Source organism: Heterocephalus glaber, unplaced genomic scaffold (genome assembly GCF_053883595.1).
Source record: "Heterocephalus glaber isolate CG9 unplaced genomic scaffold, H.glaber_assembly_v1.0 deba00001481, whole genome shotgun sequence".
NCBI lineage: Eukaryota > Metazoa > Chordata > Mammalia > Rodentia > Bathyergidae > Heterocephalus > Heterocephalus glaber.
In genome coordinates, this window is record NW_028258317.1 from 38264827 (window position 1) to 38336915 (window position 72089).

Here is a 72089-nt window from a genome sequence, read left to right on the forward strand (position 1 = left end):
AGTTTCCTTTTCCATCTACTCTCACCTTTTAGAGCCTGGAATGCATAATATGGTTTGGCAGTGGAAATACTCTTACACCTGGGCATTGCTTGGGATGGTTAGGACCTTCTTTGGTCCTCTGTTGGTATAACTGGAACCTGGAAGCTTTTTTTCTGCTGTGGCTGCATGTAGGTGGGGGAAAAGGAAAGTCCCTTCCTGGTGCTAGAGATGCATTGGGAATTGCAATTCTGTGTTTCGGATGGATAGGACACTTCAAACTGAATGAATGAGTGGATTAATGGAAGTGAAAACAAATGTTTTCAATAGTAAGACCTATCTAAGAGTGGGAAGCTGTTGGTTTGCTTGATCACAGACTCTCAAGGTCAATATTTCATTGAGATACTTTAGTTTAGATTAGTATGAAGTTCATCTTTGTAAAACCAGAACTGTAAATTAAAAGTTAAACTATTTCATGTGCTATTGGTCAGAAGGATGACTATAGATAGTGATTGTGTACTATATATCTGAAAAAGATAGAGGAATGGAAGTTGAATGTAATAACCATAAAGAAGTGATAAGTGTTTGGAGAAATAGATGCCTTTAACCTGATTACACAATGTGTACTGTACTGAAACATCACATGGTGCCCTGTTATTATATACATTTTGTCAAAAATAAATTTAATTTGTAAAAGTTAGCTCAAAGGTATAGTAGAAGGCTATTCTATTTCACAATAACTAAAGTGTGAGAAGTCTTCTTGGGCTACTCTACAAATCACAGTGCATTAATAACCAAAGTGGTATGCTGGCAACAAATCTGATGTGTAGGCATATTTTGTTTGGCTAGCAGTGTTGCTTGTGTTGTTAATGTGAATTAGAGTGCCTTCAGTATGGAACCGAACTTTTCTGTTCACCACTGTCCCTATTAGTCCCGTTCATCTGATATCCGGCCCCATTGCACTTACTTACATAATCTTCTGTTCTCCAGTGGACACCAGATTTGTAACTCTTGCCTTTTAACACTGTTGCAACAAAAACAAATCAATTCCAAGTTCAAAGCAATGGTCTTAGAAACTTACAGCACATAAATCAGTCAGATCAAGATTTTTAAAATATGCCAGTAATACACAGGAAACTGAGTCCTTTCTAAGGTAAATGGAAAACCAAAATAAGTTCACTAAGCTTTGTTAGAAAAACTATGCAAACATTTTAACAATGGGCAATAAATATTTAAACAATGGGCTATAAAAAGGGATTCATGGATTTAAAATAAAATACTCATTTTTTTCTGGCATATTTACAGTCATCTCTGAACTGTGATATTTGCATATGGCAGTTGCATTTTAGTTCATGAAATTCATGTCAGATACTGTATGTGACATTACATTGTTCACAATGTTTTAGCAGAGTAGAGTGACATAATGGGTGAAGCACAATTTTTGCAGTTAGACAGGTATTCATGACAATTATTTCCTACACTGTAACCCTGGGCAAGTTATAAATCGTGATTGGTTCATACTTTTCTCAACTATACAGAGGAGTATCTTAATGCTGTCTTCAGTAAGCTGCCTTCATGTAAAGGTGTTTAGCATATAAATGTGAGCAACAGGACTTTTCTTCTCAGTAAGTAATTTTCTGACTTCTTCTCCAAATTAGGGATCAGGAAGGATGCTGATGAGAGACTTACAGTAGATTGCTCAGCACTAATTAAATAACAAATATTTAAATATGAACCTATCATAAAGGTAACCATTTCCTACAATATTTATGATACAATTTAGCACTATATTGTATACTATAAATTATGACTGGAAAATATCTGTCTGTATCCTAAATTACCGTTTATACTATGATGGGAAAATTCTTTCCAGATTTTAAAATCACTATTAGCACCTAACTTTCAGACATTTATAACTAAGATTATATTTTCTGAAAATAGGGTTCCATCAATGACCAACAAAGTATTTTGCTCATAGTAGATGCTCAGTAAATACTTTTTGGTTTATTTTGATCTTTTAGAATCAAGAATTAAAGGAAATCAATCATGATAGGCAAATTGAGAGTGAAAATGGCCCCAATTAGCCATCTCTCTGTGTCTATACATCTTAGGCATCTGCAGTTCCTCCTTGAAGAGCTGTAGTCTATTTCCCTCTTTATGGAATCGGGGATGGCCTTATGATTTTTTTTTTTACCAATAAATTGTGGCTGAAGCGATGATGAGCCAGTTCTAAGTCAGGACTTTGTGCTTGTGAGGTAGGCGTCGGCACCACTGAGCTAAATCCCCGGCCCTCTAAAAGCCCTTCTTGTATCATACTTTTTTGGATCTCTGCCACCCTCATACACCTTGCCGGGCAACAGAAGGCCATGTAGTGAAAGTCCATTTGTCCCAGCCAAAGCCATGCTAGGTCAGTTTATAATAGTGGACTGCTAGCCTGTGAGAAGCCAGTTTGGAGCTGCCTACTCAACCTACAACTGATCACGGAGACCTGGGTAAGTCCAGCAAAGCTTGATTAATTGTTCGGCTAACCCTTAGGCTTTCTAAGCAATAACAAATGCTTCTTGTTTTAAACCACTGAGACTGGAGAATTGGAATTGGCTTTTAGCACACCAGTGACCTAGTATGTCAGTTAGACCAGGTTTTGAGCAATGCACAGGGCCTGCTTCGGGAAGTACTGTGGTATCTTTTAAATGATGGGTACAAAAGATGTGGGTGAGAAAGTAGACAACACATACACACATGCACACACACTCATACAAAATTGTTACATAATTTTAGAAAATAGGAAATAAAAAAATTTTGGATATTAGTTTGGAAAAAAAGGGGAGTACACTTAAAAATGCATGCACAGAAATATATATTTATACACACACATACACACACACACACACCCTATGGCAGACCTGCAGAAAGGCTAGAGAACTCTAAAAATGTCTATTACCTATTAGAAGGCCAAAAAAGATGTCTATTGTTCACTAAAAATCACACAGAAAAACAAAATGCTTTCTGCTTTACTGGCACTAAAGAGTTATTCTGGGAGAAAGTAGAAAGATTGCCCAAGTGAAGAAATATGGGCGCCTAGGAAACATGATGGTCAGATGTAAACTCAAAAGTAAACAGACCCAAGAAGAATTTTAAGAGCTCTTTGCAAGCAACAGCAAAGCCTGTAATGTGCAGTTCTTTAAATAAATTAGAGGGAGGAAGCCAGCCAAAGCAACAGTGAGATGGATAGAGTGCAAAAGGTCCATTGAGAAAACGAGAAAGAAGATAGCAGAAAGACTCAATTAATTGTTGGCTTCAGTCATTCCCGAGGATGACCTTAGGGAGTTTCCCACTCTAAAATTGTCTTTTGCAGAGACAGGTCAGAGGTAAGAGAACAAATACTGCTAAAAGCACAAGGTGTGCTAAAATGAATTGCCAAACGGAAGATAGACATTTTATACATTGGCAACCTGGCATCCATCCAGGTATTGTGAAGAAACTGAAGGGTAGGAAGAGTGCTCCCTAACCCAAGTGCAAATGTATTAGAAGATGCTGCTGGAAGATACTTGATTTTTTTTATCTGGATGATCAGCAGAATCTTTATATAAAGAGTGGGATCATGCAATATTTGTGCAAATATTGTAGAGTTACTCAGTGAAGTTTTTATTCTTCTGCGGTAGAAGGCTGGTGTATGGAGTGTTGTTGCTTTCTCCCAGGTCTCATAAAAGAGGAGCCAAGTTTTGTGCTCTGAGTTCTGAGCTTTTTGCCTCAAGGAATTATTAACAGCTTTTGCAATTCGGAACTAAAAATAAAAGTTGAACTCAAACCATGCCCTTCACCCAACTAATGTTTCAGGAGAATCTAGGCTCATTTGATGTAGATTAAACTGAGTGAGCAGTCCCTGAGAAATAGAAGATGATACTCAAACGCAGAAGGGGGGGGGGCGGGGGACATGGTCTGCCCAAGGTTGCTGGAAATTCCCCAAGACCAAGAGAAGGAAGAGAATGTGCCTGGTTTGTACAAATGGCAGCCAGGACTTTGAATGGGAAGATCAGGGGGAAACAGCTCTAGGATATAGATGTAGGTTAGCTGTACATGTTGAGAATGGTGGAAAACTTTTCAGCCATTAGGCCTTGCATTGGCAAAGGGGAGTCAGACAAATCTGATTCCACACACAGTCATGCCTGAGTGATAGTGGGCACAGGCTTGGCAGAACTCCAGCTAATCGGGGAGAGGCCTGGAACTGGCAGGGCTGCCATGGTACCCTAAGAGCTTGGCTCCTGTGTTTGCTCTTGGTTGTCCAATCATTATCAAGATCAAACGCCTCAACTATCATGAGTGGGATTCAGAATTTAGATATGTGGCATTTACTGCATATGAGTGTTCCCAGAAAATGGTTAACCTACTCCTACAAAATGTAAAAATGAAATCAGGGAGAAAAATATTTTTAAATATAGAAATCATTGCCGATTAATCTATTTGAGCTATTTGACTCAGAAAACAAGCCTGAGAAAAATAGGCGAATTTAATTTGTTTAGCTGTTTAAAAGACCTTTGCCAAAATTCTATGACAAGAGCTATTTAAATTTTTTCTCTCTATTTTGATTTATGGAACATTTCACATATTCCAAAAAGGTCAGAACATGAGATAACAGACACCCAAACTCTGACCACCCAGATTTCACAGATGTTAACATTCTGTTGTATTTGCTTCAGATACTATTTTTAAAAATAAAAATAAAATATTGCACATGGAGCTAAAGTCCCAACTCCTCCTTTCCCTTCTAGTGTAGTATAGGGGTAACTACTCCCCTGCAGTTGTGTGGAACAGTGTTTTACACTTGACTGTGTACCTGTAACCAAAAATACGTAGTGTTGGCCCGGGGATTTAACTCAGTGGTTCCGCTGCCTGCTGAGCAAGCGCAAGGACCTGAGTTCAATTCCCGGTACCAAAAAAAAAAGAAAATATATAGTGTTTTGTGTATTATGAAATTTTTACCTGATTATATAATTACTATATAGCATTTGCCTATGAATTTGAATTTGCTCCATAGCTGTAGATCTATGATCCTCTTTAATTTCTAATATTGTTTGTGTTTTGGCCCTCTTTCTATTGTCTTATAGTCATTTAAAAACTATTATGCTTTTTCTGGCATTTTATATATTATACCTATTTTATGATTATCTTTTATTCCTAACTATTGTGTGTGTTCTTACCTTTTCCTTTACTTTTTTCTTCCCAATTTTATGCTTTTCTTGTTTGGTTATTTTTTTTTTTTTTTGGTACTGGGGATCAAATTCAGGACTTTGCTCTTGTGAGGCAGGTGGCAGAACCACTGAGTTAAATCCCCAGCCCCTGTTTACTTTTTTTTTTTGGTGCCAGGAATCAAACTCAGGTCCGTGCACTTGCACAGCAGGCGACAGAAACACTGAGCTAAATCCCTGGCCCCCCTGTTTACTTTTATTCTCTGGACCATGTGTTATATTTTCTATCCCTAAATATATAAATATATGTACATATGTGTGTATTCATATATATACATATATATACACATATATGTACATATATATGTGTGTTATAGTACAACTCCTTTCTCTTCTTTGTTTTGAAATGTTAGTTTATAAAAATTTTAGTAGGAATTATAAATATAATTTATATAACTTACAGTATATAAAAACTAGGGGACTAAATGGCCTCTAATAAAAACCACTGATCTAGCTCGTTTTTCTCTGCTTACCACACTGTCAGTTTAGCTGTGCAATTTTGAAACCCTGGAAGATGACCATCTTCTCTCGGTCAAATGTATAATTCATTCTTTTAATTTAAAAGGAAGGGCAATATTGAAATACCAAGAGATTCATAGTGTCAGAGTCAAAAGTTGTTTTCTTATAGCTCCCTTATCCTATACCACAAAAATGTAACATTACAACATCCAGATTTTATTGCACAGATTTTAACTCACAGCTTATGACAAGAATTGTGTTCTATCTGAGTGTGCTCTATTTTTGAGAGTTAGTAACACAAGTTCCCTTAAAACTAGGTTTCTTTACCACGGGGGAGGTGATCTGGACCTAATGTGCTGTCTTCTCCCATAAAGGTGATTTCCCACAATGCCTTTACTTCACACATTCAGGACTTCTGTTGAAGTTGTGAGAATAGATGGACTCCGTGGCTTCTGATAGCATCATTTGTGGCTTAGCAGATTTTGGGATAAAGATAGCCTCTAGCTTCGCCGCCCTTGATATTATTTTACACTCATGAGACTATTTCCATTTAACATTAAAATACATTTCTAGATTTTTTGTTTGTTTCCTTAGAAACATTCATTGTTTTTAAACTGGAATTTAGGTTACAAGAATCACTCACATATTACATTATCTATTATTATTATTCCTTGGGTATTCAAATTGTTTAAAAACTGGAATTTTTTTCCTTATCAGATTATCTGTTATATTCATTCTCTTGTTTTCTTCTCTTGTGTTTTCGAGCAATAGTAAATGTTGTTCCAGTGTTTTTCTCTTCTATATTTTTCAATGATCATTTAAATCTATATGTAGTTTGTCAATTTATTTTATTTCCAATTATCTTTTATTTTAGCTTAATTCCAGATATTTTTGTTTTGATTTTTAATTCAATTTCAATGTGTTCAGTGAAATATTTCATATGACTTGAATCATTTTAAATAGATTTAATTGGAGTCAACATTTACTTGTTACACAAAATATAAGTTTAGATTGGTAAATATTTTGTGTGTGCTTTAAAAGAATGAATATTCTGTTATTGTTTTGGAGTGTTCAGTAATTGTCAACATTCAAGTTTGGTTGATAGTGTTACCCAAAACTTTAGTACTTTTACTGAGTTCCATAAACTTGCTCTCTTAATTATTGAGAGATGGATATTAAAATCATTGAGAATAATTGTAGAGTTGTGGAATTCTCCATGCAGTTCTATCACTTTTTACTTTAGGCATTTTGAAACTCTAAAAAACTTGTGGGACTAGTATGTCCTCTTGACAAATTATGTCATTTGTCATAATGAAATTGCCCTCCTTACCCAGGCAGTATTCTTTGTTTTTCAGTTTGCTTTGCCTCATATTAATAGAGGTACTCTAACTTTGTTTTAATTAGTGTTAGCATAGTATATACTTTTCCATCCCTTTACTTTTAACTTATGTTTTTCTTTAATTTAGGGTGTTATTATAAGTAGGATATAAATGGGTCTTACTTATTGTTTGTCTAACCAGAGAATATGTCATTTAGTTGGAATATTTAGACCACATATCTAAGGTGAGTACTGATATGCTTACAGTCAGCTATATCATCTTATTATTTGTTTTCTATTTACCCTTTTATTGTTCCTTTTTCTGCCTTTAAAAAGTATGCACTAGCCCATGCCCTGTCAGGGACAGTAATTCCACATGTATTAGGCTATTTTTAGTTTTCCCACAGCTCACTGATGTTGTTTCCATTTAAATGTGTGTGTGTGTGTGTGTGTGTGTGTGAGTGTGAGATCTTCTCTTGGTAGTTTCTGTTGTATGTGCCAAGTTCACTGATTCTTTCCAGTGTGTTTTTGAAATCACAAACTACCCAATTATCCCCAACTACCAGGGCAAAGCCTTATTTGCGCTCTGCCCAGTGCCCTGGGAATTCGGAGCTTTTCTGCTCTGGTTGGTGTGAACACGAATTATTGATGTCTTCACAGGAGCACTGGGTTCTACCCCGGTTAATAGCCCGTGTCTTTTTTGCCCCAAAATGTGATCATTTTCTCAGTGCGTGTGCTGACCGGTGCTCACCTGAGTACTGGACAGGGAGCCTCCTTCCCACGTCCGGAGTTCTGATTCTGCGTGGCTCTCTCTTCCCCCAGGATATCGTCCTGCTCATGCTAACCACATGACCTCCCCAAACCTCAGCGCGGTCTGCAGCTCAGGGGTCTGCCCGGCTCGACCCGCTCAGCCCAGCCTGGAGACCAAGCGTTGACCGCCTCGTCTCTGCCCCATCATCTATCGCATTCCACTGGACACTATCTTGAAACTATTGTTCCATTTCCTATTTGTTTCAGGCTGGAATGTAAATCCACTTACCAACATTCCATCTTGGACAGAAGTCACAGTCTCGTCAATTCATTTTAAATTTTATTATAGAATGTTCAAATGTAGTGTACGAGGTAAAATTAGAAAGATCTCCTTAATCCTCCTCCTCTCTCTCATTCCAGCCATGCTTCCCACAGTACCTTCTGCCAGAAATTCAAAATGTGTCCTTTCATTTTCCCTCCTATGTATCTGTATACATATACAGATATTTTCCTGTTAAAATTTCCATTTCTAAATGAAAACATTAAACTTTCTAATTTTCACTGAACAATATGTCTTGTGACCCTTTCTATGGCAATATTTTAAAAAATTACTCCCTTAAATTACCAAGTATTTTACATTATGGATATACCTTAAATATTCTATTTTGTTAGTTTACCTATTGATGAAGTAACTGATTACAGCGTTTGCTAGTACAAACTGCAATGGATTGAATGTCCCTTCTTCACTCTAATTGAAACTTTGTTGCCACTGAGGCAATATGGGAAGGTGGGGCCTTGAGTGGTGAGGCTGTGAGTGCTCCACTCTCTGGAACGGAGTAACACTGTAGTAAGGGGAGTAGGTTATTCCCGAGGGAGTCCTTTTGTTATAAAGTGAGCTGCATAGGTGGTCTGTCTCGCCGGTGCTGATTGGCGAGTTCTGTCATATTCGGACACAGCACAGAGGCCTCAGCCAGACCCTAGCACCCAGCTCTTGGATGTCCCAGCCCCTAGAAATATGGGCCAAATAAACTTCTATTGTGTTTAAATTACACAGACTGTAGTAGTTTAGCATAGCAGTAGAAAACTAAGATGCAAACCAAACTATATTGCACATGTATGTAAAGGGGGACAAAGTTATGAAGATTGACATATAATGATAAAGTCTGATAAAATATGAATGACTATTTCTGGTTTGAAACCAAAGGATGTACCTATTTTTAATTAAGATTGCTAAATTGCTTTCTAAAGAATTTTGAACATTTATGTCCAAATCAACAGTGTATTTATTAAGTTATCTACTTTCTTATGTTCTTATCAGTCACTGTTTTTAAACATTTATTTTTTTCAATATGAAATGCAAGTCATATTAATAGTAAATTATATTAATAAATAGTAATATTAATATTGATTTTATTTTCCTGATTACTGGTGAAGTTGAAATAGCTACTTGCTACTTATATTTCTTCATTTTCAGCAATCTCTTTTTATCCTTTATCTATTTTCCATTGCATTGCAACATTGTTTTCTTACCGATTTATGAGAGATATGATATGGACTTGATTTACTCCTTTTCCTACTAATTGTACCATTAGGTTCTTTTCAGGCTATTACTTCTCCTTCAAATTAGTTAATGCAATCTTTTCTTCCAAACAGAATATCATAATTTTGTTTATGTAAGACCTGTTAATATCATTTATATTTTAAAAATTAGAATTTTCTTTGAAAGATCATCACATTAACAGGACAAAACTACTTGCTTATATGGTCTCCTAATAGTTCTTTGACTTTCTTTTATCTGTTGGTCCTATCAAATATTATCTCTGTAGGTATTGAGCAATATGAAGTCCAAGTTTTTTGTTTGTTTGTTTTTGTTTTACTCTTTGCTTTCCTAGGTGAGTAGACAATATTCATAATTCCACCACTGGATAGGTAAGCATCCTCCACTTGATTAAAAACCAACCTTTATAGAAAAATTTTAACATATATGTTATTCTTCTCAGCCATTTATTCTATTCTTTAAAAGTAATTTTTAATTCCTAGGGGCAATACTATATAGCATTTACATATAAATATATGGATGTCCTTTATTACTGTTTTTCTTCTATGTCATCCATGAATATCTTTATATTCATATATTTCACATAAACATTATACTAAGCTTTCCAGTTCTATAAAAGAACAATGTAAATATTTTATGTGGCATATTGTGATGAAGACTATTATTGATATTCAGCAATGGCAGGGAAAGTCTGGATTTAGCATGAATTTAAATAAAAGCCACATTTATTTATGTCTTTCTCTAAAAGTCTTAAATTACCTATCCACATATCTAGATAAATGCAGGAACCATCTATATATAATATTCTCAGAAAAGAATTATGTATCATAGATCATTCCTGCATATTTGTTGCTTGCTCCTTCCTTTTAAAAAAATGATTTGTGGTTATTGTAAATGAGATCTGTCAGGGATTCCTAATTCTATGTCCAGGAAATAGGCTAAGAAACCAGATAAATCTTGAAGGAGGTGCTTCTCCAACCTCTCCAGATATGTAGACAAGGGTGAGAGTAACAAGGAGTTGGAAACCTCTCCCAGGGAAATGAATCAAGTGCCAATCCAAGAGCACTGCTCACCTCCAAGGCACAGTGCCTTTGCAATCACAGTCTAAGGTTTCAGAATCACTTTGAACCAGTTACTGCTGGATCACTCTCTCTCTTTTACTGTGAATGTCCTTTGGATAATCTGATCCTTTTCTGTATTTGAATATCATGAGTATGGACCACAGACAACCTGTTACTTTTCTTCACAGGTTTCTAAACCAAGAGGAGAATTTTAACCCAGTATAAGGATTAGCTGGGACTTATGAGGGGCTCATTTACTAAACAAAGGAAAAGTCAATGAGATATTTGCAATCAGGATTGATTGTCACAGTTGTTAGGGAAATTTTTCATAAATACTAGTGCTGTCTCTCAGATTGAGTCCAGAGTAGGATTGTTCTCCTTGAACTTGGCCTGAGGCCTGGACTCTGTGATACTTTACCAAATGCAACGTGAGTAAAACTGACATAAGTCACTTTGGGGTAGATCTTGAGACTCAATGTTTAGTTTTCCATGTTACCTTTTCTGGATTTGGCAGTCATGGAAACGGAAGGCAGAAAGGAAATTTCTTCAGCTTGGGTCCCTCAGAGACAAAGATAAGCAGCACGTTCAAGCTGGCAGGCCGTGGACACAGTAAGAATTCGCTTATTTGTTGTGAGCCACTAATATTTGGGGATTGTTGTTGCGCATAATCTAACTTATGTAGACTGGCTGATAAATTCTGTTTTCCTGTTTTCCCTTGTCTTGATTCCTATACTTATACAATCTACAGAAATATTTCCATCTTCTTTGCCATCAGAGATCTCTGTCCATGTGTGGGCCAAATACCCATGTCCTGTAGTTTTTCTGTCTTTCATCCTTTAACTGAATGAATAAATGCACATATAAATCTGTTTTTTGCCTGTAGAAATGGTGTATGGATTGCCCCTGATAGCCATCCTTTCCTACATTTGCAGAAATAGAATCACTTTCACATTGAGATTAGAAAATGTGTCCGCTGGTCGAATTAGGAGCTCTTTCCTTCATGAGTATCTTTCTCTGTACTGAAGATAAAACTTATTGCTACTGCCCAATACTGTCACAAAAATAGTGACATGTTTGTGCTTTTTAAAATCTGAAATACATCTGCAGATCTTTTATTAACCTTAAATAAAAACCAATCAAACAAAAACATGGAACATGAAATACTTCTCCAAGGTATTTTGCTGCTCTAGTGCCTATATACATGATTTGTAGCTCCAATTCATTATATATATAAAATAACACTGACCTTGCAGGTTGGAAGGATTAGAATAAAATAACAAAGGTGTATAATATGCATGACACAATGCCCGTGTCAGTGGTTCAATTCATTATTTTTTATTAGTCAAGTCCTATTACACTTACAATTTATAGAGTCCTGTTTACTTTTCTTGTTTAGTATTGACAAAGCTATCTTACTAAACTTTCGTCGAGTCTATTCTTTTTTGTGATGAATATTTAGGTGATTATGAGTGCAATATTCTGAAAGCATAAAGTCCTATGGTTCCATCATTTGCAAACAATTCTCTTGTTGTTTTAATAGCTATCTTAATAAAGTAGTTCTCAAGGCATTATTTTAGAAAAGTGTGTGTAGTATAGCAGTCTACCGAGTGTTTAGATGAGGTTTTGGGGGTCCAAAACAAATAGAGCAGGTAGTCCCTGTTGAGAATTGAGCCATAACAAAATTTGTTCCTGTCTGAGTTCATTACACATTACACAGGATGTCCAAGGAAATGTCCAGTGCTTAGTTTTCACTGGGATAAAATTAGACTGGGTTTGATGAGCCAGGTGAATGCCATCGAGGGCCCTGGGCACAAGCTTCACAACGTGGCTGTGCCTGCAGACGTAGCTGCATACAGTTCTGTTGGGATTCTCAAGCCTGCTGCCAGACTTACCACTCAGTTCCTGTCTCTCCATGTGACTTCCTGCTTATACTGGCTTCATTTCTAGTTCTTTTGCACTCAGCTGGTTATCTTGGCGCCCCTGCTCTCTACTTCCCCAATAATCTGATTCCCTGGCCTCCATTCATAGCCCCTTCTTAGAATGCAACCTTAATTTGACACTGTCCTGAACTTGTTCACTGGCTTCCTCCTTGAGAGGAAAAGGCCTTTTCCCCAGGCAGCTGCAGACTCAACCCAGCCAACCTCCTCTACTGGATATTACTGACTGCTTCTGACTGCTATAGTCTCTGTCTCTCTGTCTCTCTGTCTGTCTCTGTCTCTCTCTCTCTCTCTCTTTCTCTCTCTCTCTTTCTCTCTCTCTCTCTCCCTCCCTCTCTCTGTCTCTCTCTCATCCCCATCTCTCCCTACCCAGTCTTCTCTTCTCTCTCTCATATTCACTTCCATTTCTATTCCACTTAACCCTTTGAAGCCCATTGACTCTTTTAAGATGAGTTTTTAACATTTGACTTAATAGTATTATTACTTCTGTTAGAGTACACTCTGAATTTAGAAAACATCTTTTTCTAAGAGACTTTTCTTGGTAAAGTCTTGAAAAATATCAGCTAGTTCCTCTTTTATTTACTAATCCTAGTCACTCTCACACACCTTGCACACTTACCCAAGCCAGCTTTGACATCATTAAGCATTGGCATTAATGTTGGAGCTCAGGGTTCCATAATCTCGGCAATGTTAACATTTTGAATAATTCTTCCTTGCAGACGGCTGTCCTTGCGTTGTAGGATATTAAGCAGCATCCCTGCCTTCTACCAACTAGATGTCAGTAACAAGCCCTACCCCCCAGTCTTGAAAATCAAAACTGTCCCTAGAGGGCAAAATTTCCTTCAGTTGAAAACAACTGTACCTAATGAACTCCATTTGACTACAAATCTAGAAAAAAATATATAATATTTTAGGTAAGTATATGTCTTAGGCTGTTTTGTGCAGCTCTAACAGAATGCCCAAGACTGGGGAATTTATAACAAACAGAAAGTTACTGGTTCACAGTTCTCTGGGCTCTAGCATGAAGTCAGGCCAGGATGTAGGGGCTGGTGTTCCACAAGGGCCTTCTCATTGGATCATCTCATGGTGGAAGGGGAAAGAAAGGACAAGGGAAAGAGCAAGACATTAAACTGGCAGCTTTGTGCCCTTTATAACTAGCATTGATCCACTCATGAAAACGGAGCCCTCAGATCCTAAGCCCCTCCCAGTAGGCGCTATTCCCAAATGCTGATGCATTGGACATTAAGTTTCCAACATGTGCCATTTTGGAGGACATGGCAGCAAGGATTGTCTTCTGGGGACATCACAAATGATTCATCAGCATTCCACACTTTCTGAGGATCTTATGAGGCTTTCAGGCCCCAGATTAGACACAAGATTTCCCTGCATGTGCATACAGACGAAGGGGTTGAAATTGAAGTGTTATTATATGTATCTGCAAGAGGCCACACCCAAAGCTGAGATCTAGTCTTCAAGTGTTTCCCTTCCTCTCTTTTACACTTTCTAGAGAGTTATATTTGATTACAGGAAAGTGGTAGTAGTCATGAAATAAATTCTACTGTACATTTTCATTTTTATAAAAAAGTACTTATCTATTTCTAAAGCAACTTATCAGACAGTCTGATTGTGAGCATGTGTCTAAGTTTTCTTTCAAATTTGCCTGTAAAGGAGGTTTATATTTTTCTTTTGGTAGATTTTATAGGAAACTAAAGAAAAATAGAAAATATTAGCTATGTATAAGAAGGAAATGTCTAGTAAAAGGGCACTTGGTTTATTAAAAGACAAATGATTAGCTGGGTAAATGAACTCTAACTTTCCAGGAGGGGAAAGCTGTAAGCTTATCAAAACCTATAAGAAATGGTAGACACTTTCTAGAAAGGTCTATTAATAATATCATAGACCAAAGTTTTTCTTTTGACATCATTTTCTAAGGTTTGAAAGTTACTTTTTTCTTCACACTGATAAACTCCTTAAAAATGAGTGTACAAAGGAAATAGGGCCCAGCTGGAAGTAGGGTGTTCATAGATATTGTTGTGGCCCTTGGCTAGGCCATTCCTGACATCCCTGGTTCACCTTCAGATCTGCCTCTTCCCTCCTTGAGTGTATTCTTCTTAGATCTCTCTCTGATTCTGTACTTAACTTTTTAAAAATCTCCCCCTACGGAATTTAATTTGCTTCAGGATTCACCCTTTCCCTTCATCAATACACTTCTCCGGGTCTGAGCAGTTGATAATCAGGCTGCAGCTCCCAAGGGGGGTTCATTTAAGGCTCTGATAAACACAGTACAGTTTCCCTTCAGGCTGTCCTGATGGTTGAAGGTAGATAAAATCTCCTGAGTGTGGATGTTTTTTCCTTTGATACACACAAATACACACATGCAAGGACATCCACACACACACTTAAAATTCTTAGAGACTACAATCTCTTTTTTAAATGCCTGGTTATCAGAAATGTAACTATTACCCAGCATTGTAATAACTTTCTATTTCTACCTTCTTTCATTCAAATCATGCTCTCTCAGACTTCCTAGAGCTAAGAATTAGGCACATTATTACTAAGTGATACACTCCCCTCATGACTACCAAAAGCAGTGCTAGAGCTTGGACGCTAAGTCTTTCAGGGTTCAGCAGAGTTCTTAGTTAGACCAGGTAATAACTATGATATAAAGCCTGAAATCAAGGCTGAAGATCATGTGCCCCTCTGACACCTGAGCATGGGAGAAACTAGGAGTCCTTCAGTGGCCTAGCTGCAAATCCTTTTCTCCACTTTGTTCTCACTGCTGAAGGCCTCTGGTCAGAGTGTCCTCATTATCACAATGGTCAGGCACAGCTCCTGCTCTTCCCTGAGTAGTGAGTTCCAGTCTCTGCTGGCCCATATCCTACTCACAACTAATCACAGTGCCCCACGGGTGTGGGTGAGCTCAGTTCCTTCACAGTCGCCGCTCTTTCCCTGTATTCCTGGTGGTGTACTGAGCTATTCTCCTCTCAGCAGTGAGCGTGTGACCGGCAGGCTCTGGGCACTCCCATCTGCCTGCTGTCAGGTGTCCTGTTCAGCCTGACCACTGCCCTGCCAGTCACAGAGTGAATGGAAGCCACGCCAGACACAGATGGGCGTGCACAGTGGCACACACCGTAAGAGATCCAGGCAGGAGAATTCCCAGTTTGAACTAATTAGCAATTTAGCAACATACTAAGACTCTTTCTCAAAAAATTTTTCAGTGTTGAAAAGTAGGCTCAGTGTGAAGGGCCGCAGTCAATCCCCAGTACCCAAAAGAAACAAGCAAACTATAAACAATGATAATTCTTAACTTTGGGTTAACGGTGGTAGGACAAGAGGGTCATTTTTCCAGTAACATATGAAAAACTGAATGTAGCATACAGAGAGTAAAATGTATAAATATTAAGTATCTACATAGGTTGATAAATGTTTATAAAAGTTTTTGGTATTTCAGGGCTAACTTGTTTTTCAAACATTCCTAAATTAATAACTTTTAATAAGGGTTAACATTTTTACAGTAAGTGCTTATTTATATCTACTTCCAAATACATTTTCTTGCCTATATTGCATTTTTCATTCCATTTGTTCCTTTCAGATTCTGTTGTCTTCTTCCTATAGCACACTCTTCAGGAGATATTTCATTTAGAGTCTATATGTGCAAAACTTTCTCATTCAGTCTTCTGGAAGTAACTATTTTGTTTTCTCTTTTGAATGACAGTGCAGCAAGATGTAGAATTTTAACCTGGCATTTGTTTGCTCTCAGAATTTTAAAGATATCCCATTATATTCCTGCTCTGTTGTTGCTGATAAATCTTGCCAGTAGAAATGGATTACTTTATAGGTAATCCTTATACTTTTTCTGGTTGATGCAAAGCTTTTTCTCTTTCATTTGTTTATGTTGAACTATAAAACATGCAGGTGTGTAGGTACTGTGGATGTGGATGTGTTTTAACTTGTTGATTTATATTTATTGAGCTATAACTTATAGTCAGGGGAATTGTCCATTTCCACTAGACAGTGAAGGAAGTTTTATGACTATATGTACCCTTTTGTAGCTGTTATCCTAATAGTGATATAGGACATTTTGTTCTCTAGAGGTCATCAGCAACGTGATTTCTATCATCATAAGTTAGCACAGACTGGTTTTGAATTTTGCACAGATAGAAGCATGCAGTAAGTACTCTAATAACATTATATTGTCAACATTTTAAAACGTATTCTTATTTCTTCTTGATCTTTTTAGTTTTGTGATCATATATTAGTAAGAGTATACAGGTGAGAAGTAAAATAATATACCACATGATGTAATTTGTTTTATAATAGGAGTTGTCAAATGATATCTCTTAAAAGACAGATAATAAATACTTTAGGCTTTATCAGTTACACAGTCTTTACTGCCTCTCTCTCATCTCTCTCTGTCCCACTTTGTCTCACTATCTTTTAAAAGTGTAAATCCTACTCTAAGATTAATGGCTGACTACAACAAGCTAAGCCTGTAATTTACTAAACCTCGGTTTATAATTCTAATTATTTTCCCTCAGAATTATTATTATATGAGTTTTACTTTTCTAATCCAATAAAATTTTCTTGATTCTCTTCCCAAACACAAGATTATGAGGAACAAATACAAAATTTGTATTACTGCCTCAAAAGTTTATTCCACGGAGATTTTATAAGCTAACCCAGCATCAAAAGTGCCCAAAGTATAAAAACAATAGTATTTTCTAATAAGATTTAAGAAATAAGATATGATCATAAGTTACAAAAGAATAGGCCTAAAGTTATATAAAGCATTGAAGTTGATTTAGAAGGAATTTGGTTACTGAATATATTTATTCTGATAACTCATCCCTCCCCTTCTGATTTTATAAATTAATCTCTTCAAAAGGTCCTCCACACTGCTTTGGGCTCTGATTTGAAGAAATCGTTGCAATTTCTTCCAGTAGTCACTTTGTAAGAAGTTTTTTACAAAATTTAAGCAAGAAGCCTATTAAAACTATGATTATATCTGCCAAAAAAAGAAAAAAATATTGGTCAGCACAGGTAGCAGAGCAGCCTATTCCCACCCTAGCTATAAACGCACTGGGAAATGATTTGTTCTATCAGGATTCATCATCTGACTTGCTCTCTGGGGTGTCTGATCTTATCTCTTTGAAATTAGGGCCAGCAAACATGCTAATTGTGACCTTATGTAACAACTTCAGTAACTCAGGAAAAAATAAAGTTTCCCCATAAAAGATGATTCAGTCTTTGTCAGCCAGGCCATGGAGTTTTATTATTTTGGAATACTCTCTATCTTTGGAAAACTATAAATTATATTTAAGAGACACATTTACATCTAAAAAAAAAAAAAGCATTGCTGGAGGACTTTGCAACAAAGCAACAGAACTGGAGTCCAGAATTCATTTCGTTCTACAAAGTATTTTAATTTTTTCCTCCCCTTCCCTCCCTCCCTTCCCTCCCTCCCTTCTTTCTTTCTCTTTCTTTTCTTCCTTCCTCTATTCCTTCCTTCTTAATTCAGTTTCATAATTAAAAGATTCTTCAGTTTGATTATAATTACAAAGCTATTCCTGTCACTCTTTTGGCGAAGACAGGTTTTCTAGAAACACACGTGTCTTGTTTTGTATGCACTGGTTCAGCATTCATATAATCATGTGTTGAATGGTGATGCCCATCATTAAAACAGCAAGTGCAAGACCCAGCCTGCCAAGTAACCAGTAGAATAAATATGAGAGAGAGAGAGAGAGAGAGAGAGAGAGAGAGAGAGAGAGAGACAGATAATGATAACATTAAGAAATCTCTCAGTTCTCATCAACAACTAAACTTTAATGAACTGAACTCCAGTTGTAGTTTGATAGTGTAACATCTGGAAATCTGCTTAGAAAGTTCAAAAGCTAAAGAATAGCCAGAATCTTTAACTGTGCTCACACAAAATGTTGTCTCCTGGCTGGAGCTTATTACTTTAATTACAATTATATTTTTCAAATATAAATACATTTCACATTTTACTGTATTTTTAGATGTCAAATATTTTTAATCTCTCTTATTTATTGGTCTACAGAAAGAGAGAGCATGTTAGATATGAAACAACAGTAACACATCTTTAAGCATTTTTTGAATACCATCTTGCAACATGGCTGATTACATAAATTTGAAAAAAATACTATCCTGGAGCATTTTGTAGAGCAGATCCTGTTTGTACATTTAGAAGCAAACATGTAAAAATATGTGCCTATGTAAGCTAGATGGTTTCTTTCCACACTGTTCAGAATTTGTCCATTTCACAGTGTGTATGTTTTGTTTTACAGACAAAACATATGAAGAGGCTATGCAACAATTGAAGTGGGAAAACATAATTCTCTCTTTTGAGATAGGTAGCGCTCCAGGTGGGAAAACATTGAAATATGAATTGTGTCTTTCAAAGGATCCACTGCAGATGCGAAAGGCATCATTTGATAATCCATATTGAAAGAGCCACAGACTCATAATCCAATCAACATAAAGACATAGCTTCTGTATAAAGTTATATTACTTTAGGAAAATTAAATGCTTTTCTATTTTCTCCCTTTCTTTTATGAGTGTAAGCACATCTGAAAGAATAAAAAAAATATATAAGCAAACAAAAAATTGCCTAAAATATAAAATATTTAAGGGCAAGAAACAGGCAGGAGGGAGGTCAGAATGATCTTGCCCTCATCGCTTCTCGGCCTTTTGGGTAAGATCAAGTGTAGAATGATCTCGCCCTCGAGTAGTGTGGAGTAGTAGTGTCTACCATTAAACTTAAACACAAAGATTCCACATTTTCAAAATGTCCCCAGAATAGTATGTTCTCTGATACTAGATTTTCTCACAGTATACTACTGGAAAAGTAAAAAAGACTGTCTGTCTGCAGATGTTCTATTAAATTATTTAATTAAATCCTGCTTATAACACATTCCTTAGCTCTGTGATAAGCCCAGAACTTGCGCTGAAAAGAAAGTAAAATAACAAAGATATCATAATCTCTTAATATAAATGCTTTCTGTTCTCCATTCAACTCACTTTAACAACTTTAATTTCAAAGAGAAAATTCTACTATGGTAGCGAGTTGTCAGGCAGTAATATTTCAATGCAAATGTTTTTGCCACGTGACCTGCAAACTCATTAATGCTAATCTGAGATAGTTATAAACACATGTACTTCATTAAAATAAAACTCAATTTCATTGTTTGTGCTCATGATTAATACTGTTCATAAAGGTAACCACTGTTTCAGAATTTTCTGTGAGGTCCTTTTTTGTATATTTTTTCCCATTTAATCTTCATATGAGTCTACAAAGTAGACATCATGATTTCCACTTTTTTAAGGTGAATATATGTTCAGAAAAGTGGGCTGACTACAGCTAGTCATGAGCAGAGCAGACTTGTACTGAAATTGTATAAATGAGAAAGCAAATCCCGCAAGACTACCTGAGTGGTTCTGGTCACAAGAACAACTAAGAGTAACACCTGAGCCTTTGAATTTCTGTCCAGTTCTCCCTGCACTATGTCTCCTCTTGTCTGCCCACACTTCTACTACAGCTTAAGGAGTACCTGTTCCATATGGCCAAACTGATTGAAAATGGTGAAATCTCTACAGCCTGAAGTCTCAATTCATGAATCTTTTTGTAACCCAGAAACTAATATTCGTTATAAACTATATTATAGAGTCCTCTTAATCAGAAGTAAGCTTTAAATTAGTAATCTTTTATTCAGTGACTGTATATAAGAGCCTCTACATTTTTCCCAATGTAATAAATAACACTGATTTTTAAGTGGAAAAAAGAGTATTTTCCTCCTTTTGCGACAACATCATCCTGCAGTTCAAAGTAAGGAATACACTTCTGTGCTGCTACAAGTTCTCTACACTGTGTAGCCTAACCAAAACCCTGCCATGAAAAGGCTCAGGCTTGGCTGTCTCTACCTCCTTACCACACACCTCTGGAGCACAGAAATGTGTCTACAGCTCTTGCTGTATCCAGAGTGCATCCACCGGGGAAAAACCAGACACTCTTCAGCATCCAAATAGGAAGCTAAAAACCTCTGACCCCTCTAGGTAGCCTAAAAGGTCAAAAACATTCTAATAAAATCAACTCAAATACTTCATTTAAATACTTGGGATTTTTAATTATAAACTCATACTTTGAACCATGAAGTACTTGAATTTCAATTTTCATTGTACTTTAGTATTTTTTTCTGAGTATTAGCATCATATTAAAGAACATGGGTTCTATACACACCTAGTGCTGGTGGTATTGTGTGAAACATAGCTATGCCCTTTAACATCTGCTCATCTGACACAGATTATAGGATTCCCACCTGTCTGTGTGGGAACCTCTTGAGTTGGAAAAATATAATGTACGAAACTCTAGATAACTGACCCAAGGAATTCAGGTTTTGATGTTCAGCTTCTATCAAAGGTTTTATCTCAAGTAATTCTTTCTGAAATTAGCAGTACTAAATTAAGAACAAACCTAGTCTTGGCCAAACAGAGAAAGCACAGGACTATTAATTAGGGCAGATGAAAAAGCAGTATTTGCAAGAACAGCCAGGTCAACAATCACCTCTGTCGCCAGCAGCAGCTACTGAGTCGCCTTACTATGGGGCATAGACTTCTGTTAGGCATGGATCTAAAGGGAGGTTCATGGCGCCTTCTCCTTATCCTGAGTAAACTGCATATTTTTTTTTTGCAATCTTTCTTACAGTTTTAAGGAATTTCATGAAAATTCGTGAAAGACTGAAGACTTGGAGGGCTGGTGACTAAAGAGCAAATGAAAGCTAGTCAGTGTAACTGCAAAGAAAACCCATGAATCATAATTCTATTTTTTTATCATTTGAGTTGTCATTTTAAAATTCACTTTTATCTAGTTTGCTTTAAAATAAGTGAACAAAATTTTGTGTGAATTAACTCATCAGTGCCAGTTTTGTAGAATCTGCAAGGGAATGAACACTTCTTTCTCTTTAAGGAATGACATTTTATGAAACCTAGATAGAGTTTGCCATGTAACTGTGGTTGCATTGAATTATGTTGCGTTTCTATGTCAGTTCCAGCTATATTTACACTCTCGTGCAAAGCTTTTTATAAACAACATAGTTTAATAACTTTCACTTCATTTCCTCTATTTTCCAGGTGAAAATCTAAGGGTCAGAGAAGCAGGGATTTATCAAAAGTCATGTAACTAAGAAGCACCAAAACCTGAAAGCAAATTTTTTAGATTTCAACTTCATCACTTTTCCACGTATAAGGTTTCACACTAAGCAGTGTAAAAATCGATTATATAATTACATCATGCTTATTAAAACTTCAGACTTGTTCTTATTTACTGAGTCTGTGTTCGGGATTCAGGCTCATACATAAAGAAGTTAGTTTTGAGAATAAGTTTCTAAACTAAAACATAATCAATTCAATGTCCTTTCTTATTATAGACATCGCCTGACTTTCTGATTGATTTTTAAAATTTTTATTCATTTGGTTTTTTCCTCCAACTTAATAAACTGTAATAAACAAATAAAAATGTTATGTATTTATGAGATACAATGTGATGTTTTGATATATGCATACATTTTGAAATGACTAAATAAAGCTAGTTAAAATATATCACCTTGCCTATTATCATTTTTTTGTGGTGAGAACATTCAAGATCTATTTTCTTAATAATACTCTTTTTCTTAAGTATAATTGACAAAGATTAAATATACGGTTAAATCAAGTTATCATCTCACTTATTTGTATCAGTCAGTGCTTACTAAAGAAACAGACTTAATGCAAGATATAGAAATATGTAACAATTTACAAGATTGGCTTACAATGGCCACCTGCAGAGTCAGGTGTGGGAAAATGCAAAAGAGCTATGTGTGCACTGGAGACACGAAGGATCCAGTTGGAGTTAGAGCCTGGAGCTCACTGTAGTGTCCTTTACAAGACTGTATCAGGAGGCCAAGGGTCTGCCATAGAAGGCTGAAGGGTCTGCACTGGAAGCCAGGAGATAACGTCCCAGCTGAAGGTGAAGACTGGAGCTTCTCTGAAGAAACAGAAGCAGCCATCCTTCTTTCTTTCCCTTTACACCATTCAGCCAACAAGCCTCACTTACACCCAGTAAATTCAGGGCAGATCATCAGTAAATCCCTTCAGCCACACCCAGAACTGTGCTGATCCAATTTAGTTGGGCATTTCTTACTGAAGTTGACAATCCGCTACCACAATCCACCCCTTGTCAACTTGGCAATCAGGCATATTTCTTTAAACCATAGTCTTCAAATACAAAGACAAGTTTATAATTGTCCCTAACATGTTATAACTATCCTGCATACAAAGAATACTCCCTAGAATAGAAGGCAAGTTTTCTTTGGGCGGTGCCTACTCCTAACATTTTATAACTTGAACATTAAAATATAGGTTTAATGATACTTAGGAACCAATATTAAGTATATCAACATCATATTACATAGGTCACATATTAGGAGAGAACTATTAGAATTACAATCCTTGTTTCTGTAGCTGATCATGGGATCATAGCTGGTATTTAGAACTACTTTTTTCTACTACCCATTCTGTATTCCCTTGGCCTTCAGCAAGCATCTCAAATCTTGCTACCTTCTCTGGAGGGGTGACCCACACCTTCATTCCTGAAGGTTCTAGGACATTTGTCATCCTACTTGGATTGGGTTGTTGCAGTTTCCCATTTACTTCTTTTTTAAAATTAATTTTCTCAGTACATTTTAGGTATATAATATAATAATATTCATCATTGGAATTTGCATCTTTACATAATCTCTCTTCGTTCTTATTTTTTCCCCATTCCCCTGCCCTCTCTTCAAGCCCTCCATCCCTCCCTATTTAACTCAACTCTTGGTTTGGATATGCTATCACTGGGAAAACTTATCTTTTCTTTCTTCTTTGTTATGGTGGAGTGAACTTCAAGCATTTTCTTAAGAAATGGATATGTGTAATGCAAGTTTTTTTTGTTTTGTTTTGTTTTGTTTTCCTTCAATTCTTTTATTGGTACATTTTAGGTATACAGTGTGTTTACATTTGTCATTGGTTACTTGTGCCTGTACATGAAGTATCTTGGTTCTTATTTTTTCCCTATTCCCTGTCCGCCCTTTACCCCCTCCACCCTTCCCTATTTACAAAGACTTTGTTTCCATTTTTTCCTTTTCTCATAATTTTTCCTTTCCCATCTTTCTTTTCCCCTTCTCCTCCCATTTCCCCTACCCCTTTGGACCTTTTCTTCCTATTTCAAATTATCAATTATTCATTTTGATCATTTTAATCCTTATTTACACTTTCAGTTTCTCACACCAGAGAAACTAGTCGGTATTTATACATATATATATACATATATTTATACATATTTATTTCACTTAAGAGTATCACCTCAATATGCATCCATTTAGCTATAAATGTCTCTAGTTTGTCATTCTTTATGGCTGAGTAGTACTCCATTTTATTAAAAAAACACATTTTCTTTAACCAGTTTCCAGTTGATGGGCACTTGGGCTATTTCCAAACTTTAGCTATTACAAACTGTGCTGCTATGAATCTGGGTGCACATATATCACTGTGGTATGATTCTTTTAATTCTTTGGGGAAGATCTCCAGCAGGGAAATAGCTGGGTCAAATGGGACCTCTAGCCCTAGCTCTTTGAGGTATCTCCATACTGATTTCCACAGTGGTTGTACCAGTCTGCACTCCCACCAGCAATGGAGAAGGGTTCCTTTCTCTCCATCTCCTGCCAGCATTTATTATTGGTTGATTTCTTGATAGCAGCCATTCTTTTTGGGGTGAGGTGGAATCTCAGTGTTGTTTTCACCTGCATCTCTCAAATAACCAGTGATGTTCACATTTTTTCATATATTTATTTGCTGCTTTTACTTCTTTGTCTGAGAAATGTCTGTTCATTTCAGATGCCCATTTTTAATTGGGTCTTTATATTTGGGGAAGGGTCTGATTTTTTTATATATTTGGGGAGTCTGATTTTTAAAAATTTTAGATAGTAGACCTTTGTCTGAGGAACAGCTGGTAACATTTTTTTCCCACATTGTAGGTTTTCTCCTAGCTCTGCTGGTGGTTTCTCTTGTAGTGCAGAAGCTTTTTAATAAGTTATTGATTCTTTGTTGTTGATTCTAGTTCCTGTGCTACTGAGGTTTTGTTCATAAAGTCTTTTCCTATGCCAATGTCTTCAAGATTTCTACCGAACTTTTCTTCTAGCAAGTTTAGTGTTTCTGTTTTAATATTTAGATCTTTAATTCACTTCAATCTTAGTTTAGTGCATGGTGATAGACACGGATCTAGTTTTAATCTTTGGTAAGTTGAAATTCAGATTTACCAACACCATTTATTAAATAGGCTATCTTTCCTCCAGTGAGGGTGGTTGGTTCCTTTGTCAAAGATGAGGTGGCTGAGTATGCCTGGAGTTGTTTCTGCATCTTCTAATCTATTCCACTGATCCTCGGGTCTGTTTCTTTGCCAGTACCATGCTGTTTTTATCATAGTAGCTTTGTAGTATAGTTTCAAGTTGGGGATTGTGATACCCTCTGCCATGTCTCTGTTGCCTAGAATTGCTTTTACTATTCTAGGTCTCTTCTGGTTCCAAATGAATTTTTGGATTGCTTTCTCTAGTTCTGTAAAATACATTGTTGGACTTTCGATCAGCATTACATTAAATCTATATAGTAGTTTTGGAAGTATGGTCATTTTCACTATATTGGCTCTTCTTACCCAGAAATAGGGGATGTCTTTCCATTTTCATATACCCTCTTTGATTTCTTTTTTCAGAGTTCTGTAGTTTGCAGTGTAAAGGTCTTTGGCTTCATTTGTCAGATTGATTCCTAGATATTTCTGTTTTGGGGGATGCTATTATAAAAGGACTTGTTCCCCTAATTTCTCTCAGTGAGTCTGTTATTTGTGTACAAGAAGGCTATTAATTTTTGAGTGCTGACCTTGTATCTAGCTACTCTACTGAATCTGTCAATTGAGTCTACAAGTCTTTTGGCAGAGGGTTTTGGGGCTTCTATAAAGTATCATATCATCAGCAAATAATGACAGTTTAATGTCCTCCTTTTCTGTCTTTATTCCTTTTGTTTCTTTCTCTTTTCTAATTGCTGTGGCTAATGTTTCCAGAACTATATTGAACAGGAGTGGTGATAGTGGGCATCCTTGTCTTGTTCCTGATTTTAGCATGAAAGTTTTCAGTTTTTGACCACTTAGCATGATGTTGGCTGTTGGTTTTTCATAGATACCCTTAATCAGGTTGAGATAAAGACCTTCTATTCCAATTTTCTGTAGGGTTTGTATCATGAATGGGTGTTGGATTTTGTCAAATGCTTTTTCTGCATCTATTGAGATGATCATATGGTTTTTGTCCTTGACTCTGTTAATATAGTGTGTTGCATTTATTGATTTATGAATGTTGAACCATCCTTGCATCCCTGGGATAAATCTGACTTGGTCAGGGTGTATGATCTTCTTGATGACCCTCTGTATTCTGTTTGCCAGTATCTTGTTGAGGATTTTTGCATCTATATTCATTAGGGAAATTGGCCTGTAGTTTTTGGGGTTTTTTTGGTTGCGTCTTTCCCTGGTTTTGGAATCAAAGTAACACTTGCTTTCAGGAATGAATTTGGAAGTATTGCTTCCTTTTCAATTTCCTTGATGAGTTTAAAGAGTAATGATGAAAGTTCTTCTCTAAATGTCTTGTAGAATTCAGCAGTGAAGCCATCAAGGCCTGGGCTTTTCTTTGTTGGTAAATTTTTTATTACATTTTCAATTTTACTCATTGTAATTGGGCTATTTAGAATTTTTCTATCTTCTTCATTTAACTTTGGCCATTTGTATGTATCTAGGAATCTGTCCATTTCTTCTGTGTTTTATGTGTAATGTAAGTTTTAAGATCCTTACATATACATTCATTTTTAGTCTGCCAGTGTGCTGATTGATAATTTAGCCAGAGATGCAATAAATTCTTGTTTGATAATGTTTGCCTCAAGATTTTAATACTTCAATTCTGCTACTGTAACTGTATTAAAATGTTGTCTTTGTATTTTGTAATGGGTCCATACTGTGGTACAGTGCTTGAAATTTTAAAAATGGCATATTCCTTCATACCTCTTTCAAAGGCTACATTTTAAAAAAGTTAATTTATTGGTGCATTTAAGGTATACAGTATAATGACATTCATCATTGGAAATTTGCATCTTTACATAATCTATCTTGGTTCTATATTTTCCCCATTCCCCTGCCCTCCCTTCAACCTCTCCACCCCTTCCTGTCTACAAAGACTTGCCCAGCAATTGGAGACTGGATAAAGAAAATGTGGTTTTTTTAATAAAATGGAGTATTACTCAGCCATAAAGAATGAGAAACTAGAGACATTTATAGTTAAATGGATGCACATGGAGGCGATACTCTTAAGTGAAATAAATAGGACACACATGTGTAAATACCAAATAGTTTCTCTAGTGTGAGAAACTGAAAGTGTAAATAAGGTCTAAAAGGTACAAAAGATAATGTGAAATAGAAAGAAAAGGTACAAAGGGGGAAAGGGAAGTGGAAGGGGTAGGGAAAAGAAAGAAAGGAATAGAATTAATATGAGAAAAAAACGGAAACAAAGTCCCATTTACCTTAATAATAGGGCATGGTAGCACCCTAAAGGATCTCCTGCACTCCAAGCATATTCTTCATTCCCTCCATTGTGGAGTAAATAGCCCAATTCCCCTTGATAGTCTGGGTCAATCACTCCTGACAACACTGCAACTCCATTTTTAGCTTGGTTACTCAGAGGCATGAGAAGACCAAAATGACCAGGGGGAAGTCTTAGCTGCCAGTTCAATGATATCATTGTTGTTCTTTCTGGTACAAGCATTCTCCCCTATGAAACTAAGACTTCTAAGCCAGAAGAACCTAAGGCAGTAGGAACAGGAAGCAAAAATTTTGCCAGTGGATCACTAGTGTTAACAGAGTGGTACCATTTTTACTTCTACCCTTTGATTTCTGGACCCATGAATCCTGGATGTGGGAGACACAGTACCATATAGTAGATACTGGAGCCTTTTGAAGAACCTTTCCCCAGCCCTGCAAGCTATTGCTACCTAGCTGGCACTGTAACTGTGTCTTCAAAAGACCATTCCACCTTTCTATCAATCCAGTTACTTCTAGATGGTGAGGAACACGGTAAGACCAGTGAATTCCACAGGCACGAGCTCATTGCCTTACTTCTTTGGCCATGAAATGTGTTCCTTGGTCAGAGGCAATGCTCTGTGGAATTTCATGATGGTGGATAAGGCGTTCTGTGAGTCCATGGACGGTAGGTAGTTTTAGAAGAAGCATTATGTGCAGGGAAGGAAAATCCATATCCAGAATTAGTGTGTATGCCAGGACAAATCACTGTCCTTTCCATGGTGGGAGTGGTCCAATATAATCTACCTGCCAACAGGGCTTGGGCTGATCACCCTAGGGAATGGTGCAATATCAGGGACTCTGTGTTGGTCTCTGCTGTTGGAATATTGGGCATTCAGCAGTGGGTGAAGCCAGATCAGCCTTGGTGAATAGAATCCCATGTTGATGAGCCCATGCATAACCTCCATCCCTGTCACCATGGCCACTCTGTTCATGAGCCCCTTAGGAAATGTAAAAGAAAAATGTTTACTGCTATCTACAGAATGGGTCATCCTTTCCACTTGATTGTTAAAGTCCTCTTCTGCTGAGGTCACTTTTGGGAGTATATTTACATGGGATATAAATATTTTTACATCTCTTACCTGTATGGAGAGGTCTATCCACATACCTCTTCCCTGATTATCTTTGTCTCCAGTTGTCCAGTCACATTCCCTCCAAGTTCCTGACCATCTTGCCAGACTATAGGCTACAAGCCATGAATCAGTATATAGCTGCACATCTGGCCATTTCCAGGCAAAATGTATGACCAGGTGCACTGCCCAAAATTCTGCCCACTGTGAAGATTTCCCTTCACCACTGTCCTTCAGGGATGTCCTGGAAAGGTACTGTAATGCTGCAGCTGTCCGCTTGTGGTTAGTGCTCAAATAACATAGAAAACCATCCATAAACTATGCCCTTCCCTTCTCTTTCCTCTGACAGCTGATCATATGTTATGCCCCAAGAGGCCATAGGTAGATTCTGGGAAACTTCTTCATTTACTTGCTTGTGTTCTCTGGACCTGCTCTGGCTCAATCGTGTATGTACAATTTCCACTTACTGATAGACTGTTGTGATGCCTGTTCAACTTTATGACTCTGGATCAGATAATACCCAGCTCATGATAGGTAACTCAGGTTGGATGGTAACCTGGTGTCCCATGGTCAAGTACTCAGTTTCCACGAAGGCCCAGAAGCAGGCCAAGAGGTGTTTTTCAAAGGAGGGTAGTCTGCAGATGGTGGAAGAGCTTTGCTCCAAAATCCTGAATGCCTTTGCTGCAATTGAGTTATGCCAGAGATTCCAAACAGCATCCCTACCTGCCACTGACACCTCAAGTACCATTGGATCTGCTGGATCACATGCCTGCAGTGGCAGAGCAGCCTGCACAGAAGCCTGGACCTGTTGCAGAGCCTTCTTTTGTTCTGGGCCCCACTCAAAACTAGAAGCTTCCTGAGTCACTCAGTAAATGGACAGTAGTAAAACACCTAAGTGAGGAATGTGTTGCCTCAAAAACCAAATAGGCCCATTAGGCATTGTGCCTCCTTTTCAGTTGTAGGGGGAGCCAGATACAACAACTGATCTTTTACTTTAAAAGGGATATCTCTACATGTCCCACACCACTGAACTCCTAGAAATTTCATTGAGGTAGAAGGACTTTGAATTTTAGTTGGATTATTTCCCATCCCCTGGCTCTCAGATGTTTTACTAACAAATCAGAGTGGTTGCTACCTCCTGCTCACTTCGTCCAATCAGCACAATATCATCAGTGTAATGGACCAGTGTGATACCTTGTGGGAGAGAAAGGCAATCAAGATCCCTGTGAATTACGTTGTGACACAGAGGTGGAAAGTTAACAGAACCCTGAGATGGGACAGTGAAGGTGTATTGCTGGCCTTGCCAGCTGAAAGAAAATTGCTTCTAATGGGTCTTATGGATAGTAATGGATAAGAAGGCATTTACCAAATCAATAGCTGTATACCAAGTACCAGGAGATGTGTTAATCTGCTCAAGCAAGGAAACCACATCTGGTATAGCAGCTGCAATTGGAGTCAACACTTGATTTAGTTTACAGCAATCCACTGACACTCTCCAAAACCCATCCATCCCCTGCAGAGTCCAAAAGGGAGAACTAAATGGCGATGTGGTGGATATTTATAGAACAGAATTAAATGTGCCATAGGAAATGAATATTGTCCTTGTTTCTTGGACTTTTTTCACTCAAGAATATGTTCATATTTCACAAAGGAGCCAAACACCCTCACTGGAGGAAAGATAGCCTCTTTAATAAATGGTGCTGGAAAAATTGGGCTTCAACTTGCCAAAGATTAAAACTAGACCTATGTCTCTCGCCATGCACTAAACTAAAATAAAAATGGATTAAAGATCTAAATATTAAAACAGAAACACTGAACCGGCTGCAACAGATGTTAGGTAGAACTCTTGAAAACACTGGTGTAGGAAAAGATTTTATGAACAAAACCTCAGTTGCCTGTGAACTAGCACAATCAACAAGTGGGATCTCTTCTTATTAAAAAGCTTCTGCACAGCAAGAGAAACCACCAACAGTGTGAAGAGAAAACCCACAATGTGGGAAAAAATTTTCACCTGCTGTTCCTCAGACAAAGGACTACTATCAAGAATATATAAAGAACTTTAAAAAATCAGGCCTCCCAAATGTAAAGACCCAATCCAAAAATAGGCATCTGAAATAAACAGACATCTCTCAGACAAAGAAGTACAAATAGCAAATAAACATATGAAAAAATGTTCAACATCATTGGTCATTCAAGAGATGCAAATGAAAACAAGGCTGAGATTCCACCTCACCCCAAAAAGAATGGCTGCTATCAAGAAATCAACCAATAACAAATTCTGGTGGGGCTGGGGGGAAAGAGGAACACTGCTCCATTGCTGGTGGGAGTGCAGACTGGTGCAACCACTGTGGAAATCAGTATGGAGATACCTCAAAGAACTAGGGCCAGGGGTCCCATTTGACCCAGCTATTTCCCTGCTAGGGATCTTCCCTAAATAATTAAAAGAATCATACCACAGTGATATATGTGCATCCAGATTCATAGCAGCACAGTTTGTAATAGCTAAAGTTTGGAAATAGCCCAAGTGCCCATCAACTGGAAACTGGATAAAGAAAATGTGGGTTTTAAAATAAAATGGAGTACTACTCAGCCATAAAAAATGAGAAATTAGAGACATTTATAACTAAGTGGATGCACATTGAGGCAATACTCTTAAGTGAAATAAATAGGACACACATGTTTCTCTAGTGTGAGAAACTGAAAGTGTAAATAAGGACTAAAAGGTATAATAGATAATGTGAAATAGGAAGAAAAGGGGCAAACGGGAAGGGGAAGTGGAAGAGGTGGGGAAAAGAAAGAAGGGAATATAATTCATATGAGAAAATGAAAATGGAAACAAAGTCTTTGTAAATAGGGAGGAATGGAGGGGTTGAGGGGAGGGTAGGGGAAGGGGGAAAAATAAGAACCAAGAGAGTCTATGAAAAGGTGCAAATTTTCAATGATGAATGTCATTATATTGTATACCTAAAATGTACAAATAAAATAAAATTTAAAAAATAAAAACAAAAATACAAAAAATATGCTTTTAAGATTTTTCCATGTAAAAAATACACACCTAGTGTGTTCAGTTAACTGCCATCTAATTGTTCAAAATATAAACTGCCATTATTTTATTTTCCTATTGAGAATCAAATTGCGAGACAATTTTGTTTCAAGTATTTGCTATTATCACATGTACTTCCAAGAGCATTTGTCCATGTCTTCAGCTATGAACTTAAGATAGGTGTCTTTCTTTCTCTAAAATACTTCTTCACTTAAATAATGATATCATACCAATTTTTGATGAGCATTTACATATTATATATTTTTCATCCTTTACTGTCAATATGTCTGTTCTTATATTTAAACTATGTCACTTTCTTCAGCATATAGTTAAATTATTGCTCCCTTCCATCTTTCAGTTATAATATTTAGTGTAATTATATGTATTGTAATTATTAATACCATTGATTTTAACCCTAAAATATTGTATTTATGTTTTTTCTCATTTATTCTTTGTTCCTTTGCCTGAGTTCTAACTTTTTAAAAAATAACCATGTTTCAACACTTCTTTTTAACTCTTCTACTAGATTTTTGATTATTTCTTTATTATTTATTCAAATGACCCCAGAAATTCTAGTATTCTCTTTGTTTTATTATGGTTTATTTTAAATTAATATTTTTTATATTTCTGGATAGTAAGAATCCTACAAAAGCATTCATGCTATTTTTACTAACTAATCAACATCTCTATTGCAAACACTTTTTCAATATGTTTCTGTTTGTTGTTTTAAATATTTAACTTTTTTTAGAATTACCCATATATTTGCCACATTTATTTTTGCTTTTTCTTTACTTAATGGAGTTTTGTTTCTAACAGGCTATTTTTCCTTCAGCAGAAAATCTCCCTTATCTTTGCAATGTCTACTAGCAACAAATTCAATTACATTTTATTTGTGAGTACATCTATTAATTTGGTTTCAACTTAAGATATTTTGGGGGTGGGACAAGGTATGTAATTACAGGTTGGTAGTTTTGTATTTTCTGTCAGCACTTTAAAAATTCCATTCCATTAAGTTATAGCTTCTATAGTTTCAGCAGTGAAGTTGGCTGTTAGAATTATTCATTTGAAGCTAGTATGTTTTCATTATTTATGTAGTACTGTTATGCTTTTCTTGTTTTATTAGGTTATCAGAAATTTGTCTATGGTATTCCTAAGTATGGTTTTCTTTCTAATTACCCTAATTATATTTCCCTAAATTTTTTTCAATCTATAGATTGATTTCTGCCATGTGTTTTAGAAAAATTTCAGCCAATTTTGTTTCAATTATTGCTTCTGTTTTATTGTTTATCATCTGGGATCACATTTACATAAGGTTTAACTCATGTGTCTGTTTAAACATGACTTTAGCCTCTGCCCTGTTTTTATAACTTATTTTCTATCGAGTGGATTTTTTTTCAATTATATTCAGATGAATTTGGAATACCTTGCATGACAGAAAGTAAGGAAGTGCTCAAAAATTGTTGGAATATGTCAAAAGGATATTAATTTTTGCTGATAACCAAATATGAAGAAATTTGAGAAAATAAAATAAGTTATAATGGTGATAGATTATAGCACATAAAATGAAATATGTATCTGTGATTTCATAATGATATAAATTAATCACTTAATCAACAAATAAGTGGTACGATACTCAAATAAGTGGTGAGTGATTACTGTTCCATGTAATAAAAGTGTGCAGAAGGAATAATAGGAACAGAAAATCCCCATATGGCAAGCCACACGTGGATAATTGCTGCAGATAAAAAATCATCAATGGTTGCTGAAATTAGCAGGTGAAAAGATGATGAGAAACAAGATATGTACATGGTCTCAACATACTTCTTCACATGAATACAGTATTCACATGATACTTATTAATTACAAAGGAGAAAAAGAAAACCTTACACCTGGAGAAACCTGGCAGACATTCTTTTAATCAAGTTATTAAAGTTAACCTTTCTAGTAATAAGGCATACCAACATCATACATCTACTGATATGATGAGACAGAGTACATTACTTCTGTTGATATTATTGCCAAAATGCATGAGCTCAATCCAACTGTGAGAATAAATAAGACAAATACAAATTAAGGAACATATTAGAAAATAACTGGCCAGTACTCTTCAAAAGTGTCAAGATTGAGACAAAGAAACACTGAGAAACTGTCCTTGATTAGAGGAAATTAGGAGATAAGAAATCTGTCACTGGATCCTGGACTAAAAAAAATAAATGGGATATTTGGTGAAACTCAAGTCAGATGGGATTTTCATTAATATTACTTCAATGTTAAGTTTCTTTTTCCGATATAAACTCTGGTAGAAGATGCTAAGCTGTCTAGGGATGTATCCTTTAACAATGGTGGTGTGTTCTGAGAGATGTGTCACTAGGCCGTTTGTCCTTGTGAACTAATTACAGAAGGTAATTACACAAATCAACATGGTATAGGTCAGTCACTTGTCCCGGCTCTTGTACAATCAAGAGACATGGTAAACACGAAGAGCATGAAGCTGCTGCTGGCCTAGCATCACATATTATTTACAATAAGCTTTTTTTTTTTAAGTAGAAAGATTGCACTCTCAAATTACAGAAGCATAGTATGACAGATACATAAACCAGTAACAGTCAGTTATTATTATTGTCGAGCATTATGTACCGTCCATACCTGAGGTACTAATACACTTTTATGTAAGTGGCAGCACAGTAAGTTAATTTCTGGCAGCTTCACTACAATAATATGAGTGATGCGTTGTGCTGTGATATTATAACAGCTACAATGTCACTAGGTAACAGGAATTTTTCCCTTCCATTTATAATCTTACAGAACCACAGCTATATATGAGGTCCATTGTCTCCCAAGCACCATTATGCATCAGATTTACTGTCTTCGATATTTGGAGGGATACCTAGTGTGTGGACACGTATTGATTTTGAAAGCACTGTGAAAGCTGAATATGCAGTGTGAAGTTTAAATATTTTAGAATTGTGTAGGAAATCAGTCTTTGTAATTCTAATAGGAAGCAGAGTTGCCTGACGCTCTCCATTTACCCCATATAACGTCTTCACGGTGACCCTGGGTGATCCTCTAAGCAAGGCTCGGTGCTGCCGCGTCCTCCCTTTCTGCCTGGCCCCTCCACTTCGCGCATCACTTTTACTCCTCTCTGGGAAAGGCTAGAAGCACCATGCCCTACCTTTTCAGGGTAGAAACACCGATTAACATGAGATATCTGAATATACACACTTCTTATCATTCCTTCACAGCTGACAAAATCAAGGTCCAGAGATGGCATCGTCTGACTCCAAGTTGAATGTTTGTTAACTATTCTAAGACCACTTCCACATAGTCCGAATGCCTAGTGATCAGGTGGTGTTGCAGGGAAAAGGGAATTGTGGGATAAGAAGCTTTCACTCCCACCCTCAGTCTTCCTATCTAACACCTGTTTAAAGGCCCGAGCTGGGGAACGTAGTGATTTTAAGTGAGAACTGTGGTGTTTGGCTCATGTTGAATTATGGATGCGAAGGAATGGCTGTAAATCAAAACCAAGTAAGTCCCAAGTAACCTGTGCTCCATCCTTCTTTTAAATGCTTTATCTTGGGGAACTAACTACAATTTCATTTTCAAATTTTAAATATAAATATGATTGTGTACAATGTAATTACATTGTGCTGTTGTGTACATTTTAAATTTAAAAGTAATTATGTACATATAGCCTATAACATCGTGTTATATATATATATATTCATATTAAAAGATTAGATTTTTTTTTTACTCTTCACACAAAAGCAAAAAATAAAAGAAAAAAGGGTAATTCAACCTTTATTTTTGGTACCGGGGATGGAACTCGGATCGTTGCTCTTGCAGGACAGGCAGTGGAACCACTGAGCTAAATCCCTGGCCCCTCAACCTTTTGATAAGAAGCTCATCATTGATAAGTCATTAGCTTTTTTTTCATTATTTTCCCCAGCTTTATTGAGGTACAACTGACAAAAAAAATGTATACATTTAGGTATTGTGAAGCAAACAAACAAAAAAACCTTTAAAAATTTTTTCTTTGCTACTTTCACCGTCATTTACATCAACACTTCTGACAGCAGGTGTTGGGGGGATTTCCCCCACCACACATTTCTGCAGCAGACACCAGACAGGTGTCCTCTAATTTATCTTAATTTGAAGCTATCATAGGGTCAGGTCCCACAGATTAAGGTGGGTCTCTCATGACTGCCCAGCTTCAGATGTCAGTCACAGTCCCCAGGTTATGACCTGTGCTTCCCACCAACAACTTGTCAGTCAGGGTTCCTTCCCATCACTCTCTCCTCCATCTATTTCACCTGCTGGAGGAGCTCACAGAATTCAGGAAAACATTTTATTCGCATCTACAAAAGGCTGTAACAATGCATAAAGATGAATAGCCAGATGGAAGAGATGTACAGGGCAAGAGATCAGATATATATTTCTACTACATCATAATCGTAACATGTCAAATGTATTATCTTGAGGTGTATGTATGTTGTGATTACCATAATTAAGCTGATTAACACATCTACCTCCTCATACACCTACCTTTTAGTATGTGTGTGTATGTTTGTGTGTGATGGGAACACTTAAGATCTAGTCTCTTAGCACATTTTAAATATATAATACACATTAATTAGCCATAGTCACCTAGTTGTACATTTGATCTCCAGATATTCTTTATCTTGTAAAGAAAAGTTTGTATCCTTGGACTAATCCCTCCCATTTCACCCACCTCCTATAACCTGGACACAACCTTTCTGTCTCCATCTCTGTGGGTTTGATATTTTAGAATGTACATATAAGAGAGATCATGCAGCATTTTTCCTACTGTGTCTGAGTTACTTCACTTAGCATAATGTCTTCCAGGTTCATCCATGTTGTCACAAATGGCAGGCTCTACTTTTTTAAGGCTAAAGAGTATTTCATTGTGTGCAGATACCATATTTTCTTCATTAATTAATGTAAACATTTAGCCTGCTTGTCCACCTTGGCTTTTGTGACTAGTGGTCCAATGAACAAATGTGGAGAACTCTTCAACATCTGATTTTAATTCCTTTGGCTATGTACCCTAGTAGTAGGATTGAAGATTTCCACTGTTAGTTTATTGAGCCTGCAGACTTCGCTCTAAAGGATTTATAATATCTAGTGTATTCTAATTTTGCCCTGACTTAGCATGCAGCTTTTTGGAGTCCCAGTTAAATGCTAAAATGGTTGCAGTGTTTCTGAAGCTTATGAGAACTTGAACTCTAAACTCTGTGGCCACCACTACTGAAATCCTTTCTTAGTTCCTTTATTTCCCATTTCTTTTCGTTCACTTCATCCAAGTCTTGGCTGGAGAAAACTTAGGAGTCTGCCAACAATTTGAGGGAGATAATGTGTACATTTTAAGGCACCCTCCTTTACAATATATCCTCTTTCTTACTTTAAGCCTCTTTGGAAGGCCCAGATCCTTGGTCCTTCCAGAGTAATACTCTGCCTCCCATACTGACTGAGAACTAGGAGGGGCCAGAGAGTAAAGACCAGGATATTGTGGGGGTAAACGTACCTCTCTCAAGAACTTTATTTCCTACACTTTCTGGCTCCTTTCTACATTCTGGTGCTTTCAGGAAATTGAATTTTGGTTTTTAGCCTTATGGTTTTGTGTTTTGTTTTGCTTTTTCCCCAACATCTATAATTTTCATCTGTGAAAGGAGTCTTTTCCACTATGATCAGGATTGGGATTCATGCTTCCCTGGAGGGAGAGGGAAAGGGAGAGGCAGAGGGGGAAGGGGGAGGGGAGAGGGGAAGAGGGAGGAGGGAAGGGGGAGGGAGGGGAAAGGGGAGGAAGAGGGAAGGGGAAGAGGAGGGAGAGGGAGAGAGAAGGAGAGACAATCCTAGATGAATCACAGGCAGACAGAAAGGGTAACATGTCCTTGATTTCCCTCTCTACCAGAAGCCAGGGCTCAGGGCCATGATGATGAGATCCATTCAGGTCACCTTCCAGGGCAGAGGGCAGGTAGAGAGGAGTGGAGATTTTGTCAGGTGAGGCCAAGATAATATACCGATCATAACTCCCTTCTCAGTCGGAGTGTAACTGAAATATATCAGCACCAGTTCTTTCCCTCCTGACAGTTTATTATTGGCAATTATTTCAGTCTCATCTTACATCTCCCTGAATCAGTCATCAGGTTTATTTTATAATGATCTATCACTGCTTAGTTGTACTTACTCATATGCTTATCAATGTTTGTTTTTATGTTACTATTGTGCCACACACCATTCTGGGTTTAAATTTCTTCTTTCTGAATTCAATAGTATTAACCTTCAGGGTAATAGAAGGGTTTGAGAGTATCCCTCTCAGTCTTTATATAAAAATAGTGTTATTTCACAGTCTCTTGGACAATGGTTCAACTAGGCATTCTAGATTGGCAGTTATTTTCTCTCCCCCACAAAAAAAATGATTCCATTGTTATCTAGCCTCTCTTATTGCAGGTGAGAAATCTGTTTCTGTACTTTGTATTATTTTAAAAATTATCTTTTTCCTCTCATTGCATTTAGAATTTTGTCATACATGTTCAAATTTTTTTTAAAAAAAATGGGTATGCATATGGATTTGTTATCATGAGTGATGAGGTCTGGGACAGGTTCCTAGATTCTTCTATGTAAAAAAGAAATGGATGTGGCAAGTGATGGTAAGGGAAAAGAAGCAAAGTTTATTAAGGTGAGAGTGTGCTTAGAGTGAGTGTGCTCGACCTTCGAAAGGAAAATGCCATGAGCTGAAGGGGTTAAAAATGTTGCAGGGTCTGGGCGCCTACCCTTGGTCTTCCAGAGCAGGACAAGAAATTTGACTGAGCGCGAGTGGCGTAGGCTGTACCTATTGCGCATGTCCTTTCCCATAATTCACTCTGTTATCATTGAATGAGATGCCGTCCACATACAAGATCGGGGAGGGAATGTTACTGTAGGTCTTACAGGAGGATTTGCCACGCGCAGGTCATGGTTTTGGATTCTGGAATTTTCCAGGGTTGGAAGGTCTTTGCTTTTCTTGTCTCTGCCACCTTGTAGTAAGCCTTAGGACAAGGCGGAGTGCGTGGCCCCAGGGAATTGTTCAGGTTGGGGTGAGTGGAAGGGAGCAACCCTGTAGCCCCAATTGTACTATCTATATTAGATTTATTTTTTACTTATTCTTTATAATTTGCTGTGTGTAAATACGAGAATTCTTGATTTTCATTAATTCTCGGAAATTGCAGTCACTATCATTCTGCCATTCATAGGCCCTTTCCACTCAAAGCCATTTGCTGTTTCCTTGGCTAGAATCTGTATCTTAGAATGGCTGAGTCCTGTAAGCTGTTTTTCTTAATTCCTTAATTTATATCTTCAAAATTTTAACATAGTATTTTTCATAAGTCTTGCTTTATTTTATTTTATGTTGTTTTATTTTGGAGACAGGGTCTCAGGATATAATTCAGGCTGACCTCAAACTCATGGTGATCCTCCTGCCTCAGCCTCCCAAGTGCTGGGATTACAAATGCGCACCACCATGCCTGATTATCATAAATTTTAAAAGTGACTCTTATTATCTAAAGTTCTTGGTATCTGAACTTGGTTTCTTTGTATCTATCAATACATGTTCAAATGGATTAGGTCTTTTTTTTTTTTCGGTCTCAAACTCTTTTGCTCTGGGGATCTGCCTTTGCTTCCTCGGTAGCTAGATTTATATATGCCTGACACTGAGTGTTTTATAATTTAAAAGTGGGGTTTATTCCTGGACAGCAGTAACTGAGGACATGACCCCCAGAAAAAAATTTGTATTTCATGTTTTGAAATGTGAATAGACTGAACAAGTAGGAAGAAGCTAGGTCTTAGGCACTTAGAGGACATTATATTCCCTCTATTTTTATGCAGATTTAAACTTTCTAAATAAGAATAAGTTAAAATAATTTAGCTCATGGAAATCAATTTTCAGCGTGATGACTGTAACTACTGATGATACACTGTATGCTTGAAAAATCCTAAGAGAGTGGACACTGAGTTGTTCTCACCTCAAAAATGATAATTTTGTGAGGCAATGAATTTGTTAATTAGTTGGATTAAACTATTCTATGATGCATATATACTTCAAAATTATAAATGTAATTTTATATATCAAGTTTAACAATAAATAAATATTTTTAAAAACAATTACTTCTGATAGTAGGTAGTTTTGTCCCAGGTGGTTTTTGTCCATATACAAGTATCAAAGAGTCACATTCTTAGGTTAACACACCTCATGGTAATATAAAAACTGTTTATGCCTCCCTTCATTTTATTTGCTCAAACAAGTACTAGGTGCGTTATGTTAAGTGTGAACACCGCCGACATCATTCCCGATACCCTGTGGCTGATGACCTAGTACGGCCATTATGTCATTGTCATTAAAGTTCTCACCCCAAGGTCAGAGAGGAGAGCTGGGGAGAGAGGCAGCAGGTCTGTGCACCGGCTGAAGCAGGGGTACTAATTGAGAGAAGAGGCACTCTCACCGATGTGATAATTCACCTTCCTCCACACTGAGACAAAAAACTAATATGCCCACCTTAAAGGATCTGCAGTTTATTTGGGCTCACATTTGAGGAGTTTCAGCCCTGGTGGAAGGGCCTGCGTGAAGGAAAGCTGCTCATGTAATTCTACCAGAAGCAGAGAGGGAAGGGAGAAGCCAGGGAGGGAGACACACCAGGCCAACCTTCCTCTTCAGACCAGACCCCACCTCCTAACGACTGATTGGCTGCACAGCCCTTGCGATCCTGTCACCTTCCAAAAGCCCCACGTGAGCTTGGGGTGGCATTAAGATATAATCCATAACATTTAAGATGCATTATTTAGAATTAGTAATGTGTTTCTACCTTTGGTAAATGAAGGCAGTTCAACCAGTGGGGTAAAATCACTCAGCCAATTTTAGTGAAGAGAAAACACCCACATAGGTGTCATTCTTGGTTGTCACAGTGCAATAGGAAGTCCATAAGTATTTTTCTATTATATCTTGTCCTCACAAGACCCTGAAAAGTGGGTGTTTTTACCATAAGAATACTAACTAGGAGAAAGCTACTGACGTAAGTTTACAGAGCTAGTAAGTGTATGAGCTAGGGTTTGAATCCAGATCTGTGAGCTCCTAAATCATGTCCTTCCCACTACATAATGCTGTCTCCCAAGTGGACAAATGCCTTCTCCATGGAAATGTGCTATCCTTAGCTGCCCAGATATTTTTAATATTGTGAATTAAAAGTGTACTTGATGTAAGTATTGGGAAGCACTTAATTCATTATAATTATGTCGCTTTTCTTCACATATTTATTATTATTAGCATTTGCCTTGATTCAATGTGAAGGAATTGTTGGAAATGTCATACAGGAGCCTCAGCATCATAGCTAAATGTTATGCCATAAAACATGATGTAAATATTTAGAGTGTGAGCCAGGTCACCAGAGAAACCTCCAGCTCTTGTCCTGGTTTTAGAATCTTGGGCTGCACTAAAAACAGCAAGAAGGTAGAAGAAACTTGCAACGTTGGATGATACCGTTATGTGGCTCAGAACCTTTTGCTCCTTGGTGGGCTTTCCTTCTGGATCAGAGTACAGCTGATAAGGTTTCTCTCCAGTATGTAGTCTATGATGTTCAGTAAGAGATGTGATGTGGCTAAAGGCTTTACCACATTGATCACATTTATAGGGATAAACTGTGAATTTATAAATGTGGGAAATTTTTATCAGATCTTCCTATTCAATATCAAATTATTCATTTTGGAGAGAAAGTTTATAAATAAACTTCTAATGCATAGAAACCAAATGTATACTTTAAACTAGTAACATTATATTCCTAGTAGGGCTTATAACTAGTGAAAATTATTTTATAAACAAAAATGTATTGAGCCATGGTCCAAATCTGGTATAAAACTTAAAATAAATGAACAAAAATTCTGTAGCATTATTATATTATTATTATTATATTATTATTCACACGTAAGTTTTATGCTATGAAGCTTTGAAATTATGAGCATTAATTAAAGCAGTGTTGTAGTATTATCAGTTACATAAACAAAATAAACATAAAACAGACTACAACTGATAATGAACAGCACTGTGATGCCCAACACCAGTCTCTCAGAACCTCCACCCGCATTCTTCTCTTCTTAGGAGGAACCTAACTTTGATCTCGTCATGTTTTAATCCTGCACCAACCACTTTTGGAGACTAAGGAATAGCCCACTACTATTTTCAGCAGAAAAAAAAAAATCACATATGGGTTGAAAAATAAAAACTTCTAGCAGTTTGGATCTTTTTCCAAGCAAGAGGAGACTTCTGGGAAAGAAATAGTCTGCAAAATATTTTTTCCAGAAACTATCACTTCATTATCTCCATAAAAGAGTTCAAGTTGCTGAATTACCTCCTTCTGTGGTTTGTCTCTTTCATCCTGTTGGTAATGTTATATAGAAATCTTCAGGGTCCAAACTTGGAATTTATTAAAAAGTAGTTGAAAACAATGCAAACACTAGCCAGTTACTGAAAATAGAGATTTTTTAAAATATTTTTGTTCTGTCCTATCGTAGCCCTATAATTTAAGGCATTTCTAAACATCAAAGAGAAGTATTTTCAATGAGAGCATTTTGGTGCAATTCTCTTCAATTTTTCTTAGGGGACACAGAATTTGGTAGAAGAGGACATTTCTTTAGACTGTCAAATACAAACAGAGGGTAAGCCTTTTGTTATTTTTAATTAAAAATAAAATTCTCCATAGTTCTGATGGATATTGTTGTGATTCTGATTGCTATAGTTTTTTGATATAGTTTCTGCATTTGATTTGGTCTTAGTTCACTCCCTTGAGAGTGGCCATAAGCTCTGGCCTGGCCTAGGCAAAAATTTAAGGGATTTGGTTGTGGACCTTTGCGGTGCACATTTTAAGGTTCACTTCTTGATCTAATGCCTACATATCACACATGTGACCAGGTGTGCCTCTCATAGGACTCTCGACTGACTTTGCAGATGACCTTGTGACTCCTGTTGATCATATCCAGTTAATTCCTACAAAGCCATTTGCTAGGAGAATATCCTGACCCATAGGAAAGGTAGGTTTAAGTGTGTGTGCATCAAGTGAGACAAACAAGGAAGTGAAATCAAAATCCATTAAATGGAAGAAATGTATCACTTGCCCCAGCCAGAGAGATGTTATGGGAACTGGTGGGAAATCCCAAGGCAGAGAGGGAGAGAGGGAGCAGAGCAGGGAGGGTGGAGGATCTGTGCATAGACATTGTCTTTTAAGGCTTCCTCTAAGAGGTGCTGGATTTGCTGGTTTAGAGGAAACACAGGTAAAGGAGGAAGCTTACTTACACAGCTCTGTGATGATGGTTCCATCTTACTGTGGTCAGAATATGAGACACGCTGGCTGTGGGATCAGTGAGCTGAGAACAATAGGGCTGTCTCTCAGACAACGCCCAGGGAGAGAGCTTCTGAGCAGGCCAGAGGTGATGGGGATGACTGGGCTTCAGAGAGCGTATGTGAGGCCTGAAATTGAGTATCAAGGTAGTAAGTGTATGGAACAAAGTTATGGCATGTATATATAAATATACACGAAGAATATGTAATCCCTGTTTTGAGAGTATTTTAAAGTCATTGCCTAAGATATATTCATATTTTATGTATACATCACACATACCTAGAGTAGTATCAACATAGGAATTGCATACTGATTTTGAATATTCCCAGAAATTTTCATATGACCTTCCAGGACATCGTAGCTTATGTGTGAATAGCTGCCATGAAAAAGTATTACAGAAAATTCATTGTAAATTTGCATGTTTCATGATTCTGTTCCACACTGTTTCATTTCAGGCAAATTTTATCAGGTTTGGTTTTTTGTTGAACCAATTTTAAAATAGTCTATTAGGTTGATTAAGATAATTCAGGGTTGCAGGTGCTATCCTTATACAGTAAACTGTTAATAACATAATCATTCACACTTGCAAAGTGATTCAGCATCTAGTTCCAAGTTCCCTCCTTCACCGGCCCAGTAGGTCCTAGAGCAATATTCATGGGGAAAATAAGCACTACTAGCAGTGGTATGCACCATAGCTGTCAAGACACGTTTATTTTCCCTTCTCAGCCTCACTTTGTTTAACTGCAGAAGCCTTGTGAAGTGGTGGAGAAGACAATGAGATACTGCAACTCCATGGCCCCTTTCAGATCATGTGGTGGTAAAGTATTTGGGGTAGTAATTAGCAGTCATGAGAACATTCAGGACGCTGGGGAAGGGTGATAGATTTGAAACCCACCTCAGACCAGAACTCAAGGCAGCAGTTTACAATAGGAAGCAAGGAAGATTGCATCTAATTAGAACTTCAGAATCATTTAAAAAGGCTTGGGGTAATTACCTGAGCAGGAAGAGGGCCAGGTTGAGGGTAACACCTCTGGTCAGGAGAAAAGGCCTATTTATATTCACGCACTCATTCAACTGTAATTTGTGAGTGCCCATGAAGGAAAATAAGATTTCTACTTTTCAAAATGTTGTGTTAAGTATATTTTAAGGTACCGTAAGCCATGATTTTTTACTGGAACTTTACATCATTAAATAACAAATGACCTGTTAATTCAATATTAAATTTAGTCCCATCCTGAGTTAAAGGCACAAACTCTGAAATTTATGCTCTAAAGATTTCTTGCCTTAAAGTCTAATGAAAATGACTTGACTATGCAGTCTTCACATACGTTTTAATCAGTGCATGTATTTAAAATGGTCTTCAAATACAACTTTTTCAAAACAAGCTTTTAAAAATATCAGACTGTAGAAAACTATAGGACAAAGTGACAATAAATTTAAAATTTATGAATATGGTAAATTCCATTGACTCATAAGAACAAAATATCTTAAATACAAAATGAAATAAAATTAATGTAAAGTAGTTGATTAGTTTCAACTTCATGTAGTGATTCAGTCAAAATAACATAAACACATTAACTAATAGACACACATGTAGCATTAAGTACATGTGCTTAAAGGATAGACATGCTTGCTTTGAAATGTAATAGAACAATGCTGATAAGCAAGGCTAGCTTTCTTAATATGTGGCTTCTAAAGTATATTTAAATTATTTTAGACAATTTGTTTCATGTGTGAAGACAAAGGACAGCCAATATTTAGCACATTAAGATGCTTTGTAGGGGCCAGCTCAGTAGTGCCACTGCCTGCCTTGAAAGCGCAAGGTCCCGAGTTCGATCCCTGGTACCAAAAGAAAAAAAAAAAAAAAGATGCTTTGCAATGTAGCTGCTTGTTGCTAATGTTCCAGGTAGGAATCACATAGCTCTTCACTTTTATTCTTGAGACTCCTAATATTCTGGGATTAACCATGATATGAATTTTAGCACTTTGTCTTGTGAGTGATTTTCGCCTGACACAAGGTCAAGGCTGTGTAGCCACACCATTCTCCTGGGAGAAGACAAGCATTCATTCTGTAAACTAGGCAGTGCTTAACACATGAGGCAGTCAGGCAATATGAACTACCATGATTTAGTAACCACTGAAAGTTTACCCTGGTTAGAAATTGGAGCCATACTTGTCCTAGGAAGAGCAAAGAGGAGGAGAGCCACGGACAATTGAGCATTACATATGCCTGTGAGAGACCTCGAAACAGGAGCCAGTGTCATGGCTGGGAACTTAGAATAATTAGAAGGGAAGCTAGATTAGGCATGGTAATAAAATATCAAAAAACAATTAAAAAACCCCAGAAATGAGAAGGTCCATGCTGTGTTTTATAGTTTTCCTGCTTTCTCTTTCTATGTCTTTGATTTTAAAACTCATAGAAGTAAAATTTCCAGGCTGGAACTCTGTTTTCAGGACCATTTCCTCTGTAAACTGTTTCTCTGCCTTAGACAAGAGCCATTGCAGGCAGAGACAGACAGGAAAGCAGGTTCCAAATTCCATTTCCAAGCACCACCCATTTTCCAGGGTTTAATTACTGGAGTCTACACTCAGGATCTCTGATTTGGAACTTCCTGGGTGACACCCAGCTGATGATGCTTCTGCCTTGGATATCATTGTAAGTTCCTCCCAGGAAGCTCTCACATTTGGCTGCTCTATCCTCCTAGGGCAGAGCCTATGGTAGGCAGTGAAAGAAGGACCTTAAAAATGGGCAAAACATTGGGTGAATGGTCCTTTCAGGATTTCATGGAACTAACTCTGGCATCCTTACTCAGGTATAATTTAAATTGCTATTACTGTGGCAGGGGCATAAAGTGAGACAGAATAAAGAAAGTGGACCTTCCATTTTCCTGCAAGCTGACTCTCTTCTTTAAACGGAAACTTTAGCTTACAATTTCGGCCTGTAATTACCCTTTCTCTTAACTATTATTAAAGCTTATATTGATCGGCCATTGAGTATGTAATAGCATTTCACTAAAATCAGAGTATCTAGGGAAGATTAGAAGTATTTACAGGAAATCTAATTTGGCTAAAAGCAAAGCATCTGCCCAGTTTCTGACTTCCTCAGCTTAAAATTCTAGGCCCCAAAGATAAAGTACAGTGATCCTAAGCTAATGTTTAAATCTTCTTTTTGGTAGACTGAGATCATACTTCCATATAATCTCTAGTAACTGGGTACATAAGGAGCAGAAGTGGTAGACAAATTGAAATGGAACACTCTAAATATTAGGGAGTAGCAGTACAAAGGTCAAAACAAACACACAGGTAAACATAAAAGGGCTAATTATGTAGCCTAAAAAATCTCAAAAAGAAAGCTGGCAGACAACAATGGAAAGGTGTAAAAAATACTGTCATTTCACACCTGACCTCAGTGACAAAGATAAGTTGAGGCATATAACGCAGAAAAACTTACTTAGTAAGTTTAGGCTAGAAAAAGGAGTGTGTGTAAAAGATGGGGAAGGTCTTTAGAAATGTATAAACCTTAAGAGAGTGAAGAATGCTTTAAACCAATATAATTACTTTCTGAGGTAAAATAAGCTTCCCAGGACAAAGTTGCTTTATTTTGGAACATAGCACTATGGTGCCCTCGCTCTCATTACGGATGTGAACTGTGACCAGCAACACACAGCTGGCAAGGCCAGCACGGGCCACATCCTGACTCTTAGGGATGCATGTCCTGTGCTCCCATCCTGCTGAAGGGCATCTCAGCAGGTGCCTGGAAAACCAGGGAAACAGGTACTAGACAGAGGAGTTCTGATTTAATGGCAGCATGCTTGAAAGTAGCTCAGTGTTTTGCAGCTGACTTATTAATTCCTTATCTCAGTTTAATACCACGTAAATACTCTTTTACTGCATTTGTTTGTTAGTCATCCCAAAGCCAGTGATGACATGGGCTGGGAAGTTGAAATAACAGAAAGGTAGCTTCTCTGGCAGATGAGCTGTGGGCCACTCACTTCCGGTGGAGGCTCTCTCCTTGGCCTCCTTCTGCCATCCCTTTGTGTGAGGAAAGGGAGAGGGAGGAGGGGAAGAAGAAAGCCCTCTGCTGTCCCTTCTTTTCAGTGAACTGATACCCTCCTGAGGGGCTCACTCGTAACCTAAGTACATTGCAGAGCCCACACCTCTAAACACAGCATAATCCTTATAATATTTGATCATATCAATTCTTGGACTGTCAAGGACACAGTTTAGTTTATAGCAACTTGTTCTACATGTTTCAGGTAGTCAACCTTAGGAATAGTAATAATTTCCAGGTATAGGGCAAAGAAAGGCTATAAACCTCACTGAGAATTTGAAAGAGCCCAGAATCGAGAAAATGAAACCACCTCATCTATTTCATCCACGTAAGTGTTTGTTTTTGTTTTGTTTTGATTTTGAGTCTTTCTTTTTTCTTTTGCAGTACTAGAATTGAACCTAGGGAGTGCTGAGCGACATCCCCAATCCTTTCTTTTCTTCCTTTTTTAAAATTTTTTGAGACAGGTTCTTGCTAGATTGACCAGGCTGTTTCAAACTTGTGTCCCTCCTGCCTCAGTCTCCCAAGTAGCTGGTATCACAGGCATGCGCCACTGTGCCTAGCTCCGTGCAAGTTTTAAAGCATGAGCTGCCCATCAACTACTTATACTACCCAGGTCACTAACAAAAGTAACATGTAGAATAGAGGAAAAGAAGCATTTTTCTACCACCAGGATACTGGAGGAAGCCTAATGATAACAGGAAATGGTAGCTGCCTGAGGATGTACGGCACTGGGGAAGCAGGGGGTAGTGGTGCACTAGGAAACACTCTATTTACAACACCCACCTCTAGCAATTATTGAGTATGGGAACACGAGGTGGAGAATGCCGGCCTTCCTTTTTCAAGTGAAAATTAAAATTTAAATACTTATGCAGAAATCTCAAAATTTTTATGTCTTGGCTCAATAATACAAACAAAACAACAACAACAAAATCACCTCACGGAATGAACAAACTGTCTCCATCTATCCAGTGGTTGGTAGGCCTAAGATTTGTTACCTCTGAGGTAAATTCTGAACAAAATGCTCAGATTTTCATTTGAGTGGTAACTATTGTATCTGTGTGTGTGTGTGTGTGTGTGTGTGTGTGTGTGTGTTTAAAAGCTATCAGGTGGAGGAGAGGCTCAGTTCTTCTTTCTGAATTCAGTATTAGTCATATGAACCAGATCCCCAGTCTACCCCTAGCATACCTACCACAACAGATCTATTCTACAGCCAGCTTCCTGTCCAGCCTCATGATATCAGATACAAGAGAAGTAAATAATAGGACCCCGGAGCCCAGGCAAATATAAAACGTGTTGAACAGAAAGCATCACAGGATCCATATTTCTGCTCAGCAGGCGATCAATTTACAGATTAGATGTTAGGCAGGAAATGACTTCCCTCATTAAATGATGTTTAAGTGCTCTTCCTTTCAGCATTGTCTGTGACTAAAACTTCTGATCCCACAGGAAAAAATACACAGTACAACAAGGAGTCAGACAACATGGAATGTTGAACTTAGAAAAAGGCACAACTCCACAATCATACAAATGTTCTCATTTCAAATTCTATAGGCAAACAAGCTTCCTTTTTTAAAAAAGTTTTGAAAAGGAGTTAGAGGTAGGGAAAATTCTTTTGTTCATTTATTCTCAAATTTTTATTGAGATGCTGCTATGAACCACACACTTTGTTGAGGATATGGTAGCAGATAAAACACATATAGTTCCTGCCCTCATGAAATTTGAAATTCTTATATGGAAGGGGGAAAATATACAAATAGAATAATAAATATGCAATGTGAAGTCAAGTAATAATGATTGCTAGGAAGAAATCAAGCAGTGTAAAGAGAAAGTGAGGCATACATGCTTACTTACAGGTTATTTTCTAACATAATTAAATGAAATAAAAGAATCAATGATCTAACATGTAGAGAAAGAATTTCTGGAGGAGAAAACAACGCATGTGAAGATGAGTTCTAGGAAGTCAGCAAAGGAGAGGGTATCAAAAATCAGATAGCTAATTATAATAAAGACTGTATCTTAAAGAAATACATAAATAAAGCCTGAAAGTAAATCATAAGGTCTTCAAAGCAGAAGCCCCAACTTAGATGATCATAGGGAAATAAGTTCCATGGAGCCAAGATAAGAAATGTCAGAAATAAAATGAGTTATTCATCTTTATTACTTTGAGATTGTTCACTGTTTCTTTATGTGACAGAATTATAAAATGATATCATATATATGATAAAATGTATAGAATTAGTAAAGTATGAGTAGAATAATTCTTGACATAGTCTTTTGTTATCTTCACAAAATTCAGTTTAAGATACTTTGTATACTTGTATTTCAAGATACCAAAATTACCAGTCATTATTCTATTGTCTACTTTTATATGCTATGGTAGTATAGATTTATATAAATATCTGGCAAGCTATTAGGCCTTAGTGTATAAAAGGCCTTGAAAAGATGCAAGCCATTAGATAAAATAATTCCACTTCTAGGAATCCATCCTAAAGAAATAAACAAAAGCAGACAAAGATTTATGTGCAGGGATATTCACAATAGCTCTATTTATAATAGTGAAAAGTTAGAAATGACTTAAGTGTCCAACTATAAAAATTATCTATCTCAGTGTTGAAGTATTTTGTAACTAGTTGAAAAGTTATACATGCAAAATATACATAAGATACATGTATCTATATGTAAATGGAAAAAAGGCTAAAAGAGTGTATATCAGATAGCTGACTAGTGGAGAGAAAAATAATTTCTGTATTCTATGGATTCTTTTTTAAATATTCCACAATGAGAAGATGTACTTCTACATACAGTATGGGAAAAACATTTTTTAAAATGTCAACGTGTGGCTGCCCTTGGAGAGACTTCCATGTGCATGCATGTTAAACTTGTGTGCCTTTTCTCTTGTGAGTTTGTCTACAGTCAGTTTGTTTCATAGAGCCAAATTATTGAAGCTTAAGGGGATAGAAGGAGACTGTTTTTTCAGTGTTACACTCAACTATCCTTCTTTTCTAGGTTGCAGACATGTAGGAGGAGGATACACATTTCTCAGAATTTCTTCAACCTTTCTCTGGTAACTTGCAGCTTCCAAACAGGAATCTTCCTCTTGCCTTCCTCATCAGGCTACCTGAAGAATTCCTTGAAAGGTTTCAGACTTACAAAAAACAGGAACACTGACTGTGTTCTAACTCCCTTGCCTTTAGAACATCCCAAATATCTGCCTTGGCTTGTATCCAGATGTCTCCCAAAGTCTCATGTGGTCATAGGTGGGGCTTGCTAAATTAATCCACTAATTGGCATGGCATAGTTCTGGGAGTGGATAATGGGAAGGCCCAACCTGGGTGTGAGTGCTGCCTGCAGTAAGGGTGTGCAGCCTGGATAGAATATAAGGGATGGAAAGAAGGCTGCTGTCCTCACTTGCTGCCCCACTACTTCACTGCCTGCTGCCTTCTGTCTGCCATGGACTGTTTCTTCTCTGGGATGCCCCTCTGCCATGCCACCCTGCCTTGGAGTCAGCCAACTATGAACTGAGACTTCTACATACTGTGAGCCAAATAAACCTTTCTTCCTTTAACTTTGGGTGTCCAGTATTTTGTGTCATCAATGAAAGAAAAGTAATAAGACAATATCTTATGAGATTCAAAAGCTTGTATACTGCTTAACATTGTAGGAGTAAAGTGGTAATCACAACAATAATAATCATAGCTACCATTATTGAGTGCCATTTGTCAGTCACCCTCATAATTTTTCACCATTTCATGTCTTACTTTATGAGGTTGATCTTATCATTTCTATATTACATACAACTGATGCTTAAAGACAGGAATAGTAAATATCTCACTCTGCTTGGGTCACACGGCTAGGAAAGTGCTAGATAACGAAAACTACCTACTTCTTCCTTCTGCAGCCGCACATGTAATATCCACATTACTATCTTCCAGGGATTCTCTTCTCAGAAGGTAAGATGGCAGGGTGTTTCATATCAATAAAATTGCCTATGGCATCCATTACACCAGATAAGGGAGCTCTAGATCTTGTGTGGGACTGATATTTTTATCTTTGGGCCACAGCTTGGCTGTATTAATCTCAGCCACCTGACCATCATTAAAATTTGTTTTGAAGAGACCAGGCAGCAAAATGCTATAGACAACTTTATGAAATCCATTATATACATGAAAAACTACCTAAGGCGAATGCTATCCTGTTTTCCTGCGGATATATACATATACAATATTCCTCAGTTGTGTGTCACCCAAAAACCTGACTGGTCCAGCAAAGAGCTGTTTCATGACTAGTGAGTGGAACGTCTTGCTTGTGTCCAACTTTGGAAAGCTCTGTCCACCACATTTGAGCAAATGTAGTCACCGGCACCAAGATGCTGGCTCAAGCACTGAAAAAAATGGGACAATTACCTAAAATTTTTTACTAAGAAATATGTAGGAAGTAGACTCTTTTTCTTTAGTTCTAAGGATATTAAGCTAGTGTTGGGAATATGGAAATATTAGTTTCAGCATAAGATTAGAGAGCTTAAAAGGTTAGCTTGAGTTTGATGTGTTTACAACAGACTGGACTTAGAATGACGCAAAGGAGAAATATAATTTTTTAAAAATTAATATGGAGACATTACACTGGTAATTACCTAAAAATTCAGTTAGTTTTCAAAGTGAACAAATGATGCTTAATTGATATCCCATGAGAATATCAATAACACCAATAATACAGCACAACACATTTCTCTTTAAAATTTATATATTTAATTTTTAAAATAGGCACAAATACAATGAAATCTAAGTAGTTTGACATTGTGAACATTTAGCAAGTTTTAATGTAAAAACACTTCAGTTAAGAAATCTCATTCAGGAAGTACTTAATCCAAATTATTTTAATCCCAATAATTGTACAGCAATCATACATCCACATAATTGTGCCTCCAATAATTTGGACCAATTGAACATAGGCCCAAAGCCAGCCTCTTTCCTTTGGGAAGTGCATGAAGGGTATTGATCTATACCCAGCCTTTGGTCCTACAAAACCTCTAATGACACTCACAGCTGTTGTGATCTAGTGGTCCAATAAGCTATGGATCTCAATATTTGAAATTTGCATCCCATTTGAGCATTTCTTTTTTAATTAATGAAAAAAGGACTGATGGTTCAACGTGATTTCAATGAAAATGAAGAACTGAATCTGTGGCTTTGTGCAGTATTGAAAATAAAAAAGGAAAAGGATAAAACAGAAAATCCAAAGCACAATTAATCAGATGCAAACGGGTCAGCTCAGAGCAAGAGAACCAAATGCTTTTCTTGGCTAAATCTAAATAAACGTTTGTCAGAGGCTGTAATTTCCTACAGTGTTCTTCCCATCCCCACCTCAACGTGTTTTTCTTTTCTTTAAACACCCTTCCTCCATATCTAGCACTTCAGTACCCAGAGGAGCCCGCCTCAGAAGGCACAAAAGCTCTGTACGCTGGCGAAAAGCTGGCACTTCAAACCCAACTCACTCGATTGAATCTGTGTTTTATTCACTCTCAAAAGCTGGCTTGGAGATACCGTTCTAACATTCCTTAAATTTGAATTCCCTGGCTTTTGTCACTTTAAACCAGATCCTTAATATTATTTAAATGTGAAGTGTTGGTTTTTTTTTCCTTCCCCACTTTGGGGTGAGGGATGGGGAGAGGAATCTACTGTTATTTTTAACTGAACTATCTTGTTAACCTTGGGGAACATCCTGAGCTGAAACCCATTCAAGCAATAATAGCTCAGCGTTTCACTCCTGCAGACAGCTCTGCGCAGAGTCAGTTTGGAAAAGCTCTTTTAAAAGCGCAGGCTCTGCCTGGCCCTTTTCTTTTGGTTTCTGCGGAATTTTTCTTAGTAACAATTTTTGGCTGAGTGGGTTAGGTCGATTGTAAACTGGAAGCACTGAAAGGAGCAGGGGGAGGGTCTCTTGCTGAGCTAATTAAAACAAAGCCTGCTTGTGTGACTGCCTCCCCGCTGGTGCAAGGGCCTCAGAGCAGGGCCTTCGCGGGGCACACAGCCCCGTCTGCAGGGACTTATATTTTTAAATACAATTAAAAGTAATGCCTCTTTGTCGATTATACTCTCCTCGCCAAGCCGGAGGAGGGCGAAGCTGCCAAATATTTACTTTGAAATGTGTTGTGCCGCCGCCTTCCGGAGCTGCCCCAGAGCTCCCAGCCTGGGCCGGGGTAGCCTGCAGACGGCGCCGTTCTGAGAGTAGCTGAGCTGGTGTCGCTTGGGTCTGGGCAGAGACAGAACTGTCTTTCCTCTTGGTGATGCACAGGTTGGAAAGTAAGAGCCACCTCCAAAGCGAACTCTGCGTGCGAGCAGCCGAGTATTCACAGCAGACCTAACTTGGAAAAAAAAACTTGTGCAGTGAAGAGAAGAGCACGGCCTGTACTTTGTCCTCCGGGTTTTAAAAGCATCGAACGTTACATGCTCACGTGAACCTTTTTTAAAGCACGGCCATCCATGAAATATTCCCTTTATGGTTTTAGTGGCTGTCCTCTTTCCATGCTGTTCACGACTATGATTATTTTATAAGCCCTTTTGTGGGTGGGTTTATTTGATTTAACCTTTTAAATGTAGCTTTGTTTCTGAAGATACAGGAAGTACAACGCCAAAGGAAAACTGCCTGGAAAACTAATGGGGAAGAGGGGACGCAGCTGAAAGGAGAAGTTTTGGGAAGACATTAAACTTATCTGGGACTTTCTTGATTTTTCTAATGCTATTATCTAGAAAGTTGAATGCCAAGTTTTGATTCCTAAGTTTTATGAGGTTACATGGTACCAAACTACTACTTGGCTAGGTGTTGTTTTTTTTTAAAATGAAAAATGCAGACTTGGAAAACAAGGTGCTGCATCCATTTTCAATGAAAAGAATAAAAATGTTAAACCTCTCCCTGTGGGCCTGGGCCTGAGCCAGGTAAGGGAACGGAAACTCGGATGAGCCCGGTTGCTGAGAAAGTAATGAGATGAAAATACTCCTCTGCTGGAAGAAACTTTATATTTTAGAGGGTCCCCCTGCCCTTCCAATAAAGAAAGCTAAGTTGTACTACATTCTATTTCATTTTTTCTTTAAAATAACACTTTTTTTGAAATTTTGCAAATTCTTGAGGACACAGCATTTACTTCTATTTTCTTTTTGCATCTCTGATTTCTCTTCTGTCCCTTAGTGGTGAATATTTGACATCCAGCCATTCCCAGGGGTGGCAGACCAATGCACTCCTAAACACACAGTTGCTTCAGTCCACCCGGAGATGAAGCAAGGCTCCAGGGGATGAACAGCCACCCATAAATAACCCTTCAGAAATAACCTAAGGAACATGTCCCACAAAGAAATCCTGGCTGAGTAGATTCTTTTTGTTTATTTTGTATAAAAGTATTCATCCTCTAGATTTGTACCCATATAACAGCACTTTTCAAAAACTCACAGTTAAAGCAAAACAAAACCAAGTAGAAAAAAAGTCCCACCTGAAAGGAAATTAACTGGTGCCCTTTGCAATGCCAGGAAAAAACAAACTTACCTGCCATTCTCATGACTGCAGAGAGCAGTCAGAAGAGGATGGGAGAAGAAGGGAGAGTCATGACCAGTCTGAGTACTCATGCTCTGACTGAGGTGTAGGCCATGTACGTGTAGTTAAAAGCACTTTCAACATCTGCTTCCTGGTGCAAAGCCTACTGCTGTAAATGATGGGGTGTGTGTGCCTCAGACTTATCTTTGGCCAAGACAGAACGGACCCACTATGGTGTAAGATGGCTTCAGTTTCTGGGTTTTTGATAATCTAGAGAAAACTGGAAGTTTGAAAATGTTCTTTTGGAACTTCAGTTACTGCATTTTAGTGAGATGAGCTCAAGCAAGGAGTAAGAGTGATGCAGAATGTTAGATGGGCCTACATTACTCGTTGAATTTATTTTGAACATTTAGCTCAGTCTCACTTTTGACACCTAGAGCAGGGACTGATTTATGTATGTGGATGACATTTGTACGTGCACTTAGCCAAATTCAGGGAAATTATATATAATATTTTAGTCTACAGACATCCTCTGTGATGGTCAGTTAATAAGTATAACTTTCATAGTACAATTTTCTCTTAGCTTTCTAACGCTCGAGTGCCAAAATTCTAAAGAATCTTATTTTTCCTTATTTCTTTTGTTTATCCTCTATCTTCATCAACATCACCCCAGGTCTAGTTCTTATCACTCACAACTTTATCTTGACAATGGACAGATGGCTGGACTGCCTTAACCTCTCTGGATTGATACACCCTAATACTGCACTTACTTCTGAATTGGCTGTTTCATCCATTCTTTTACAACATTTACTTCCTGCTCAGAATTTATGTTAGCACCCTGTTTTCTAAAGGAGGACATTCAAACTCTTTAGTCTAGCTTTCATCTGCTTTTTCTAATTTCATGTCTTCCTCTCTAATCAACTCTCGATGAACTCTACTTTAAAATCTTTCATGTTCCACTGCCTTCCATTTTGACTTACATGATGCCCCTACTTGGAATTCCCTCTCTTCTACTTGATGTCTCGAGTTCTAATTTGAGCCCAAACTCCATCTCTCATGTTTCTGAAGCCGTATGAAATAACAAACTATTTGCTTTGGAACAATTGTTTATACATCACTTAATACAAATAAGAGTATAAATTGTTTGAGAGCAAAAACAGAACCTTACAATCTTTTTTTTATTTTCCAAGCAGGGTTTGTCCACAATTAGTGTAAAGAAATAATTCTTCCCTGCCTGAATGTTTGAGCTACTTTATTGAGTAAGATAAGGTTATCAGGAGGAACAATCTTTGGTAAGATAGTTTCAATTTCCTACAAAGGGAGATCATAATCAGGATCAACAAGGAGTGGAAGAGATGGAAACTCCAAATCTGGACATGAAGAGCAGACCTATTAAAAGGAGAGAAAAGTTTACCCATCTCTTTTCTCCACTTTGAAGAGTCTATTCACTTTGAACTATAGAAGTTCTTACTTAGGGGATTCTAAAATGATATTTGTCCCCTAAAGAATCCTAATAAAAGTGTCTGTAATAATGGACAGCTGGGTTCAACATGTAAATTCTATCTTGTAGCACACATTGCCTAATATCTGCTGATCATTTCCTGTTACTATCTTTAAACCATTAGTAAAGTTACATCAAATGTCATAGGCTTGTTCTAGGTAAGCCATGGAAAATCAGAAAAGTAACTGTTTGCCTAATGTTAAAGGAAGCGCTCTTTCAGTTGGTACCCAGTGGCATTGGCAGCAGGGGACAGAGAAATAGAACAATCTAAGAGGAATGGTAGCCTTCTAAGAAGGCTTCTCCCCAGGAGGAGTCAAAATGAAAAGTTTTAGATTGCACAGTTCTTTTTTTAAAAAAATAAAAATAGCATTTCCTTCTTAAATTCCTATTAAAATATTATACCGAAGTCTTATGAATAGATATTGCTATTATTATTATTATTGTTCATATTTAGGAATAATTATAGTAAATTTACAATCTATGCTTTATAGATAAGATATGCAGAGAGACAGTTTTCTTTTCTATAGCGTGTTCATAAACTTCTATCTTGGTGCACCTGTGGAAGAAAGGCTGTTTTTTTCTAACCAACCAATTAGTCACTTTTTATTTAAAATTACAACTTTTAAAGATTTCCATCCACCTTTCTCTTTCCTCTTCAGGTAACATCCAGGCACAGAAGAAATCTTTCATGACATTTCAAACTCAAGGGATGGGCTGCACCACTAATTTCTGATGTTTTATCTCATGTAATATGAGATTAATTCAAATTAAACAGAAAGAAAGCTAAAACTATACAAACATTTACTCAAATTCAAGAAATCTGTGTGATTTTAGGTTAGGCAAATATATCTTAGGTCACAAAAAATCACTAGACATGCTACCCCAGTTACATTGAAAATAGGAACATAAAATAATTAAGGAAAAATACCTACATATCTTTATTTTTAGGAGGAGCATAGAGACATTTTTAATTGGATTTAGTCAAGTACATATCTTAAGATTTTACTGAGTTTACATAAAACGTGTGTATACATTTAAGTAAGTAGAAGAATAGAAGGATATTAGAGCAAATCAATTCATAGATGGTATGAAGTTGAAGGGGAAAGTTCTTTCTGGGTCTCTGTTCTTGAAGGCTCTGTGTAATAGCTGGGAGTCTGTAGATGGAGTCAGCAGACTGCACTCTAATTCCCCCATCAGCCCTCAGATTACATTATTGCCCATAAAATACAAGCACAAATTGGTAGTTAGGATTTTCAAGGAAACTCTTTGAATCTGCACTCTCACATAGAAATATAAAGTAAACCACAAATGAAAGCCACATATGTAATTTAAATATTTGTAGCAAGTATATTTAAAAAGTAAGGTGAAACAGGTTAATTTAATTTTAATTATATACTTCTTCTAATCCAATATGTTCAAAATATTATTTAAATACAAAATCAATATAACAAGTTAGTGATACACATTCTCCTTTTTAAAATTTATTTCTTTTTAATGTAAAGTCTTGAAATTCTGGTTATTATTTACACTTTCAGTAAATCTCAGTTCAGAATAACCACTTTCAAATGGTCAACAATCACATGTAGCTGGTGACTACCATGTTAGAAAGTACTATTGAAAATGGGAAAGTGTTTTTTACCCTCTTTGCCACCCTTCTTCTGAAGCATGATATATTCACATTGGCTGGAATGTCAGCAGTTCTCCTAGACTGTATGAGTTTACCCCAGAGGCCAGAAGCAATGGAAGAAAAAGATCAAACAAATCTGGATTTGAATATCTGTACACTGCCAAATTCTAGACTGCTTTGACATAGCTCTAACAATATCAGAGAATATAAATTATGGCAAATATTCATGATTATAATGGACCACTATATCATGAAAGAAACAATAAAGTACAAATATTGGATAAGGGCATAGTTTTAGGAGATATAATATCTAGGTACAAATTCTAACATGGCTTTGGCTAAGTTATTTAAAATCTCCAAACTGGGCCTGGGATTTAGCTCAGTGGTTCCACCACCTGCCTTGCAAATGGAAGGACCTGAGTTTGATCCCCTATACCAATAAATAAATAAATAAATAAATAAAATCTCAAAACTTAAATTCTCAACCATAAAATGGGGATAATAATAGCTATCTCAGAGTAAGAACTAAAATATATGTTAATGTATGCAATGAATTTAGATTAAATATCTTGCATACTATGTTGATGAGCTTTCCACTGCTGTGATGAAATCTAAATGAATCAACTCCAGGGGAGGAAAGATTAATTTGGACTCAAGTTTTCAGAGGTTTCAGTCCATGGTCAGTTGACTTATTTTGGGGGCATAAAGTGAGGCAGAAGATCATGGTGAGAAGTGTTTGGTAGAGGAAAGCAGCTCACTGCATGACACTGAGATGCGAAAAGACAAAAAGTAAGAGAGTATGCTTTCAGTATCCCTTCAAGAGCACGCCCCAAGTGAACTAACTGCCTGAACTGGGCTCCACCTCTGAACTATTCCAACACTTTTAGCACCATAGGCTGACAACCAAATCTTCAAAATACTGCCTTTGTAGGACATTTAAGGTTCAAATCATAATACATGGTAAGTACTTTGTGTCAGGGAGATATTGTTAATTCTTTAGGGATAACGTAATTTAACCATCTATATACCTAATAAGATAGGCTTTAAATATATAAAGTAAAATTGGCAAAATTATGGAGAATAGTTGATAAATCCACAATCTAATTCAAGAGCTTGAAATGGCAAATGACTGACGAATAGAGAAGACAAAAAAAAAACCTATTAAAGAGTAAAAGTGATTTGAATAAATGAATGAATTTCACTAATTATTCCCTTGATAAACTTAAAATTTGGTCCTGTAAATTTTAATCTGAGATTTTTTACCTGTATTTAAAATACAAAAACATATGAGTTTGCATTTTTATTAGGGATAAATAATCCCTTTTTTACAGATTTACTGTGTCAGTTACAGATGAGGAATCATGATGAAATATATGTGTGCTCAACTGCTTAGTTTTCTCTAAGCCTTTTACACACTAAATATTTTTAAATCTATATTTTACTTGTATTTTATTGTAAATTTTTATTTTTATTAGCATGTATTTGCAGTGCATAATTACATTTATTGTGGGAAGTTGTTACATGGACATAACACATCCTAATGCATTTTAGGTCTACTCCTCCCCTCTACCCTTGCTCCTTCTATATCCTGGTTCCTTTACTGAACTGAATAACCCTTCTCCTTTATTTTCAATTCTCTTTTTGTCTCCTTATTCTCCTCTCCCTCCCCCTCTCTCCATCTCTTGATCCCCTTCCCATTTGAAAAATATATCCCTACTTCCTAATATCTATCTTTTATTTTGCCCTTTATTTTATTTATACTTTGGATTTCGCATATAAGAGAATCGTGATATTTATTTCACTTAACATTATGGTCTTAAGGTGCATCCATTCATGTAAGAATGACTCAAATTTATCCTTTATGGAAGAGTAGTACTCCATTGTGTGTAAATTCCACATTTTCTCTCTCCATTCATCTGTTGATGGACATATAAGCCCTTTCCAAGATTTAGCTATTGTGAATTTTACTGCTGTAAACATGGGTATACATATATCACTGTAATATGATGTCTTTACATCTTTGGGGAAGATACCTAAAAGGGGAATAGCTGGGCCAAATAGGGCTTTTAGTTTTAGTTTACTGAGGAATCTCTATACAAATATCCGTAGCATTCGTATGAGTTTGTATGCCAGCTAATGATGCAAAAGAGATCCTTTTAACTTTGCAGCCTTGCCAGTATTTGTTATTTGACTTCTGAATGATAGCCATTGTTTCTGTAGTAGGATGGAATCTCAGTATGGTTTTAATTTACATTTCTCTAATGGCCAGTAGTGTTGAACATTTTTTTCATATACTTACTGGTTACTTGTACTTCTGCTATGTCTATTCAATTCAGTTGAGCAATTTTGGACTGGGTCTTTTATTTTGGGGGGACTAATTTTTGATGTTTGTTATATATTCTAGATGTCAGTCCTCTGTTGAAAGAATAGCTGGTAAAGATTTTCTTCCCATTCTGTAGGTCATCTCTTCACTCTGCTGGCTGTTTCCTTTGCTGTGCAGAAGCTTTTTAATTTTAAATGATCACATTTGTTGATTCTCAGTACTATTTCCCAGGCAGCAACCAGGGTTCTACTTAGAAAGTCCTTGCCTATGTCTATGTCTTCAAGAATTTTACTGATTTTATGTTCTAGGAGATGAAGTGTTTCTGTTTTAACATTTAGATCTTTGACCCATTTTGATTTTAGTTTAGTACATGGTGAGATACATGGGCCTAGACTCAATCTTCTGTATGTGGATAATCAATTCTCCCAGCACATTTATTGAAGAGGCTGTCTTTCCTCCAGGGTATGGTTTTGGTCTTTTTGTCATAGATCAAATAGCTGATGTGCCTGGGGTTGTTTCTGCATCCTCTATTCTGTTCCTTTGATCCATATCTTTTGTATGTGCCAGTACCATGGTGCTTTTATCACTGTAGCTTTGTAGTATGACTTCGAGTCTGGGACTGTGATGCCTCCTGCTTTGCTCTTGTTGCCAAGGATTGTTTCTGCTATTCTCTTCTGGTACTATATGAGTTTTAGAATTGTTTTCTCTAGATCTGTGAGGGACACAGTTGGTCTTTTGACTGGGATTGCATTAAAACTGTATAACAATTTTGGAGGGATGGCCATTTTGAATATATTGGTTCTGCCTTTCCAGAAAAAGAGGATATGTTTCCATTTTCTGATGCTGTCTTCAATTTCCTTTTTCAGACTACTGTAGTTTTCATTGTAGTGGTCTTGTGCTTCCATAGTTAGGTTATTTTCTAAATATTTCATTTTTCTTGGTGCTGTGATGAATGGTAATTTCCCCCCTCCTTTCTTTGTCAGTTGGTTCATTATTAGTGTGCACGAATGTTATTGATTTTTGTGCACTGAATTTTTGTATTCTGCTACCTTACTGAATTTGGTTATTAATTCCAAGAGTCTTTTGATGGATATTTTATATAGAGGGTCATATCAAGTGCAAAAAAAATTGACTTCTTCTCTTCTATGTGTATCTATTTTATTTCTTTCTCTTACTGGATTGCTCTGGCTAATGTTTCAAGGACTCTGTTGAATGAGAGTGGTGGTAGTGGACATCCTTGTCTTGTTTGTAATTCTAAAGAGAATGCTTTCTGCTTTTCCACATTTAATATGATGTTGGCAGCAGGTTTGTTATAAATGGATCTTATCAGATTGACATAAAGTCCTTCTATACCTGTTTCCTTCCGGGTTTTTACTGTGAATGGATGTTGGATTTTGTCAAAGGCGTTTTCTGTGTCTATTGAGTTGATCACGTGATTTTTGTCCTTGTTTCTTTCTATTTTATGTATTGCATTTATTGATTTCAGTATATTGAAGAATCCTTGCAACCCTGGGATGTAGCCCACTTGGTCATAATGTACAATCTTTTTGGTAATTTGTTGCATTCTCTTTGCCAATATCTGGTTGAGGATTTTTGTATCTATGTTCATTAAAGAAATTGGCCTGTAGCTCTCTTTTTTGGTTAGATTCTTGTCTGATTTTGGAACCAGGGTAATACTAGCTTCCAGAAATGACCTAGTAGTATTCTTTCCTTTTTGATTTCATTAAAGAGCTTGAGGAGTATTGGTGTTAGACGTTCCTTGAACTTCTTGTAGCATTTGGGAGTGAATCAATCAGGATCTGGGCTTTTCTTAGTTGGTAGTTTTTTATTATTATTATTACTGCTTCAATTTCATGGCCTGTTATTGGATTATTCAGGGTTTTATATCTTCTTGGTTGAGTTTTTGTAATTAATATGTATCTAGGAATCTATTCATTTCTTCTGAGTTCTCTAATGTATTGGGAAAGAACTTTATGAAATTGTTGCTAATAATCTGAATTTCAGTGGTGTCTGTTGTGATTTCACCTTTTTCATTATTTGGTTTTTTGAGATAGGATCTCACTTTGTAGTTTAGGCTAACCTTGAACTCACTATGTAGTCCAGGCTGGCCTTGAATTCATGGCCATCCTCCTGCCTCAGCCTCCCAAGTCCTAGTATTACAGATGTGCTCCACCACATCCAGCTTACCTTTTTCATTTTAATTGTATTGACTTGGGTATTTACTTTGTTTGGTAAGATAGCCTAAAGGTTTGTATATTTTGTTTATTCTTTCAAAGAACCAGCTCTTTGATTCACTGATTTTACTTTTTGGTCTCCATTCCATTGATTTCTGCTCTGATTCTTATGATTTCCTTTACTGTACTAGATTTGGATTTGGATTGTTCTTGTTTTTCTGGTACACTGAGGTGCACCAGTAGATTATTTATTTGGCCTAGTTCTGTTTCTCTGATGTAAGCATTCACAGCTAAAACCTTCCCTCTTAGGATTGCTCTCATTGAGTCCCATAAATTCTGGTATGTTGTGTTGGCATTATTATTTAATTTAAGGAACTGTCTTATTTCTTCCTTGGTTTCTTCTTTGATTTATTGATTATTTAAAAGAGTGTGTGTTGTTTAATTTCCACGTGTTTGTATAATTTCTGTGGTTTCTTTTGCCACTGAGTTCTAGTTTCATTGCACTATGATCTGATAATACATATGGTATAATTTTGTTTCCTTTGCTTTATTACCTAGTATATGGTCTATTTTGGAGAAAGTGCCTAACAGAAGAATGTACATTCTGTTTTTGTTGGATGGAACACTCTGTAGATATCTATCAAGTCCATTTGTTCAAAGGTTTGGTTCAACTCTGACATTCATTTGTTGATTTTTTTTGTATAGTTCCGTAGTGGTAAAGCAGAACAGCTCAGTGTTACATCCAAGTGGTACAGCTACAATAATTTGAAGACTTGAGAATCTGAAAGTTACTGGAAGAAAGGGAGAGAAACCTTTTATTAGTCAGCTGGCTCAGAGGGGTTCGCCCACTCTGAATTCTAACACTGAGTTTCAGTGAGAGTCTGTTTATATGCAGTTGGGGAAAGGAAGTTGAGAGGAATCTTTTAGGGCACAGACATAGCTAGAAGCAGGAAACTTAGGTAGAAATATCTGGTACCAACAGTTACACTGTTGAACAGAATACTTTTGATATATTGAGCAGGTACGTGTGCAAAACAAACAGTGACAGAACATTTTGATAATGGGGCAGGAATACTATGCAGCCCAAACAGCTACATTTCTGGGACAGAAACATCTTATGGAAAAAAATCATGAGGGCAAGGCAAAGGCCTGTCCTATTGTGCTTTATTGCTTCATCAGTTGATCTGTTTGCCACAGTGGAGTACTGAGATCCTCCACTATAATTGTATTGTTGTTTATCTAATCTGTTATGTCCAGTAGAGCTTGTTTTATGAAATCATGAGTTCTGTCATTTGGTGTATATATGTTTATAATTATCTCTTCCTGTTGAATTGTTCCTCATCCAATATGTAGTGTCCTTCTTTTTCTTTTCAGATCAGTTTAATGTCCACTTTTTCTGAAAATAAGATAACTACTCATGCTTGTTTTCAGGTTTGGGTTACATGTAATTTTGTTTTCCATCCTTTGGTTTTTAGTCTATGAATTTCTCTTTGGATTAAATGTGTTTCTTGCATATAGCATAACATTAGATTTTGTTTCTTGATCCATTTTTCCAATCTATGTCTTTTGTTTGGCAAATTGAGACCATTCACATTGAGAATTATTACTGATAGGTATTGACTCAATGCTCTCATTGCATTATTTTCATCCTGCTGATTGGTTTTCTTTCCCTTGTACTTAATTGTTCACATATTTGATGCGTTCATTCTGTTGGGCCTTTTGGCATTGTTAGCCTCATTGTCTCTTTCTAGGATATTCTTTAAAAATTTTTGGACAGTTGGTCATGAGTTTCTTTTGGTGATCTTTTTCATAGAATTATCTTATTTCTCCATCAATTTTGAAAGATAGTTTTGCAGAACATATCAGTCTGTGCTGGAAGTTTACTTTTAGCACTTGAAACACTTCACTGTAACATCTCCTCTCTCTTAAAGTTTTATCAAGAAGTCTGCTGCAACTCTATGGGTTTTCCTTTATAAATGATTCTTCATTTCTAACAGCTTTTAAGATTCTGCTCCTGTGTTGGACGTCTGGCATTTTGACCATAATTGGATCATGCAGTGATTCTTTTCCAGTCATAGCTATTTGAGGTTCTATATGGATCCCTTGATTTATGTGAAATTATTTTTCCATATTTGGAAAGTTGTCTGCTATTACTTCTATAAACAGTTTTTTAATGTCATTGTGTTGTCTAATGATTTTTCACTAGTTCTAGTTATTCTAAGATTAGTTTTTTTTGCATTAACTAGCACCTATTGCATACAATTGTCATGTTCTCTTGTTATTTTTAAGGTATCTCTCAGTAATTTATCATTGACAATAGCCCTGTCTTCTAGTTCTGACACTCTTTTCTCATTGGTCATTTCTCCTGCCCATGCTTTCTGTAGAATTTTTTTATCTGAACTTATATTTGGTATTTTTTCATGGATTCTAATTCTTTTCTGTGCTGGATGTTCATGTTTTGCATTGCTTTGCTTAATTCAGTTAGCTTTTTTATAAGTGTTTTATGTCCTTGTCGATCATTTTGTTTATTAGAATCATTATTTAGTTATATATTCTTCAAATGTTCCAACTTACTGATTTGTTTTGTTATCTCCTCTCATCCTTTCAAGTAATTCAGGTGTGTGGCTTTTGATTTCTTTCCCCTTTATGCTCCCTAGATTAGCTTTGGTGAAGTTGGGAGTTTTGGGAGACATTTTTTTTTTTGCCTTGTCTTTTCATGTGTGTATTTGTGTGTGTGTGTGTTTGTATGTTTGTTTTCTGTGCTATAGCTTGTTATTTGACAATAGTACAAGATTTTGTTGCTAATATGGAGACCTCTAGTTATTGTCTGCTTTTTAGAATGTATCTTAGTGTGACTTATTGTAGGCCTTTGCCTGTTTCCCAGGATTACCCCTCCAACTCCTTTTATATGGAAGGAAAGGCTGAAGTGTATTTGGCTCAGTACCCAGCTCTGAGAATGAGACTCAGTATTGTTAATTGACAGCAAGACAATCCAAATATTGGCATGCCGAGAAATTCATTTGACTGCAAAAACTGTGTCATCTTTGCTATAGTAATAAAATCTGAAACAAGAATAGATAAACTGGGTATTGACTTACCTTGATAATCAATAATGTAGTATTCTTAACCACAGAAAAGAGATCTATGATTATAGTATAAACACAAAGAAAAACCAAATATTGACCTCCAATAAATATCTACAAAAATGGAACAACTTTACCTCCACTAACCAAAGAACAGTATTTAATAGTAATGTCATATAGTTAATTAACTATCTATAGAGTCACAAAGCTTAATGATTATATTGGTAAAGATAAGTGGTGTGGGGAATAGGAGTATGTAAAAAGTAAAATATTAAAAATTAAATAATGGAAGATGAGAGGATGAGAAAAGTTAAATAAAGGATACCATTGAAACAAAATTTAGGGCCAGGGATTTAGTTCAGTGGTTCCAGCACCTGCCACCCAAGCACAAGGTCCAGAGTTAGATCACTGGTACCAAAAAACAAAAAAATTAATATTAACAGATAAAAGAAATAGAAAAGAAAAATGAGAAAAAAGAAAAAAAAACAAAGAGAAATCTAAAGCAGAAATAATAAGGAAAATGTAAAAATCAAGAGAAAAACTAACAATAAAAAGAAAGAAAATGAAAAAAAAAAAAAGAGTGGAAAAAAAGAAGGGTCCAGGGCCAGGGATTTAACTCAGTGGTTTTGCCCCCTGCTGCGCAAGCGCAAGGACCCAAGTTCCATCCCTGGTACAAAAAAAAAAAAAAAAAAATAGAAAAGAAAAGAAGGGTCCAAAAAAAAATTCCTCTGAATTTCCAATGAGTCATTTCCTTCCAGGACATGCATTCTTGGAATCTAGCAAGTCATTTTCTTCTCCACCTAGCTTTCTAGCTTGTGGTTTAGTGAGGTGCCCCTTCCCCTGCCACTCCAGAGGACCCTCTATCCATAAGCCTCAGACTGTTGCAACTGTCCAAGTCAAGGCACATCCCCACTTAGGGAAAGCAGTCACACCACTGGCTGGCTTCGGGCTGCAGCCAGCATGTGGGGCCTCAAGCACACCTTTGGACTCACCTTGAGGTATAGCTGTCTCTGAAAGCCCTACCTGCCAGGTGTGGTCCACCACCATAGAGTGTGGGTCCCCATGTCCTTCCTCACCTGAGCTTGAATTTCTCAGTGAATCTACCTCTAGCCTTCAGCCCCTCAGCATGTCTTTCGTGGCTGTCTCTCACCCAGTCACTGTGCTAGAGTAACAGTGAAAATCTTCAATCCTACACAGCCAACTCTTCCCAAAATGGCACTTGATTAAACTGCGTCAGACAATATGGTGGGCACTGCCCTGAATTTCTCCCCCGACTCTTTCCTGCTGTGAAGAAGTCACTTTTAGAGAAAAATCCCAGTCTGTTTTTACAATTTACAACATCCACGGGCTTTTCTTATTTCTCCCTGAAGCTGCCTACTCTTTGGAAGTTTACCTTTTCTCTCAAGCTTTGGCTTATCCATGATCAGATTGATTGGTTGGTCCTCACCTCTGTGGCTGTGTTGCAGGAAGCTAAAATGCAGAGCTGGCTAGGAGTCTGTGGTTTGACACAGCCACGGTGCAGAATCGGTAGGGTGGGATCCATGGTGTGGGCAAATGTGCAGCTGCTTCCCCATCACACTGCCATGGCATGGCTGCTCTCCCCTAAATCTGTATTTTAATCTAGGAGAAGTTATTAATTCCATGATTTATGCATCATATGAATTTGGAATTTCTGGTTGTAGACGCTTTATTCACTTTGTATATTTCTTAGCAAAACAGCATAAGCAAATGAGTGAATAATGCTTTCTTTAGAGGCTGTTGAATGTCCTGTCCAGAAGGAGATGTGCAGCATAGCACAGTTCTGGCTCACTCTCTAGACACTGATTGATTTCCCAGTGAGACTCAGCAGGTAGAAATAAACTTAATCTTCTTACATAAAAAAAGTAGTTGCAAAGATTCCTATTTATAATATCAGCTCCAACATTTGGATGTTTTATCTCCCCAAGACTTAATTATTTTTTAAAATATGACTTAAATATTTTGGTTTTGTAAAATAATTTATATCACTCATGAAGAATCAAACTGACCAGGATTTGTTATTTAAAAAAAACAGCACTGGTTAAACTCTGTTTAGACTAGAGCCTGAGAGATGGAAAGAAATAAGATTCCACACAAATTTGCTAAATAATCTCAATCTTACAGAAACTCCGGGCAACTAAAATACCCTCTGGAGAGCAACATTTCATGCTTAGGAAGGAGTTATTTACTTCATGCAGGAAAGTACTTTGCTCCAAAGAAGGGGCCTGGCTTTCTATAATATTGGGCTTGGCCTATCATGGGACTAGGCTGAAAATATTTTATGTTCTCAATTTATTTTTCTCACATCTGGAATAGGGTTAATTTTTTTCTAGACCTGAATTATGAAAAATTTCTCTTGTCAAAACTGCATGCCGTATACTTGATAGTAAGCATTTTGGTCTAATTGCAAAATGTACCTCTGGGAAACCTAATTATTTAAGGTGTGGGCCCAAAGTAGAAGTCACCCACCTTTAGGTAAACCACAAATACATATCTCTGAAAACCTGAAGTTTAGAGCTTCACTGCAAGGCAAAGAAGTATTTCCTGCCAGGTTCCCCCCTGGGAAGACTCTTGCTGTTGGCAAGGGGTTGTTTCCACAGGCTGAAATCTTTTTTCCTGGCTGTGGGGGGTCCTCTTAAACACAGGAGAATTGTGGTGGCCCTTTGAGGTTACAAAGAAAATTATTTGAGTGCCTCCTTTCAGTTTCGCTCATATCCCCTCCGCCCCACCATAACAAGTGGTTCATTCTCTTGCTGAGGGCTCTTTGGCAATGCCTTAGGGTGAGCTATTGCTAAAACTGCCTCCTCTCTATTCCCCCATATTTGCTGCAGCCAAAAGCACAGAAGAGAGGGATTCCCTTTTAGCTTTGTGCCAGATGCTTTTACAGTTCTGTCTTGTTTTTGTTTTCCTACTGGGCAGAAATTAAGAGTTTATTGTCTCAGAGCACTATTATTCAAGCTCCAACTTCAGTGGTAAAAACAAAACCAAAAATCACAGATAGCACCAACATAGCAATATTGTTCCTTTTATTTTATGAAATGAAACTACAAAAGCAGATAGCAAGTTTGAATGTTTATCAAAAATATATTTCAAATGCATCATATATGGGACAGAAGTTTATAAATTTTTCATTATATATTTATTAGGTAATACTCTATACTAGGTCCTGTGTAGGCACGAAGACTATAAAAATAAATAACACTGACATTATTTTGAGGATCTTCATACTGTCTTCTGGGAAATGGGTGTAGGGAGAAGACAAGCATGCAGATGCATAATTGCAATGCAATATATATGCTACTGGAACTCAGAGAAAGAGTACATTTTGACTTTTGTGCTTTAGAACCATTTCATAGGGGCAATGATACTTGAGGTGGGCTTAGAAGGAAGAGTTGAATGCTCAAAAGGAGAAAAGGACTGTTTCTAGAAGTGGAAAGAGTGAAAAAATGCACCAAGGCCAAAAATAACATGGAATGTTTGGAGAACAGAGAGTACTTTGGTATCACAAGGAAGTGAGGTTCAAGGGAAAGAGTGATGCTAAGCAAGGCAAGAAAAGAGAAGCCAGGTAACAGTGCAAGACTGTAAGCCTTTTTATTCTTTAGGCAATGGAGTTTGTCTTTGGAAGGGGATGATAGAGCACTTACAGTATGCCATATATTTTTCTAAGTGCTCGAATATTTTTTGTCTTGTAAGAAGTGCTATTCCCATATGAGGAAAGGATTTGAGTGATTGTATCTTATAGATGACCCTGTGAAAAATATCAATTCCTTCCTCTTTTCAAATGTATTGATAGCTCCTAGAAATTCCTAATCAAGCCCATAGCAGGCTTGTTTGTAGAAATTGACAAGTTGTTTCTAAATTCACGTAGAAACACTGAAGTCCAAATGCAGATAAAAACAACTTTAAAAATGAACAAATGTGGAGAATTTATACCACTTGACTTTAAGATTTATTGAGAATCGATAATAATGGAGACATTTTAATAGTTGTATCAAGATAGACAAGTAGAACGGAGAGTCCAGAAATGGAGTGATTGGGACCTGAAATATCCCCAGAGCCTCCTGTATGGGGGGCATGGTGGGCAGCCTGGGCACCACGGGGAGGTTGGAACCCAGTAGGAGGAAGCCAGGTCACTGGCAGTGTGCCCTAAAGGGAGCAGTGGGATTCTGGTTCCTTCTGCTTCCTCTCTTCTTGCTTCCTGGCTGCCATGAATGGAACAGACTCCAACCAAGATGTGCTTCTATCATGAGTACTGCCATGCCCAAAGGAAATGGACTGAGCAGCTGTGGATGCAAACCTCTGAGACCATGAATCTAAATAAATCTTTCCTCCTTGCAAGTTGATCATCTCAGGTATTTTGTCATAGCAGTGGAAAGATAACATGATGAAAAAAGCTACATATATGTATACACACATTGTTTTTTTTTTCTTTTTACAAAGGTTCAAAGGTAGAGAAAGTATAGTCTTTTTAAAAACAACACTGAAACAGTTGGAAGTCCGTAAGCCAAAAAATAAAAAGAGAGAAATATTTGATCCACACCTCACAGCATATGCAAAACTGAAACTTTGAAAATTCTTGAAGAAAACATAGAGGAAATCTTTGTGAAGGAAGGTTTGACAAAGATTTCTTAGATATTACACCAAAAGTTTGATCCATACAGGAGAAATATAACTGCACTTCATAAAAATTAAAAACTTCTTTTCAAAGCATATGTTAAAAGAATGAAGAATACCACAGACTTGGATAACATGGTTGCAAAACATAATAATATGACTGTATGCAGACTACACAAGGAATGTTTAAAAATTGAATTTTAAAAAGGCAGCCCAATAAAGATGTAGTCAAAGATTTGAACAGATACTTCACCAGAGAGGAAGGAATCAAAAAAGGGAAAAAAGTAAATTTGGGGTTTGATGGATGTCTTATTTGTGCTGATGGTTTCACAAATGTACGTCTGTGAAAGCTTGCAGAATTGTGCATTTTATGTCAATTATGCCTCAATAAATCCATTGAAAATAAAATACCATCACTGAGCCTAGCCAGTGTTTTAACAGTCTGTGAGGAAATCTATGCACCATGAAGCCATCATTAAAATAAAAATATATTTGATTAGTTAGGATATCTTTGTGTTCACTCAACGACTATATATTGAGTGGCTGTAGCTAGCAACACCACTAGGAATGCCCGGATCGAGCCATCCAGGGGAGATGAGATGCAGTTCCAGTTCTCATGGAGTTTGTTTGATCAAGATGGTATTGTAATAGAGAGGCTTAAAGCACAGGCTTCAAGTTGAAAAAGCTTTGCAAGAATTCCTCAGATGTCTTCCTATTACTCAAGATTGGGCCACAGAATTAGTTTATGAGTAGCAGAGTCAGAATTCAAATTCTACCTCAGACCTTCTGCTTCTAACCTCCACTGCCATTCAATATTCGGACTCAATCATAATCAGAAAGACTAAAACAGAATTGAAATGTATTAACTCTCTTACTATAGATTTAATATTCTTTATTTTTCTCCAACTTTATTGAAGAATAATTGACAAAATTACATACATTTAAAGTTCACAATATGAAGTTTGGATATACATATAGACTGTGAAATGACTGATGAAGCTAATTAACATATTCATCAACTCTCATAGGATTTAATGTTATTTAGGGCCTTACCCATGAAGCCCCTAAAACCTTTTGTATCATCAAGGATATACCATCCTTGAAACACTGGGCCAAATGTTCTGAAGGGTCAGTCACTTTGGCTCTAATAACTTAAAATTGTGTTCTGACCTTTCCGTTCATGTGAAGCTAGAAGTTGTTGTGCCCACTGTAAATGTCCTCAACTTCTCTACACTATGAGGAGGAATACCAGAGGTTAGGATATGTCAGGTACTAGTAGACATGCAGGTGGTAGACCTCATTTGACTTTGTGTATGTTCATGGGGATTGGTGATAGGTTGGAATGGGAGTCAGAGTTGTTGGACACAGCAAGAGGCTTCTGGATGGTTAAGTCTTCTTTTGGTGAGCTCAATGGAATTGAGAGGAGCTAGTTGTTGAACAGGAGTGGCTTTGGCAGTGCTTGAAACAAAGTGGCCCCTTTTAGGTTCTTGGACAGGATCTTGATACCTGTTATTCAGTATTGGGTGAAACTTTCTTTCTAGCATTTCTTTCAGTGAAGGAGAATGCTCAGCACCTGAACCCAATCCCCAAGGGTGAGTTCTGTGACTCAATGATTTTCACAGGCACTGTAAGATAGAAGGTTTCAGTGTCATGGTAGAGATCCAATTTTATCTTCAAGAGTGTGTGCAGAGCACAGAGGAAGAATGAATAGTATTAATTAAGTTAGCCACATACATGCACTCCATTGTGGCAGCTCTTGGTCACCAAATATTTCTTATTCCCAAGAGTCATGCTCCTGGGGGTACTTATCAGCCACAAAGAACTACAGTAAAACTGGCTTTGGAGAATGCTTTTTGTTTCTCATGACAGTGTATGTGTGACTCTAAATCTCTTTTCCTAGAATTCAGACTGTGCCTTTAACTCCCTACTGCATCCCTCCTGGCGTGTTTGGTGCTACACTCAGTGTCAAGATTAGTCTACAGGATCTGTGTCTTGCTACCTTTAAGACACTTTCCACCCTCAACACTATTAACATCTTAGACAATTTAGTTCTTTGTTTTCAGGACTTCCGTGCAGCATGGGTTGTTTAGCAGCATCTCTGGCCTTTTCCCACTAGATCCCAACAGCACCCCAATCATCCCCAGCTGTAACAACCAAAAATGTCTCCAAGCACCTGCCTCGGTGACAAAACTAGCCCCTTAAGGGAACCAGTCCCTTACAGCAACTTTATTTCAGTCTTGACCAAGGGCACTCCCTCTTTATCATCTTGCCTCAAGAAGCCGGGACTGGGAGTTTATTGTGCTTCCCTCCTCATTCACATTTGCCTGTCCTTCCCTGTGATATGCACTTTGGAAATTGGCTTATTTATGGAATCAAGCCAAACATTACAAATATCTGTTTTCCAAGACCACCAGCCTACTTGTCTTACATCTGCAAAATGAAGAAGGGTCACATAATATCTGCTCCCAAATGATAACTCTAACATGTAGCAAATGATTGCCTCTCTTCATAAGAATAAAAGGAAAAGGGCTGGGGATTTAGCTCAGTGGCTCTGCTGCCTGCCTTGCAAGCTCAAGGACCCAAGTTTGATCCCCGGTACCCCCCCCCAAAAAAGAATAAAAGGAAAAGGGGCCGGGATTTAGCTCAGTGATTTCGTCGCCTGCTGCTCAAGCGCAAGGACCCGAGTTCGATC

The 72089-nt window shown here is 37.1% G+C and overlaps 1 long non-coding RNA gene across 1 annotated transcript; it reads left to right on the forward strand.

The window, feature by feature from the left end:
• Positions 1 to 41099: 41099 nt before the first annotated feature.
• Positions 41100 to 50864, forward strand: LOC147825912 (uncharacterized). The gene is made up of 3 exons (XR_015440071.1): positions 41100 to 42180; positions 43236 to 43305; positions 49546 to 50864. It is a non-coding gene; the product is annotated as an uncharacterized LOC147825912 (long non-coding RNA).
• The last annotated feature ends 21225 nt before the right edge of the window (positions 50865 to 72089 follow it).